Source organism: Heteronotia binoei, chromosome 2, assembly GCF_032191835.1.
Source record: "Heteronotia binoei isolate CCM8104 ecotype False Entrance Well chromosome 2, APGP_CSIRO_Hbin_v1, whole genome shotgun sequence".
NCBI lineage: Eukaryota > Metazoa > Chordata > Lepidosauria > Squamata > Gekkonidae > Heteronotia > Heteronotia binoei.
The window spans coordinates 163136238-163208326 of record NC_083224.1 but is presented as its reverse complement, the minus strand read 5'-3'; positions in this window follow the sequence as shown (position 1 = coordinate 163208326).

The window sequence follows — 72089 nt, the reverse complement described above, 5'->3', positions numbered from 1 at the left end:
CAAACCCTGCAATACCCTACCTCAGCCCTAAAGTCTTCAAACTGCCGCACAGCCCATTTGTAAGACTTCCTGGTGCTGGGCGCAATGGCTAGACCTATCGCTCTGCAGGCCTTGGCTCTCCAATCAGCCATAGCTCCTGGGGCATTGACACTGGCTCTCTGTCAGCATCTGGGGCCAGCTGACAAAACTTCTCCATCTGTTTATGAGATAGAGCGTCAGCCACCCCGTTACTCACCCCAGGAACATGCTTGGCTAAAAACAAAATGTTAAGCCACAAACAGCACAGAGTGAAGGCCCTCACCAATCTCATAACCTGGCCAGATTTGGATGAAAGGGAATTAATGACATGGACCACCGCCATATTATCACACCAAAAATGGACAGTGTGATTGGCCATATCCTTCCCCCACAGCCAAACCGCGACTTAAATGGAAAAGAACTTGAGAAACATAAGATCTCAGTGCACTCCTACCCATGCCCAGGAGTCAGGCCAACTATCCGTCCACCTATGTCCCCGGAAATAGACTCCAAAACCCAATGATCCAGCAGCATCAAACATGACCTGGAGCTCAGCTTCGAGCCTCATGTTGTCACTCCAAAAAGAGACTCCATTAAAGGACTCCAAAAATTCCTGCCAAACCCTCAAATCATCCCTCATGCTTCAGGTGACCCTACTTCTATGCTGAAGCAAGTGTAACCCTGCCATAGCATCGCACAGCCTTCTAAGAAAAGCCCTCCCGGGAGCAACCACTTTGCAAGCAAAGTTGAGGAGCCCAACTAGCTGCTGCAACTCCAACAAAGTAACCTTCCTTTTAAGAAGAAAGGTAGAAATCCTAGCCCTCAGCTCCACTATTTTCTGAAGAGGCACCCTAGACAACTGCACAATAGTGTCAATCTCAATCCCCCAAAAGGTCAACCTCTGGGTCGGACCTTCAGTTTTCTCAGGCGCTAAAGGAACCCCAAGCTCCGCCGCCAGCTCAACAAAGCCAGACAGCAACTGCCCACAACACCCAGTCCCCTTGGGACCCACAAAAAGATAGTCATCCAAATAATGAATGATATCCTGCAAACCCACTTTCTCCTGCACAGCCCATTCCAAAAATGTGCTGAAATGCTCGAAAGCAGAACATGACACGGAGCAGCCCATTGGCAATGCTCTATCCATGTAAAATTGACCCTCAAAAGAAAACCTTAGAAGTTCAAAATCATCGGGATGGACAGGTAAAAGACTTAATGTCTTTTACTTAATGCAGACTTAATGTCGCATTTCGCCAATTCTGCCCCCACCATGCAACGCCTCACCATGGCAATAGCCTGGTCAAAGCTGGTGTACCTAACAGAGCATAAGTGCTCCGGGATCCCATCATTCACGGACTTTGCCTTAGGAAAAGACAAATGGTGAATCAAATGAAATTCACCAGGCGCCTTTATAGGCACCACACCCAAAGGTGAGACTCTAAGAGTACTCACTGGAGGATGTGAAAAAGGACCCAGTATCCTTCCCTCAGCCAGCTCTTTTGCAGTCTTGTCCCTAATGACTTGCTCCAAGCCCTGAACTGACTTAAGGTTTCCTGACATAAATGGAACTTGAGAACCCTTAAAAGGGATCCTAAACCCAACTTTAAAACCTTCTAACAAATACAAACTATCAACCCTTCGAGGGTACCTCGACAGCCACTGCTCAAGAGGTCCCACCCTTATTGGGCTGGGCCCCTTTCTTAGCTGGAAAGACTCCTCCGCTCCCGCCAGGCTTCATATTTTTACGCCCACGGGCTCTAGGGCAGTTGTCAAATGAGTGGGAACCACCACACATGGGGCACTTGTGCTTGAACTGGCACGCCTTCCTATTACATACCCCAAAGGATCCAAATTCCTAGCAGAGCATGCGAGGTTGAACCGCCTGCCCCGCTGCACCGTGGGGAGAGCCTGATGAACCAGCAGCGGATGTGGATGATCTACTCACCAAGTGACCACTATCAGAGCGATCACCCAGATTAGGCCTAGCCGGGGACATAACCTGCAGCCAAAACTGCTGATGGATCCAATCCCACTGAAGGGACGAATACAGGGCAGCCCTCATCCTAAATTCCTATTGTAACCAAGCTGGTCCACTAAAGGCCATATAGCCTTTATAAATTATGTCCAAATACTGGAACAGGGATGCTGCCCGCCACCGCTGCGCCCTCGCAATCACCCCGGCATAAATACAGAACCCAGGAAGCCAATTAGCCCAGGTCCTGTCCACCTTCCGTTTTTTCAATTTTTCCTTCTCTTTCTCATCCAATTCTTCCTTGTCTTTTTTCTCAACCTCCCGAAAGAGAAGAGAAAAAATATCCGCGTACTCCCCTTTTAATATTTTTTTCCCTAGTAGTGGGAAGCAAGTGGTCCTCCAGTGGCAAGACAACCTCCCCAAATGGCAAAGCAGCAAAAGGCACCATCCCATATGTTGAGGGTGCCCCCATAAAGGAACCAGCCATGCCAGGATGCCCTGCGCCTGGATACACGCTAGGAACGCCTTGCCCACATGGCCAAGCCCAATTCTGAAATGTGCCCAACGCAGAGGAGGCAGGCGCCCCCGTGCTTGACATGGAAGCGCCCTGCCCGGCCGCCAAAGCAGGCCCCCATGCTCCTCATGGCCAAACCTGCCTCGCCTGCAAATTATCACCTGACCTACCTCCAAATCCAGCAGGAACCAATGGCAAACCGATTCCCGATGCTCCAGCCGCCATCAAACCCACATCCGGACCACAAAGGCCAGCGTCCCTGCCAGGCACGACTCCACCAGACCTGCCCTCAAGAATAGACAGCCTGGTGAGAATACTCGCCTGCTTACCCTTCTTAGATTGCCTCGCACCATCCTCCCCACCTGGAGAAAGCATGCCCGCTGCCTGTTCCAATGCTCTCAGTCTACAAGCGATATTGGAATCAACCACCATATCACCCTCCTCATCAGAAGAGGATAACTGCGGTGGTGGCCTTTTCGCAAGAGCCTTGGGTGCCTTAGGCGCTGGCTTTTTTCCTTTGGGCTTGCCCGACCTTTTTCCACCAGCCATCTAAATAGCAAGCACAAGACCACAAAAGGGCCTCCTGCAGCTCCACTCTAAAATGGCTTCCCCCTGGAAGAAGAAAGGGAACTCAAAATGACCACAAAAGCCTCTGCTGCACACCAATGTCCCCAGAGAAAGGAGAAAAATGGGAGGGGGAGGGTCTCCAAAATGGCCACCTGCCAACCTCAAGGGCGATAATAAAAAACCCAGGTTGCCCCACAGGCCCTCACCCTCAAAAATTAAAAGGGGAAAGACCAACCCCTGGGCTGCACAACCCCTGCCCCAGCAGACCGCAAACCCTAGGCAGACTCAGCCAACAAGAAGGACAACGCCACGTCCTCCACCGCCTCCGATGCCGCTGCCAGCCCACAGCACTGCAGCTGATGCTCCAGTTGACACCGATGCTCCAGCCAACGCTTCACCCGCTGCTGCCCAGTCGACTGCCGCAACAAACCCCGACGTCCAGCCAAAAACAAAAGAAAAGCCTCAGCCGTATTGTCTGCCAAGACGAAGGAGCTGACGAGGAGCGCAGATCTGACAGACTATCAAATCCCCTCTTATTCTCTGCGCGCTGAAATGGGTGCCCCCTGACTCTTCCCATCCAGGGAAGCAAACTCTGCTCATGCAGCGTAGCAGCTATGCTGCAGGCTGCAAGCATAAGACTGTGTAGGACGGTTTTGGTTTGGAATTCAATTTTTTGTGTTTTTTTAGGTTCTGGAGCTTGAGGGCCATCAGTTTCAATTGAGAATTTGCTTGTGGATCTGAGGCAGCTGTTTTAAAAACAGTTGCGCCAAATTTGCACAGAATGTACTCCTCCCTCTTATGTGAAGCCCTTCCAAGTTTCATGTGAAATGGTCAAAGGGGTTTGATTTTACAGACCCTCTCCCTGAGGTCAATGCCTCTTGGCACAGGCTTAATTCTCTCCACTGATTCTGGGGTAGGGAATAGGAAGGGGATGGCATTAAAAAAAACCCTGTCTGCATTGATTTGATTTTCCTACTCTCATGATGACTAGCTTTAAGGTGGAGTGGAGTGTCTGTTTTTCAACAAAATGACCCTGAAATTGCAGAGGAGTGAGGGGACTGCTTGTCCCCTCAAGATCACTCAAGTTTCAAGCAAATTGGACTGAGGGTTCCAATTCTACAAGCCCTTGAAAGGTGACCCCTGGCATCCTACTTGCAGAGGCGGAAAGGACGCTACCTCCACAAATGTGCACTCTGCACCTGGTCCCCCAAAGAGATTGGCGAGGAGCACTCTGTTCTCCTCCCTTGCAAGGATTTGATTGGAAGAGAGAAATGCCTTTGCCCAGGAAATCAGTGGAATAAAGAGATGAACAGCTGCTGAGTGGCTGGTAAGTATCAGAATTCAAAACCAAAACAAAACAAACACTGATTGCTTGGAGGAAGACAACTTTGTTATACTAACAATCTCATATTGGTAATACCATTCCAGGAACTTGCTTTACCAACCTGAACCAGCAATCTCCATCTATAGGCTTGGGAATTTTGAAATGCACTCCCAGAGCAAAGACTTCCGCTCGGCTTGCTTTTTCAATCTTCCACTTCTCCTAAGTTTGTTGATAATACCCCGTTGAACAATGCTACTGAAAATTAAAGTACTGGAACAAAGCCTGATGCACATAAAGGCACAATCCCACGTTTTGAGATGAAGTACTGCAGAATTGCCACCACGATGCACTATGCCCCACTGAGCAATGAAGACTGGCTTGGCTGAGGCCTGGAAAGGTCAAAAATCCCACTTTGAAAACTCTCCTCCACCTAATTAGTCCAGCATAACTCTGTACCATGAAGGATCAATAATTGATGAGCTGGCGCTTTCAATGCTAAATAATGTAGTGCCATTTGTACTGATTAAAAGCTGACTTCTGGAGGAGTAGGGCCAATCAAAGCTGGTTTCAGAGGGATTCATTGCTAGTGAAAATTTAAAGCCGGTTGATCATACCATAGGCTGAGTCAGAGCTAAATCATGAAGAGTTATGTCTTTTACAGCGGTATGAAGGAAATATTATTTCAGCACAAAATAAAAGAGAGTTTAATGTGCTGCTGCGCATGTGAATAATCCAATTCTTCTGCTTCTTGGGGGAAGTACTTGGAGATTGCCCCGATGTAATGAAGTCACAGAGGGAGCATTAATGCTTGCACTGACTAGTAAATAGACCCTTGCCTTTGGTAAGCTTAGGAATGGTTTCCAGGCAGTCAGGATGAAGATTTACAGGAGTTGATTTCCCCTTTTTAGGGCTAGTAAAAAAATTTCTGCAGGCTACTACTTCTTGTGGGTTTATTGGCAGGCGGGCAGCAGTAGCTACAAATGCCTTTGGGCAAAAAGTGTGATTTATAAATAAAATTAAATTAATGCTGTAGAATACACTATGCTTTCCCCACTAGCACATGTGAGAAATTACTTCCAAGAGCAGTTTAAATTAGTGTAGGAGTTCTGTGCATTCCTAAGCATTAATTTAAATGTACTGTTTCAGCATTGTTGCTTGTGCGAATCCAGTAGCCAGTAAAAAGACCCACTCAGTAATATCCTTAGATTTTCCCCTTTATGCTCATTCTGGACTTTTCATTTGGGTGAATCACAGCTATGGTTTGTTTGTTTGTTTTTTCAAAGTGTGCAAGTCCCATTGATTTTGGTTTCAGGAAGTTAAGGAAATGCTTTTCTGTCTGGCTAACAGCTGGATAATGCTCACACTGTGTTCTGAGAATAGGTTTTTTCCAGAGTTGGAGATTCAGCAAAGTCATTGTTACTTGTGGTTCATGTATTCAATTTTTCCTTTGCTTCTTTGGTCAAAAAGGTTTTGCAGGTTTTTTAAATATCACAAAAACCTGCTTTAGTTGAGATGGTAATGGGACTAAAATGTATTTTACTATAGGCACTGTTGACTCTGTGATAGTATCTTGAAATGTCTAAAAAACTACCGCATGCATGTGGCATGATTGTGTTTTTTGTTGTACACAGATCCATGCCTTCAACTGAATGCTCTTTTAATATCTTCATATCTAAAGCACTTACATATATCATGTCCTGTATGGCTGCCAATGTCCAAACAGTCTGCTTATACACAACATGAGTGATGTCCAATATAATCTGTGGACATGATCCAGTGATCTCACACTCATGTGCAAAGCGATAAGTGTGCGCACACATGCACAGACTTTAAAAAAAATATTCATCTTCAGGGATTCATCACCGTTTGTGTCAGCCCCTCAAATTGTGTTTTAAATTTGGCAGAGTTTTAGAAGTGCTTTATAGCTTTGATGTGAGAAAGCTGCAGAGCAGAAAATTGTCAGGAGCACACTCCTGGATCGTTGCCCAAGTGATAATACTTCAAGATAAGACATTTCCTTTTACTCTAGGAGCATCCTCATGGCATTTCTGCAGTGCTTACATGGAAATTAATCTTCAGCATTTGTCAGATTGTCTATCAAAAAACTGTTTTTTTCCCCTGGTGCTTTAATAAAAGTTTATTGTCTAGATATTGCATAGTTTATTGATTGCTTTGAAACAATATCTTTTTATTAGCTGCATGTTATGCAAGTATATAAACAAATTACTAGATAGAATGGGTCATGCTGTGCAACTAATATTGCTTAAATTTTCCTGGGCTTTAGTAGAATTGGACTACTACTGTAATATATAGTAGGATCTCATAGAGAGAAGCATACAAAATAAGTGAGGCTTACACCCTAGGCAGCAGCTCTGTGGGCCAAGCTACATGCAGTATACAAATTGCTTTGTACCCTTCCTGGTTATGGAAGTTTGGTGTAGTGGTTAAGTGTGCAGACTCTTACCTGGGAGAACTGGGTTTGATTTTCTACTCCTCCACTTGCAGCTGCTGAAATCGCCTTGAGTTAGCCATAGCTCTTGCAGAGCTGTCCTTGAAACGGCAGCTTCTGTGAGAGCTCTCTCAGCCCCACTTATCTCACAGGGTGTCTGTTGTGGGGGAGGAAGGTAAAGGAGATTGTAAGCCACTCTGAGATTCAGAGTGAAGGGCAGGGTATAAATCCAATATCATCATCACCACAACCATTTAAAGCCCTTCATGACCTGCATCTCTGAAGGACCATCTCTCCTGGTATGTCCTCATGTACCAGTTATGCGCCTCCAGTTGCCATCTTCTGGCTATCTTCTCTCTTATTCTCCCCCCACCTGGCACTTACCAGAGCCCATTTATTTTCAAGAGTGGCTTCTTCTATATTGAAATGGCTACTGAAGAAGTGAGGAAGGCACTGTTCTTAGAGACTTTTCAGAGATGTTAGGTATTTTGATTCAGAAACACTGAGCTGGAGCCACACATTTTGCATTGCAAAATGGAACTTTCTGGTCTCCCCACTTCCATGCAGCCTTATGCTCTCTGCAAAATGCTTCCCTGTGAATAGGGGCTGCCATGCTGCAGCCAGCAACTCCTGGGAGGAATTGGAAAGAGGCAGCCTGACGTACATTCCTTCACTCCCCCAATTCCTCTCACCAGCACCCAAGATACTAGTGGGCCATGCAAGGGATTCCCAGAATGTGTTCCACTAAAGCAGAAGTCCTGACATCAATACAAGAACTCGTGGGCATTCAATGAAATTGCTGAGCAGTCGGGTTAGAATGGATAAAAGGAAGTACTTCTTCACCCAAAGGGTGATTAACATGGAATTCACTGCCACAGGACGTGGTGGCGGCTACAAGCATAGCCAGCTTCAATAGGGGTTTGGATAAAAATATGGAGCAGTGGTTCATCAGTGGCTATTAGCCACAGAATATTATTGGAACTGTCTGGGGCAGTGATGCTCTGTATTCTTGGTGCTTGGGGGGGGGGGCAAAATGGAAGGGCTTCTAGCCCCACTTGTGAACCTCTTCTGTGTGACACAGAGTGTTGGACTGGATGGGCCATTGGCCTGATCCAACATGGCTTCTCTTATGTTCTAGTTGTCAAGTGTGGCTCAGGAACTTCCTGGAGATTTGAGGCAATGCCTGGGGAGAGTGGGTTTTAGCAAGGAGAGGATACTCAATGAGGCTGTGATCATATAGAGTCCAAAGCTTCCATTCCCTCCAAGGGAACTGATCTCTGTAGTCTCTGGAGATTAGTTGTAAGGAAGAATAGGGACACGGCTTTTGTCAAATCAAGATTTGACGAGGAGATAAGTCCCACCTTTTTATTTTTTAAAGCCTGCACAAAAGCTGAGACAGCTTTTCCTTACACAAGCAGCTCTGAAGACTGCAAAGCCCAAGAACAAAAACTTTTCAGCAGTTTTAAGCAATAAAGCAAAGTTTAACCATTCCAAGCATTCTAAGACAGAGAGAGAGAGAGACAGAGGAAAATGATTTTAGCATGCAGGGTTTCAAGTCCCTTTAGAAACTTCTGTTAAAACAAAGAGAGAGACAGAGAGACATCCCCGTTGCACCTACATCCAGCAATAGATTGCTACAGACTCATTTTAAAATACACAGACACGGGCAGCCCAATCCAGACATAAGTGGCAGCTGGCCACGGCATAGCTGCCGTGCCACTAGTAAACTTCCTGAGGATTTGGCATGCTGGAGCGTGGGGAGGGGAGAGGCATAGCTTGCTGTGAGGGAGACGGTCGCCATGGGAATGCCACTGATGTAGGCACAAGGAAGGTGGAGGCAGCCGGAGGGGAGGGCCAGCCCACCCCCCTCACATTGGCCAATCCTGGCGCATGCGCTGCGACTCGTGACAGTCAGGGATGGGGGGAGGCGTCCCCAGAGAGCCTGATAGCCATCCCCAACCCGCTCCCAAACAGAGAACGGAGCCAATGATGGGCAGACCATCACAGGCAAAGGAGAGACATCCCACCAACATAAGAACATAAGAGAAGCCATGTTGGATCAGGCCAACGGCCCATCAAGTCCAACACTCTGTGTCACACAGTGGCAAATTTTTTTTTATATACACACATACACTGTGGCTAATAGCCACTGATGGACCTGTGCTCCATATTTTTATCTAAACCCCTCTAAACCCCTTTTATCTAAACCCCAGCAGATGCCAACATGAGGAGGGAGCAGAAGTGAGGCTGGGCATGCACACATGAGAGGCCTGGCTTGGTGGCGAGGCAGGGGTGGGGGGTGAGACAGGGCCTCACGGGACCATGGAGAAGCTGTCAACCCCCTCACACGCTCCCGCTGTCAGAGACTCTGCCAATGGCAGGCAGACAATCAGGAAGTACCAAGTACAGGAGTTCGCTGTCATAGACAGTGGCTGGAATGTGTGTCTGGGGGTGAGAAGCCCAGAAGTAGACACCCCCCCACCCAGAGACCCCCTGTGCTGCCCTGACGCCCCCTGCCATGTACATGGGACAGCTCCTCCAGGGGCTGCGGAACTCAGAGTGCGAGTGCATCAGCCGCAGAACTCTGAGTCCACTTCATCAGCCCCCCCTTAGTGTCCTGCGCACAACAGCCCTCTGGGGTTGGGTAGGCTGTCAGCCTGGGTAGGCTGAGGGGCAGCACACCCCTCCCCTGTCCAGCCATGCAGGGGGCAGTGTGGCAGCTCATAGACCATTCCCTCCCCAAAACAGTTTGACCACCATCCCAGGCATTCCCTCGGAGAGGCCACTGATTGGGGGGGGGGGGTTGCCTAGGGAATGTGCAGCAGATGCCAAGCCGGAGAGACAACAGAGGGCACAGCTCAGACTTTATTTTTCCAGAACAGAGTGCAACAGTCTCCCTGGCGCGTGCTGGGCAGTCTCGCCATGGGCGGGGCTCCATTCCAAGCAGCGGGAAAAATACAGTTGAGGGGATGGGGGGCGGTGGAGCAACACACACGGAAGCCTCTGTGTTGGAGTCCCACCTGCAAAATGGAGATAGAGATCAAGAGCACCTGCAGGGGCGGCGGCTGGAAGAGCAGGGTGTGTTTCAGCTGGGCGCTCTCTTAAAGGGACAGTTTCTGACCCACTTCCCTGCAGTGGGGCAGCTGCCACACACACACACCCCATGCCCTGCCAGGGGTTGGGAACACAGCAAAAAGCAGACGAAGGGAAGGGAGCAGGCGGGAGCGGGGTCAGCCTGATTCAAGTGCCAGAGATACTCGCACACCGAGCAGTCGAGAGTGAGGGGGGGGGGACAGTGGAACTTACCCAGCCATGGGCGACAGTCCTCACATGCAGAGCCTCTGGGAGCCCAGAACCTGGGGAGCCCTGGAAACGAGCAGTTAGCCCCAAGGGAGAGACCTCTCTCTTCCCCTTGCAAGTCAAAGATACTTTCAAAGCAACCACGAGGTGCAAAACCCGACACCAACGTGCCTGCCTGTCCCTCACTCTAAGTCTGTATGGCCGGGAGCTTGCCGAAAGAGCTTCCCACCATGCACTCCTCTCCCTAACAACTGAGTTGTGCAAGGCCAGAGTGGAAGTATTTCTAGGAGGGGGGAGACTGCGATTGGGTGCTGGGGAGGGGGCTTGTCAGCCTGAGGCTTGAGGGGATTGGCGAGGCAATCACGCTGCTCCCTAAGGGGTTTGCGAGCTTTTGCAGCGATGGAGGTGACCTTTGTTTTTGGTTTCAACAAGTGCCTATGGGACACACTGCGATTTTTTGCCGGCGTAAAGTTGTGCCTCTCAGGGAGGGGGGGGCATGTCATGGGCCAAACTGCTCAGGAAGCTGCCTAAACCTGGCCATGCCCCCAACTCCACTCCCTCCTCCACCTGAACGCTGCGCTCCACCTCACTGCCGCCCACAATCAGGCACAGCCCTCAGGCACTGCTGCCCTCGAGTGGAGTGGCACTTGTGTGGCTCCCCGCCCATGTAACTCTCCCCCGCTGTGGTGGCACTGGTTGTACGTTGGCGCAAACCCTTCCTGCGTCCATGTAACTGCTCGTCTGCTCCCAAAAGACTTTCTGCCCCCTTCCCTAGATTGTGCTGACAGCTTCCTTCAGAGCTTTAGCACATCCCAGGAAAAAAAACCCTTCAGCTTCCTGAAGTGGAGACAGAGAAATCCCGTCCTTCCCCCTCACAGACTGTAAAGTTTAAGAATTATGCATGCTCCTTCCTAAAGCAGATAGAGAAATCCTTCCTTCCCCCTCACAGACTGCAAAGTTTAAGCATTAAGCATGTCCCATTTCTAAAAGCTGATAAACTCACCAATCATCACTTTTAAAAATACAAAAACCACTTTTAAAACACAGCCGCATTTCTGCCCCCCTGAGATGTGTATTGGAGGGCAGGCAGGGAGCTTACTTACTAACAGAGTCAGTTGAACAAGCGCGCTGCTGCTAGGGTGGGACTAGATAAGCGGGGCTCCAATCAGCGTAGCTTACCAGACAGAATTTACCCTGGCTGAAATGGGGGTTTTAGCCAATTAGGAAGCAGCGAATCACATGGATCTTTTCAGCCAATCGCAGCTGCACCTTTCAACCAGCATTTCTAATGCTGAAGAAGAACCCCCCCTCATTTGCTGCCGTCTCTGACTTGTTAAAATAAAACACACACACACTTATAAATAATAATAAGACACTGGATTTATATTTTGCCCACCACGCAGAGTCTCAGAGCTGCTCACAGTCTCATTTAGTTTCCTCCCCCACAACAAACACTCTGTGAAGCAAGTGGAGGTGAGAGAGCTTTTACACCAGCAGCCCTTTCAAGGACAAGCTCTGTGATAGCCAGGACAGCCCTGACAGGTAGGCTTAGGGGAGAGACATGATTCATGTTGGGCTGCTGTGTGACACCTCTAGAGATGCCTCCGGGGGAGGAGAACCTTGTGGTATTGTTTTAGGGTGCTGGGGGGTACCCCCAAACCTGAAAACCAATAGTTGTGTGGGGCTTAATGAGAAACAGCAGGTTTTTATATTTCTGTAGGAAAACCTTTGGGGGCCAGACCCTGCAAGATAGATCTTGGTGCACCCGGTCTTCTCAGGGGAAGTTTTTGCAATTATTAGAAGTTTATAAACTATAAATACACACTCCAAATGAGTTTTTCTCAACTCTTTAACATTTTTTCCTCCAGAAATAAGAGCTGATAGAATCCTTTTGCAATGTTGCTTCAGTATCAGGCTAGTCTTCAATACTTTCTCATTGACACAGAGCACGTGTTTTCTAACTAGCAACTGTTGTCATTTTTTTTTCTAAGTAATTGCACAACTGCAAACAAGTCCAAACTATTGCTGGAGACACATTGTTGTCCATAAAAATATGCTATGTAATGTACAATGGGAAGAAAGGCACAATCAGAGTTCTTGGGATTGTGAAAATGGAAATGAATTTAAGATATACAATTTTACCAAAATGTGCTACTTTGGAATTTTTAACTATGTCATACTAAAAGGAAACCATTTTTAAAAGCAGGCTGCTTCACCTCTTGCAAGCAAATTGTGAACCTGTTAAAGTGATGGTAGATTTGAAACTATAACACCTAAAGTTCTTGAAAATGCAGGGGCAGTTTTTGCTCGAAGAAAGCATATATTCCTAAGAAAGTTCACTGTTCAGGCAACTTTACAGACAGGCAAAATCATAAACAAATTTAGGCAAATTGACATCAGGAGCATGTAAAACTTTTAAGCAGTGATTGCACTGAATTTTCAAGACACTTTACCCCAACTTGTGAATCTTTCAGGAGATGTTGTGTTCTTTGAATTGTTTCATGGCATTTCTAGGCTTAGCAGCCTTAAGCTGCTTGGTTTGATAAGGTTAACACATTTCACAATGGATGTAAACTTTGCACCGCAGACAGCATGGCAGTAGTACAACCGGTACAGAGAGAACAAGAAGACTTCAGTAAAAGCCCCAAGTGACTCTAAAACCTAAGGGAAGGAGAGGATCATTCTGATCACCAATCCAGAAGGCCCCAACTGGGGGGTGGGGGGTGGAATTCAATAAGGTTCTTCCACACTGCAGGGAGACTGTTCTGCATGACAAGGTCATTATTGTTCTCAACATTAAGAGCCAAAGACCCCCCTAGCTGAATTTTGACAGATACACTTTTAACAGCATTTGATGTTGGGCATCATGCCTACGAGTTGAAAAAACAGCAGCAACTGCTAGGAGGCCTCTGTGTTGATGAAAAAGTATTGAAGACTAGTCTGATACTGAAGCAACACTGCAAAAGGATTGTATCAGCTCTTATTTCTGGAGGAAAAAATGTTAAAGAGTTGAGAAAAACTCATTCGGAGTGTGTATTTATAGTTTATAAACTTCTAATAACTGCAAAAACTTCCCCTGAGAAGACCGGGTGCATCAAGGTCTATCTTGTAAGGTCTGGCCCCCAAAGGTTTTCCTACAGAAATTTAAAAACCTGCTGTTTTTCATTAAGCCCACATAACTGTTGGTTTTCAGGTTTGGGGGTACCTCCCAGCACCCTAAAAACAATACCACAAGGTTCTCCTCCCCCGGAGGCATCTCTAGAGGTGTCACACGGCAGCCCAACATGAATCATGTCTCTCCCCTAAGCCTACCTGTCAGGGCTGTCGTGGCTATCACAGAGCTTGTCCTTGAAAGGGCTGCTGGTGTAAAAGCTTTTTCACCCCCACCTGCCTCACAGAGCATTTGTTGTGGGGGGAGGAAACTAAATGAGACTGTGAGCTGCTCTAAGACTCTGTGTGGTGGGCAAAATATAAATCCAGTGTCTTATTATTTATAAAGTATATGTGTGTTTTATTTTAACAAGTCAGAGACGGCAGCAAACGAGGGGGGGGGTCATCTTCAGCGTTAGAAATGTTGGTTGTAGGGTGCAGCTGCCATTGGCTGAAAAGGCTCACGTGATTCCTTGCTTTCTGATTGGCTAAAGCCCCACATTTCAGTTGGGGTAAATTCTGTCTGGTAAGCTATCTGATTGGAGCCCTGCTTATCTAGTCCCACCCTAGCAGCAGCACACTTGTTCAACTGACTCTGTTAGTCAGTAGCTCCCTGTCAGCCTTCGAATACACATCTTGGGGGCAGAAATGCGGCTGTATTATAAAAGCCATTTTTGTTTTTTTATGCGGTGGTTGGTAAGCAATTGCATTCTCTCTCTCTCTCTCTCCTGCTGAGCTCAAAGGGGGTGTGGTTGGCTTAAACTTAAAAGGACAGTGAACCTTACAAGGGCTCTTTTTCTGCTTGCTGGGGTCTGGGGAAACAGGAGCTGTTGCTTTTTGCAAAACCTGCTTGCCTGTGTTTGCAGTCACTCTCGCTCTTTGCTTTAGGAAGCTGAAGGGGGGAAGTAGGGCTTTGGGTAAGATTTTCAGCTTTTTCCTGGTGTGTATAGCTCATTCTCTGACACTCTCTTTCTCCCTCTGTGTGTGTGTGAGGGAAACGTGAACTTGTATGATTAAAGTTTGCTGTCTATGGCTGGCTGTAGGGGCAAAGGGGATCTCTCTCTCTCTCTCTCTTTCTCAGCTTTTGTGCAGGCTTTAAAAAATAAATGGTGTCTGTTCCTTGCAAAAGAGAACTCTCTCAAGGGAAATGGCTGTTTTATAAAGAGAGGAGCTGCTTGTATTATAACCTCTCCATTCTAGTGTCTTTAAGTTTAAAAGGGGTACTGTTCCTTATAGGGCTTGCAGAAAGAGAGAACTCCTTGCAAAACATTCTCCAGGTGGGAACTGGACATTTCCAGGAATTTGTGATTTCAGCTTTTCAAATACAGTTTTCAAAGCACACTGAACATTTTTCCCACATTGTACAAAAGCACACTTTCCAATACCCCTCCTGTACAAAAGCACAGCTCCCCCCCCCAAAATACAGTTTTCACCAAACAATTTTTTACCTAATAAAAAAACCCACTGTAGCCATTTGGCCTCCTCCTTCTTCCCAGAAGTCCAGGCCCCGGGGTGGGGGGGGGTGGGGGGATGGCTCCACCCATCCCTGACAGTCCCAGGTGGGTGGGAGGGGGAAGCCAGGAGGGAGCCAGGAAGGTGGGACTTATCTCCTCATGAAATCTTGATTTGACAAAAGCTGTGTCCCTATTCCTCCTGTTGTAATTCCAGGTTAACTCCAAGCCGCACCTTGAGACTGGCAACCTTACCTGGGGAATAGGGGACCTTGAGGAATGATATGGGGGCTGCAACAGGTAGGGGACATTGTAATCTGGATCAAACCCTGTATTGGGTTAGGGGATCTTAATGAGGATTTACTTTGTTATGAATGGCTTTAATTTAATTTATAAGTGTAAACTTCCTCAGGGACGAGTGGGATATAACTGTTTTCATAACTAGATAAATAATTCTGCGTAATGGTTGACTTCTCCCTGTCACTCCCTGCTTCCAATTGCCCTCCCAAACCAGATTTTCCTTTTTTAAAAAAGAGGGCTGTTGGATTATAGCCACACTCTTTTGCATTCAGGGCTACATTGCTACTGGTCTCCAGTCTAACTCTTTTGCATGTGATCTTCAAGTAGTATTTTGCTGGGGGTGCTGCTTGCCATCCACTAGAGAATACTATATAATTTAGCTTCCATAGACTCTTTACCTAGTGAAACACAAGGCATTGATCTCTAGCTTTTTTTTAAAGTAATGGGATTTTTTTTTGTTCCCTGCCTTACAAGAGCCCTATGTGTTCTGTTAATGTATTGCATTAACTACTGGTTTTTATATTCACAAAGGGGAAATGACATTTCCCCCCCTCCTTTGTGCCAAATATCTTTGCAATTTGGAATCTTGTTATATATGCAGCATATTCTAATCCTATTAAAACTGCAACTCTAAAGTCACATACCAGTGGTTAAGACCTAGTAAACTCAATGGGACTTATTTCTGAGTAAATATGTACTGGATTGCATGGAAGACTTGGATCCAGTGGAGGATTTCTACAAAAGAAACGTTTTTACCAATTCTCTCTCCTGTTGCAGACTTCCAATTCTCCCCTCATGCTGATCTTGGGTGTATTTAGCATTTCAGGGGGCACATTTGGGTGTAGTAGAAGAAGGGAGTTGGACAAAAACCCGCGTGCTGATGAAAAACCCTTTGATCAGCAGAAATTACCATTGGATTCAAGTCTAGGTCTGCAACACATCATACATTGCTCTGTAAAAACTATTAGCTGCAGACTTTCCACCATGCCCCTCTGTGACAGGCCATTGCTGTCAACTGAGGGGACGTATGCAGCATACTATGATTCTGGGGGAACCAGGTTTATTTTGATCTATAAACCTTTCCCTCAGATACCATGTATTCTAAAGGTAGTGTGCATCTTGGTTCTGGGTTTGCTGCTGTGTGGTAAATTTTGTGGTGCGCAAGTACAGTATGGAGGTCACTGAGGCAGGAATTATATATTAACAACAAAGATTTGTTTGTACAAGTAGTTTTCAAGTAACAGATCAGTAGTACGGGTCTCCAGATAGACAAAAGAGAAACCTGGCTAAGGCACATTAATGTAGAGAGTAGTGTCAATTTTCTTCAATACTTTCAAGCATAAACAGGCTTTTACTGATCAGCCACTAGGTGGATCCTAACACACACACACAGGATGCTACCTACACCAGCCTGCCCTTCCCAAGAGTCAGATTAAATGGCACAAGGTCTGCTCATTGTAAAAGACAGGCCTAATGATTGTGTACTCTATTCTCTGTCAGAAAAACAGTCAAACCACCATGCAACACTACTAAGCAGAGCTTACCCTTCACTCTGTCTGTTCTTCTTTGGGCCATATCTGAGCTCTCACTGCTGTCTTCCTGAGGCAGAACTGAAGAGAAGGAGGAGAGAAGTGATTTGATTTATACCTCACCCTTCACTTAAAGTCTCAGAGTGACTTGCAATCTCCTTCCCTTCCTCTCCCCTCAGCAGACACTCTATGAGGTAGGAGGGACTGAGAGAGCTCTCAGAGAATTGCTCTTGAGAGAACAGCTCTGTGAGAACTGTGGCTTGCCCAAGATCACCCAGCTGGCTTTATGTGGAGGTGTGGAGAATCAAACCCAGTTCTCCCAGATTAGCATCTGTGCACTTAGCTACTACACCAAGCTGAACTGAACTCCTGCTGTATTTCTCTCCAGCATTCCATTCCCCTTCTCAATAGTGACTGGATGCTGGAGCAGCACTCCCATATGCTCAAGTGAGTTGCTCTTTTCTCCTCCAGGGGTGAAACAGCCTTCTGCCAATCTCACTCTCCCCCTTATGCATACATACATATTATGCATACTTACATACTGTACATACATAATGTACATACTTACTTTTTCAACATAACTTCTAGCCTGGAGAAAGCTTTTGTATACTACATATGATATATTGGTTAGCCTTAATAAACATCATTATGGAACTCTTATATTATGAACTCTGGGAGAGAAATGTGTAGTGTGACCCAAGTTTCAAAGTTTCTGGGGCTTGAACTAGGAACCTCATGGTTTGAGGCTGGGTCCTAGCTGGCTCATTCGTCTAAGACTTTGAGCACCTTGAGGTCTTAGGCACTGAAAGAGGTTAGGGTGTGCAACATCAGGCCCTATAATTGGCAGGCAATATAACACTACTGGGTTGGCAGACTCTGATATTAAATAGTAGGTCTTCTGCTCTTACCTGGACCACAAAGTAGTTGCTGCTGGCTTGGGCAACTGCACTCACAGGTTTTGAGCTACAGAACACAAAGTAGGAATGCCAGACTCTTAAGTGGGACATGAGGATCCCCCAGAATTAGAGCTCATCTACAGAGATCAGTTCCCCTGGAGAAAAGGGATGTTTTGTAGGGTAAACTATGGCTTTGTACCTCATTGAGGTCCCTATCCTCCCCAGCCTCCATCCCCAAATCTCTAGAAGTTTCTCAGCCTGGCTCTGGCAACCCTACCCCCCAATCTCCCATAAGTGGCCAGGGGAGACCTAGCCAACCCTAACACACAGTCAAGATTGGACTGTGATTTCTCATAGTAGCCCAGCCTGGCCCAGACAATTTGGGAAAAATTGTGAAGATGAAAAGAAGTGGTGACTCCGTTCCATGGCTCGTGCAGACCTATATGTCAGTGATGGAAGGACATAGTTTCAAATATTTCTAAGGATTCTTTTCTGTTTTATACCATTTTTACATTCTGAAACTTGAGATTATATGGGTAGCAGCTACTTTTAATTCAAGCAATAGTCTTTAGGACTATTGTCTGTTGGGTATGTATTTTTGTTTTGAGAAAGAAGAAAAATACCTGCTAGGCCCCCAGCCAATCATCTGCAAGAGAACAGAGAGGATGTAGTGATAAATACTTGCTGGAAGGAGGTGGAGTTATTTAACCATTGCATCCTGCTACCTTTCCCATTTGTCTGGGGCACACATCTCACCTGGACTCATATTCACTTTCAGAGCCTTCTGATCCATTACTAAAGAGGGTTGTTGCATTTTGTGAAAATCCAAATTATTTCACAAAGGATCAACATAAGAGGATTAATAGATTTCCAAGTCATATCATGATTTAGCAAAGGCAAATAACTGAGAGTGACTTGCATGTAAGTATGTTCATTTATAGACTCTGAAAAAAAATTACTTCTGTTGAAAGTCAGAAAAGATATATGTGTAGCTGATGGAAACATTTTCCTCTGTTTATTTAGTCTTATCTGTGAGAAGAGTAACTACCAAGGGGGCTTTCATTCTATCCCATGTGTCTGTAATAACATTCATTCAAACATAAATTAATCATAATAAAATATAGAAAGGAATAAAGTAATATGGGGTACAACAAAGTATTTTTCCTTCCTTTCCATCTGGATTCTACCTTCCCCTCACAAAAAAAAAAAATTATCCTCTTTAAAAATCTTAACTTTGGCTGGATCTTGATTTAGGTACCAGAAAAATTAATATATAATTTCACCTTTATATTCAGCACTGTTAAGCTATCAGCACAAACCATGCAGATTTCTTTCTTTGCCAGAAGCCTTCACAGTGCAAGCAAAAGTGAGTGTTGTCCCTTTTCCCTATGTTTCTGATCCTGTATAGTTATTCAGGCAGCTTCTAAAGACTGATGCCTCAGGGAGGTAATTACCTGAAAACATGGAACTCTTTTGGGAAGTCATACTGAGAGAATGCTGGTCTGAGTCTTGTGGCCAAGATGTGAATTCTGTATTATGGATTTAACAAGTACCCCCTTTTCGCTCTCCTGTATGAGCAAGTGGTGCATATGGTGTTTGTAAAAGTGGAAATGTGTACACATTTACATGTTGTGTGATGTGTGAAGTTTACCATAAAAATTTCACATGATATGCAAATTTAACAGATTTTTAAAGTGGGGCTTAATTTTATGCCAGGTCTTGAGCTTGTCATCTGTTTGCAAAGTTGGGTCTCAGCTCGTGATGTGTGAATAAAGTGGACATCCCTATTTTTGAATTACTGCACCATCACCAGCAAGTTATTAGAAATTAAGGAAACTTAACTCCCTACCTGCTTATGAGTACAAGGCTGGTTATACAATTGATTGGGTCTTGAAAAGTGACTTATTCACTTTTGCTTCATACATATACTGTTTACAAAGCATCATACATACAAATATACAGTGTTTCATTTCTGTGCTGTGTTTATTATTCATAATAAAATATAGAAAGGAATAAGAAATAAAAATAGAATGAATCAGGCTCTATTCTCCCAACTCGGTTGACTCTGATACATTAAGAAGAACTGATACATTAAGATACATTAAGAAGAAGTCTGGGTAAAAAAAACCCTGAACCTCCAGTGTCCCAGGATTTGATGTATTATGTCATGTGTACTTGTCCTCTGTTGGTATAAGGACTTAATTGATGTAACAGGCACCCCTACAAATTCTGAAACTTCATCTGTATTTTTGGCTAAATGTCCCACAGTTATTTAGGTTATGCCTGCAATCCAACATATAGTTGGTTAGGTTTCAATAGACTTAAACATGTCTGACTGCGTTGGCTTGTGGCCTGAAACAGCTACTGCAATGCTGAAATGAAATTCCAGGTTTAGTTTCCATTTCAAACTGATGTACACTTTGAAGCAGTAATGATGGAAATTTAGTTTTTACCTTGTGATTTCCCTTGACCTCAAAATACCCAAGACCATCACCATCTACAATGCAAAGAAATGTTGAGAGTATACAATCAATTTGTGTGAATAAACTTGGACTAGGAGAACTGCATTTAGGTTTCCTGAACATATAGAGGGGGTCAAGGATGGAATTAACTACCCACTATCGGAAACACATACATTAGACATCTTGTGTGGATTGTTCTTTAGAAAGGGAGCTTTCCCCCTATATTGTCTGTATTCAAGCAAAGCATGGATCAACTGCCAAACCAATCTTACCTCATGGAAATGAATTTTACCTTCCCTTCAGCATTTGGCACTAGAGCTCATTCTCTAACAATGTACAGTATTGTCTGTAAATCAAGGGAAAGAAAGTCTCTTTTGATGTCTTCTCAATTTTCATTTTTTTTCTACTGAAACAATAGCACAAGTTTGCTCAGACCATATACTCTGCATTTTTTTCCCGCCATTTCTTTTGTTACGCTTTCAGTGTAAACTGTGTTCATAATCACATCAAATAGAGAAGACACACTCCATTAGTGACCTCGACTCTTGGCTAATATCACTTCCTTGTCCTTTGTTAAGTAGTTTTACAGAAAAAAGACATTGAATTCTTTTCAGGGTGTCTGAAATTCTGAAGCAGTGGAAAAATCTTACAGAATATTGCCCCTAGCTCTCTGTCAACCATTAGTAGTGGGATCTAGCTTGCTTTTTAAAATGCCACAATATTTCTTTATAACAAAAGCATTCTAGCTCTATACAGATGACCCATCTGCATGTTAATTCACTGTGTGGAGAGCGAAAGTGGGCACAGATGTGCCAGCCCCTATACCCTGCCTCCATGTGATAATCTGCATGGTGGGAATGTGTGGAGGAAACCCCTCTGTGTGTGATCAGCCATGTTCATCACTAATTGTGGGGAGGGAACATATAGGCAGGCACTTCCGTTGTGCATTCAAATATGCAGACAACTCAGTGATTGTGTAACGTACTCATGCTTGCTTTCCATCCCCATGTGGTGAGTCAATGCATAGTCATTGGCACAGGGCTTCTGGGCAGGGATGGTGAGTACAATGGGTATGTGTGTGTGTGTGTGTATATATATATAGAGAGAGAGAGAGAGAGAGAGTGAATCTTGAATCTTTATACAATATGTGTCATACCCCAGAGTCAAGAAACATGCAGTTGATTTAATCAGACGTTTAATCCAAGCATCTTAACGCAATACAAGAAGTTGCTGAAACTGAAGTACTGGTCTGGGGCACCATCTATATACCCTTCGGGGACCGTTACCAGTTGAAGTAAAGCGCGGCAGGCTGTGGCAGGCACAATTGGTGGGTATTCTATGTCCCCCTTCCCCCCTCTACTACAGTTCAGGTACAAAGCTATTAATTCCTCCGATCTCCTCCAGCCCAACCTTGGTTACCATGCTAACAAGCCCAAGAGATAATATTGGGGATGCGCCGCCTGCAAAAGCGAAAGTGGCAAAAGCAAAGCAGCAGTTACATAGTTCAGATAAGGAAACAGATTGTCTCATCTAATAGTTACAGATACTCCCGTCATTCCCAAAACAATGGTCAGTTGTTGCATGACAAAAGGATACAGTTTGGGGGTAGACTCTTGACAATATGTTCTAGAACAAGCTGTGCCTTCTTTCTCCTGAAGCACCTTTGCCAAGGCTGGCTCAACAAATTCTGTACTGCCATTTTGTACTCTGGGTTGCTAGTGGGGCTGGGGATGCAAAATTCATTGCATGGTCTATATTGCTCTGAAGATGTGAGAAGCCAGGCCATGGCTCTGTGGTAAAGTATCTGCTTGACACACAGAAGGTTCCAGGTTCAGTCCCCAGCATATCCAGTTAAAAGGACAAGGCAGTGGGAGATGTGAAAGGGTCTGCATGAGATCCTGGAGAGTTGCTGCCAGTCTGAGTAGACAATACTGACCTAGATGGACCAAGGGTCTGATTCAATATGAGGCAGCTTCAGTCCCCCATGTCCTGTCCTTTTTTCACCCAGCATGATCCATTTTATCTTGCATTGTAATCTCAGGCTTCAACAGCAGCTACACACTCTCTACGAAGTCATCCTCATTCATTTTAACCTATTGTTTGATGTGAAAGTGCTTTCTTGCTGTGGATATCTTATGATTTCAAGTCAAGCAACAGGTTAAAATGAGCAGTTCTGGATTTCTAGGAAGGATTTCCTCATCTGTTCCATTAAGGATTAGTGAATTCCTGTGTGTGTGTATGTTTTCCTTAAATGAGTGAGGAAGCAGAAGACATCTCTCCAAAGGCCTGTGGTAGCTCTCAGCAATCCTGTTTGCACTTTGGACATGTCCATGATTGGATGGCCTAAATTAAAAACAAAAATTAAATAGTAATTGGGAGAACAGAAATGTAAATCCCCCCATTGTTGATATTTTTGAAAAATAGAGGAAATCTGTTGAGAAATATTCTGAGATAATATAGTTTGACTGTACAGTAGACTGTAGCAGAAAGCTTTTGGATCTTGAGGAATTTCTAAAGCCATCTCTGATTTGAATCTTCTCTTCAAAGTAAAAAGGTCAAAACTCCCAGTGGGAGTGTGCAAGTCATTCAGAACAGCTAAGCAGCACATAAATCGCTGCCATGGGCCAACTCATGTGGCATTGGTATAGTTACCCCTTCCTTATATTGATTTCCATGACACTCTACTAAGGTGTGTAGTGAGGAGGGGTTGGGGGAGGGGCATATTATAAGGTTACCACTATGCCAGTGCTATCAAATCCCACGGGTTTCCAGACTTTTCAGTCACACAAAGTATCTAATCCAAGAACTTTCAGAGTTCTTACCCTTTAAGAACCCTATGGATATCAGTTTGTGTGTCCTTGTTAATCTTCCATGGAATCCTGAAGACATCCTGAAGGCATGCTAGGGCTTCTTCTGGTTCTTGTGGGGCACAGGTCAGACCTGATGAGCTACACTATTGCCCTAAACTCCCATTCGGCTATGTTTTGCTGGAGAAGTGATGAGCAAACTGTCTTTTTGGAGAAGTCTACCATTAATGGTCTTCTCATTGAGGGATCCCTGATCAGTCAAAACATGTCTCAGAACCAAGAATAGCAAAAGTCTTGTCTGAAAATGATCTGTTGCAAATGTATATGTGCAATCTCTCGTATTTAAGTGACAACACATAATAGCCTTTGCATTCCCCAGGTGCAGCTGTCTCTATCATCACATGGATATAGGATTACTTGGATACAATTATTTCTTTTCCATCAGAAGATACCACTTACATCTCTCCAATTCTCTTCCATAGTTCTGCCTAGGGTGTGCATTCAGCTGAACTGAATATAACCTGAATAACAGCTGATTTGGCTGTATTCAGCTGCATATACAGCCAAATCAGATCAGAGAATACAGCAGTCCCAAATACTTTTGAATTCATTCAGCAGCTATTTGGCTCCATTATACCCTATAGATCACTAAAATCAATGTCAAAACATAAGTTATATTGTTTTCTTCCAAATCAGATTCAGTGGCTGAATCTGATATTCAGGGATATCCTGGCCCCCCCCCCCAAAAAAAAAATTGCCCCTGGATAACCATGAATCCGAATTTCAACAGATTTTTTTTTGCACATCCCTAGCCCTGCCTCCTTAATGCTCCTTCAATCATCTACCAACAGATTCTTGAGGCATGCACAATCTCAACCCTCCTTTCTTCCAGTCAGCAGGACACATGAAGGGACATTGTTTTCCCGGGTGTTGTAGATGGTAGGTTAGTTTCCTTGAGATAATAGTAGATAAATTTCCTTGAGGTAATGTTCAAAAGAAATATTCACTGTGCATAAATGCCAAGGCAAATTCATATTGTCACTTTGCCATTGCAGAGGAACAACAAAAAGTTTGCTGGTATAAATCCAGAAGTACTGGTAGATAATGATCATCAAAAGAGTATCATTGCTATTTACCATGTAGAGAGATGATGAAGATCAAATTATATGATTAGTGAAAGTGAGGACTAGCTAAGCTGCAAAACCAGTGTTTTCCAGATGGAATATGCTGCTGACTGAGGTTGTCTGGAGATTTTGCAAAGTTCATAAACACGCTGCTATTGTGCAAGGTGAGAACTGTTCAGCTGTGATGATGAGATTGTTTGAGCATCTGGCAATTAATCCCAGCTTTGGGAAAATTCAAATCATTGCCAGATATGTATAAAACTGGAATCAATTGATGTGGAAGGGCATTCCTATTCTCCTGTGTAGGCTGTTCTTGAGTAACAGGAAAATGCCAAAAAATACCTTTGGGCTTTTCTTGTTTCAGCTAGTGATAAAACACATTTAATGCTATACTTTAGACTTTCAGTCAAATAATTAAAAACAATGTGTGATTCCTTATCTGTACAGCTCTTAGTTATACAAACCTCATCTGTCTTGGTTCTGCCTCTGATTTTCTCCTCCACTGTTGGGGATTGTCCCTCTTCAATACCTGATTCCCTTGAACCCGTCTGCTTCCTTAGGATTTTGATTCTTCTGTACCTTCTAACCTAGACCCTTTTGCCTGGCCTGGCCTGACCATTAAAAATCATAGATTCAACTAAGGCTAGATACGAACTCAACTCTTCTGCCTGTCCAGTCCTTCTGGCTATAGCACAGTCATGCCAGTTTCTGCTACAGGCATCATCACTACCCTCAAAACCCCTTAGTGCATCCAAATGCAGTTTTTTAGAATTATTACAAAGGTGTTGAGAATAAGTTGATTTATTACATGTGACTTTTGTGGTGAGAGTTGATCGGCCAGACTAAGCATGAAATTACAAATTACAGGGTTTACTTTTTTATCTAAAACAGTAGGGACCCTTTCAATATATCAACTTTTGAATAAAATGGAGGGACAGCATCTATAAATATCTGGAAAGCATATGGGAAATATATATATGTAATATCAGTGGCCTGGCTTCTTTTCAAGGCTAGCAGTTATCCCAGAATGCTTAATCTAGATGGATAATCTGTGGGTCTCTAAGAGTCTATAGCTGTCAACCAGAAGATCAGATAATAGCAAGATCCCAGGTACATTTGAATACCTGGATTTTAGCTTATTTATTTAGAAATACCCCCATTTTTCCTTCTACAGACAGTTTTAGGTGGCTTACAGACACAAATAAACAGCATAATAATAAGTGAAAGAAGCATAACCCCAAGTGCACTGTCAGAAGACGAGGGCTTACCCACCCCTCTTTGGTGACTGTTCCCCAATGTGATGATGAAAGCTGTGGAGACTTTGCTGCTTTGGCAGCTTAATGGCAGCTGAAGAGGGCAGCAGAGCAATGCCTCTTTAGGGAGTGGGGGGGAAAATCTGACTTCTCATGAGAGCAGGGCATTTCAAGAGCTATGAAAGAGCTTGCACACTGTCCCGTGCCAGTTTCTCTGAAGACCTGTCTGTCTGACAGTCCATTACAGACAGCACACTACACATGTCTGTGAGAAGAGAAGGGAACTAGATGATCATAAATCCTCTTTGCTCTTAATCTGCTTCCATTGGTGGTGGTGGTGGTGGGGAGAAGACTAGGTAGTAGCTGGAATCCAGAAGTAGAGGAGTACAGAGACAATGCCTTGACATTCACCTTAACCCTTACTGCTTGCCAAAAAAGTCACCAACCCATCAACAAAACAATATGTGTAAGCATGAGACCATGCAATCAGTGTGTAAACAAATGAATTGAAAGGTGGTGCAACATGTTTCTGGGGTACACTGTGTATCCACAGACAGTGTACACTGCTCTGTAGTAATTCTCCTTCTGACACAACACAGTTTCCCATCTACCCACTGCACCTGAGTTCATAATGGTAAACTGAAAAAGTTTAAGGGGAAAGAATCTGGACCTGTATACAAGCCTGGACTGATAGCTAAAGAAACTGACAGGCATAAGATAGTTTGATTTCAAAATTGAGAGAAAAAGGTTGGGAAAAAACCTAATTATAAAATATTTATGGGAGAGTTTTGGAATATTGTGTTGCTTGCCCTCTCCTCCCCCAAAACACATTCTAATAACTATGTTAGGGATGCATGAATTTCTCAGTGAACCTGTGATGCAGATAAATTTACTTTGTCTGGTACTGATTGTGTTCTGATTGCACTGAGGAACTTAAAGAGCTGCATGGACAGGGCTATTGTAAAGAAAGGAACTAGAGGAAATGGGTGACATAAGATAATAAGATTCAGAATAGGAAATGACTCTTAGTTAGTATATAGTGCATTAATTGTATGTGGATTAATTGGAGAAAGTTTTCTATTGTATATTGCGGATGAACGGTATAGTAGATTGATAGAATTATGTGGCAGATAACTTGTATTACTGTTCACCATAGATTTTAATTCAATAAGCTGTAAAGAGACAAACTGTGTGAGGCTGAGTGAAAAAGCTGGCTCATCCCGTACCATGCCATTGTACTTTACTGAAGTGGCTTTGCTACTTAAAAATCTTCAGAGTATGGCAAACATTAGTTTGGCACCACACAACCAACAAGGAAGAAGCAAAAATTGTTTGCCCTTCACATAAAAAGTTGTTGGTTGATAAAAAAAAATTCCCAGAGCCACAGTGTAACTGGTGGATGAGCCTTTCCCAAGATGAACCTGGATAGTTTCTTTTACGATAAGGTTTGCCTCAGAGCAGCTGCACATTTTAAGTATGATAATGCAGCTCGGAATCTTTTGGACAGCTCCCTGAGGGACTAATATTACTTATCTATAGGCTGATAAGAGAAAGGGCATTTTATTATCTTGCTTTATCTATCTTGGTAAGTTTTGATTGTGGAAAGTCAAAATGAGGGGTGGAAGCCTGGGACAGAAATTTTAAGGTGTAGGGGTTAAATGGAAGTAAAGCTGTTTATCTTAAAAGCCAAAAGAGAGGAGGGTAAATGGGTAGCATGGCTGGAGATGTCTTCACCAATTGTGAATTTGAGTGCCTGAAGAAGAAAATAAGCAAACATCAGACAGGGCACAATTATATGTTATGAGACAAGCACAGAGTTCTCCTCCTATATTTATCTTCTAATGCTAATATTGGTGCTGGGAGAGTATTTGCGGGGGAAAATGGGTAAGCAGCGCAACTGAACCTTTAGTCAAATCTCACTGATGTAGGATAGTTGTGCTGAATGTTGTGCTGAATACATGTGTTGCCAACTGCCAGTGTGATGCAAGAAAGGAATCTGGGAATTCTTCAAGGGGACTTGCACTCAGAAGATTCCAGTTGCAATCCTTGGCATCTCCAGTTAAAAGGGTTAGGTAGTAGATAAAATGAAAAGCTTCTATTTGAGACCATGGAGAGTTGCTGCTGAGCACAGTAGACAAGTCTGACCTTGATAGGCCAATATTCCAATGCAATAGAAGGCAACTCGTGTGTTTCCTCCTTACTAGAAGCCTGCCCACCTCAGCTCTGTATTAGTCTGTGTATTTTAGGATTGCAAAGTATGCCTCCAATCTAAATGGGGAGAGGGGAATCTTGCCTTGGCAACATAAGTTTGGAAATCCTGGCATAGGAGGGGGGATAGATTGGGAGATTTAAACAGAACAGGAGCAAGCTGAGCCCTGGGAGCCCCACAGTGCTGACAGGATCCTTCCAACTCATTATCATTGTGGTTGTAGCTCAGGTCCAAGCCAAATAGATCCTGCAATGCTGTCAGCACCACTTGACTTAGCTTGTTCCTGGCTGCCAGCAGCTATCCAGGACAGTCATCCACAGGGAGAGGCAGTCCAACTTTAGTAGGAGATTTCAGCAGAGTTACCTTTCTGAGTCCCTTGAAGTCAGTGAGCAGTGTAACTCTGCTTCGGATGGCACTGTTAGTCTGACAGTGCACTGAAGGTAAAGTTGACAGCATTAGATTTTTAAAATACTGTCTAAAGGGTGAAGTTGAGCAGAACTTAATGGGATGGGACTGAACCAAGATGCAGCCTGCCAGTGACTGACCTTTCAAACTCCAGTATTGTGTATCTGACAGAGTGCTTTTGTATTGATCAAGGCAGCATTCTATTGGCTGATAGGCAGCTCTAACTGAAGGGAAATTGTTGTTGACTAACAAAGTAACCCACAGAAAGCAGGATTAATGATCTCCTGTGTGCAGAGACCCAGGTTTGCAGAGTTAACCCGCCCTTTCTTCCAGTTTGTATAACCTGGAAAGCCAAATTATGCAGTATTCACCAAGAGTGCCATAAACTTTGCAAAGCTGAGAGTAAGGTAGTTTTCTGAAAGAAAAATCTATCTGGGCTGATTGTGATTTAGTACCATTATTAACAAATGTGTTGCACATCCTAAAATAATTGGAAGAGCAGGCCAGCTGTACATAACAGATTCCAGACGGGGCAGAAGTGCAATTTTAATTTTAACTTGGTCCTGCTCAGGATCAGATGAAATGGGTTGGCCATAATCCATGTCTGAAAAGGGCATCGGCAGGGTCTGATGAAGGTAGCTGCCTTTTCCACTGCAGTGTTTGTGTTTTTATTTTTTAAGCTCCTTAGTTTCATTCAGAATGCTGGAATGCCCAAAGTGGTAAAGTGCTCTGCAGAAATAAATGTGTGCAAAGTTCAGCAACTGAACACTTTAAAAGACTACCAAGCTTGTTCTTGATTCTTTATTTGACTCTAAAATATTACATGAAATTCAGAAATGCCTTTACCTAAATTAGTGCATGTGTACTTTCTACCTTAATGGAACCATTTCGGAGGCTGAATTCAGGCTTCACAACAAGCTACAATTCAGTTCTGATCAAACATAGCTTGTTGCTATGTCTTCTTGCCCCATGTTCCTTTTACCTCCTCTATGGAAACGTTGTGATGTGACGTCACCCCAGAGTTGGAAACGACTGGTGCTTACACAGGGGACTATCTTTTTTTTAAAAAGTTGCCAACTCCAGGATGGGAAATTCTTGGAGAGAATTGGGGCAAAGCCTGGGAAGGGCAGAATTTGTGAGAGGACTCAGCAGAGAAGTGATGCCATAAAGTCCGCCCTCCAAAGCTGCCATTTTCTCCAGGGGAACTGATCTCTGTAATCGGCAGGCCTCAGATTCAGTGGGAGCTCACAGGAGCACAGCTCCTGAACCTTTCTGAGAGTTCCACCTCTTTGTCCATTGAATAGTATGTGCAGCTGCATAACAATCCCTGAATGAGCTCCACCACCTATTTTTCTACAAAATGACCCTTGGTAATTGGGATGTCAGTAGTACTTCCAGGAGAACTCCAGCTCTCACCTGGAGGATGACAGCCCTCCCTCCTTCCTTTATGTGTAAAGCTTGATACAAATCTTTCCAATTTGATTGAGCTCCAATTCATCATGACATCGGAGTGTAGATGCCTTGGTTATTTGGAAATTGTTTGCTACATTCAAACTGGTATTCTAAATTGCATTTAAACTAAGGTCAGAATCTCTGTTGGCGTGCAGTAAACAAATTCTGATTCAACAAGGCCTCTGTTGGCAACAACAAGCTGTTCTTTGTGCATATGAAGTTTAGTTGTGGCTTTCTATGATGTCTAGGTCTAATCAACTCATTCCCCCATAGAAGCTTTCTGGCTTTCAGAAAATTCTGGGACATATTTTATATTGTGTTCTAGGGGTATTCATTTGGATACCCTCAAGCCAAAAATATACCTGAAAAAATGCCTTATCAGTATTTTTTGGATATATTTGCCATCCCAAAAGATATCTTTTTTTTGGAAAACCAAATAAAAATCCTGGAAAAACACACACACACACACACACACACATATATATATTCAGGATTTTCCAGGAAGACAGAGCCAGAATCTGCAGGCTCCTGGGGACTGTTTTTGCTTACCTTTTTTTGTTTTGTTTCTATATCTCTGTAGGCTTCCCAGATGCTTTTGTCAGTGTCAAATGAGTCTTCTCAGTTTCAAGAGTCCCTTCCCCCTTGCCAGTATTCCCCCTGCCCCTTCCTTGGATTTGTTGTGACTCTGTGCTTTGAGATCAATCCTTTTAAACTGGCAGTTGCATAGTGGTGCTGGGTTCTGCACATTATAACTGGTTGTGCTGGGCATGCAAAATCCCTCCCCGTGCCCCTTGCTTGTATTTGTTGTGACTCTGTGCTTTGAGATCTGCCCTTTAATACTGGTAGCCCCACAATGGCACTGGGTTCTGATGGTCTTTCTGCACAAAAGCCCCTTGCTTGGATTTGCTGTGACTCTGCACATTGAGAGCAGTCTTTTTAAACTGGCAATGCCATAGTGGCACTGAGTTCTGCTTGGCATTCTATAAATTGTGGCTGGTTGTGCTGGGCTTGAAAAATGCCCCCGCACCTTCAATTTGTATGGTTGAAATTCTCTGGTTTGACATTAGTAATCGTTAGCTTGCATTGCCACAGTGGCACTAGTTGTGCTGGCCATTCTATACACTGCAACTTTGCTCTGAAGGCAGCTTGTGAGGTTGGTTTCCCTCCCACACTCCATAGAAAATAATGGAGAATGCCTGGGAGCATCCTGTTCAGAGGCCCATAAAACTGGACCCCTTGAACCAATTGACCTGGAACTTAGTGGTTATTTAAAGGATAGGCACCAGCAGCTCTGCTGCAATTTAGTGCCTGCAACAACTCTTCCAGCCACCTGGAAACCTATGAAAACAACTGTACATTTAAAAGCAACTCCTCCAGCCATTCCCCTTAGGAAATAATGGACATGAAAAATTCAGAAGTCCAAAAAAAAAATTGAATCTAAATACCATATCACTATTTGGAATTCAGGAATATCAATATTTTTCAGGTTCAATATACCTGAACCCAGGGGGAGGGTTTAAACAAGCCTAGTGTGTTCACAGTTCTCCTGGGACATTCATCAAAGCAGCAGAGCTTTACAGTCACTCCACAGGACAGGGCTGTGGCCAATGTTAGAGTGTCAGCATGGCATGCAGAGGAATCCAGGCTCAGCCTACAGAATATCCAGTTGGTAGGTGAAGTGCGTGACTTCTATCCAGGGTTTTTTTTTCTGGAGGAATGCATCAGAATGGAGTTCTGGAACCATTTTGTGGGAACAAATTTTTTTTAAAAAATGTTTAAAAGTTAATGAAGGGCACTCATTTGTTTTTCCTTCATTTCCCTCTCCAGAGTTCCAGCACCTCTTTTTTCAGGAAAAAAGCCGTACTTCTGTCTATGAAACTCTGGAGAGGCACTGTCACTTAGAGTAAACAATACTGAGTTAGATAGACCAGTGGTGTGACTCTATAAAAGGCAGCTTCATGTGTAGAATGGACCCTGTGCGGCACATCACAATCTGCTGCAGTTATAAAATACAGGGGGGGGGGGGGGGGGGCGGAATCAATAGTGGTGGGCAAACTGTTTTAAGGGAAATTTTTCTGGCATTACTGTTTATCTCATTAGGAAGGCTCATGCTAAGCTACAGAGGTTATTACAGGTCTTGCTAGAATGACAAGGCAATGTGAGTTTTTTGGATTTGCCATTTTTTTTAAAGTACAAAGCAGAGGATGAGAATTGGATCTGGTCTGCTGTGCACAGGAAAGAGGCTTAACTATCCCCTTTCCCCACCTCCCCCAGTGTTTTCCTGATCTAAATCAACCCATCCTCAAATTTTGTGAAGCTACTAGTATTTCCCCTCCCTTTTCAAAGAGAAGAAAAGGAAAGTCTGCATGGAATAATTCTTTTAAAAACATCAGAAGGAGGACATTTACAATATAGATAAAATATTTACACAATTTGACTTGTTTTTCAAAACCTAAGGGCTTTATAAAATGTCAGAATCTTTAGATCTGGCCTACTTCTTGCTCTAAACTGTCTTTTTTTTTGCTTTCATCTCCCAAGTTATAAAAGCCTACCCAGCAACTACAAAGCCTTTTTTTTAAAGGAAATTTTCTTGAGCTATTTTTGTTTACTGCAAGATATGCATGTTTTATTTTTAAGGGAAAACCATATGCTATGAACAAAACTGTTGTTTTTTGCATAATTGTGAACAAAAATATAAAGTTTTGTTTGTTATTCAATGTGTGTTCCTTTACTTCAGTTGTAACACAGGCTTTCTTATTGATGTATTTATTTAAGGCATTCTTTAAGAGGTCTCAAGAGGAATAATAAGGTTCTTCACAAGGGTTTCAAGGGGAAAACATTCTGGAATGCTTAAAACTGGTAAAAGGATAATAGCTCAGTGGTAGAACACACATAAAGCAGCTTCAATCAAAACAATTTCCGGCAAGCGAATTGGATACACCTCCATTGGAGGCCTTGAAAAACCACTGCCAGTCAGAGAAAAAAGAGAATGAGAAGAGATGAACTAATGGGCAGACATTCTGATGGACAGTTGAATTCAAAGTACGAATATTAACAATTTAATTAATACATTACAATTAAATGGGGGAGGGCATGTGAGAAATGTGATTGACCAGTGCTTATTTCTTGATAACTATCTGGACTGTTAGCCTTAATTCTAGGAGGCCTTCCCCAATCTCTGGAGGGGTGACTTTTCAAAGTTAATCAGTGTTGAGGACAATGCATCCTGCATCTAGCAAAGAAAACATGCTGGGGTTCAACTCGAACAAAAACAAAGTCTTATGCAGTGTCCATTTAGGGAGAAGAGAAGGCAGAGTGGGAACATCGTGGCTACCAGCTGCATTGTTTCTAAACTATGCTTTCCCACTCTACCAGTCTCTAGAACCAATTCCCCACTAGTCTTGTCCTGGTCTCACGCTCCTCTTCTCCGCAGTGCTTCTGTCTGATTTTGCACAAGCTGCCATGGGGCTGTGCCTCTTTCCTGCAGCAAGCAAGATCCTCTGAAAACTGGTTTCTGCTTGCCGCAGGAAAGAGGTGGGGCAAGTCGCAGCCCTGCAGCAGCTTGTGCAAAACTGAATGAAAGCACTTCAGAGAAGAGGAGCATGAGACCAGGACAAGGCTAGTGGGGAATCAGTATGTGTATAGACTTGGCCATGGCCAGAGTATGATTTCTATAACATAAAATTAAATATAAATAAATAAAATGAAGGCTCACTCTCTTTAGGAACATCTTTCCTTTCCAGAGTCAAGGGCTACTGTGATCAAGTGCCTCAAGACCAGTCTTCTGCCTGTGCCATATTCACTGTGTGCAAACATATAAAGCTGACACTGGGGGAAGAAAAAAAAAATTCTTTGTTTCTGTTTTTATCATCTAGACTGGTCTTGAGATATTGGCATTCCAAGGACAGGTATTGAACAGGGAAATATCTGCCATTTGCAAGCTGCTCTGACTCTCCAAATATTTGTTGTATCGATTCCTGGTATGAACAGAGATTTCGGAGAGCTTAAAACATCTGAAGTGAGTGAAATAGTTTATCCTCCCCTAACCCACCCCAACCCGTCTCTTGCCGCAGCTATTAAAAGCTACTCTTTGCAGTACTGCAAATGGGCAGAGAAAATATGATATAAGCTCCTTGCACTTTTTATCTGCTTGAAAACCCACATTGCCATCCTTCAGAATACAGAGAGGTTTCCACTTGCTGCATTTGGTGGCAGTGGTGAAACTATGTTGCCATGCATTTAACAGCCGTTCACTCCACCCCCACTTCTGAGCCACAAAAATCCTAAGAAGACTTACTTCACTTTAACAGCATTGGAACCAAAAGGAAGGCATTTCTTTCTTGCAATATTTTGCCCACCCTGACTTTTAAAGCACATACACAAAACGACAAACAGAATGTACAATAATAGGTCAGTTGCACAGTATAACCACCAATCTGTATTAAAAGCGTTTGTTACATTTTTCTGCTTTTAAAATCTCATGTAACAGCAGTTGCCAGTACCATTAATTAATATCATTTTGCCGGAATCAAGTGCCCCATTTAGAATGACTAAAGGCTTGAGATGACTAAAGAGGTCTATGCCTGAGGTGACTAATGCATTTGAGACCATCCTCCTCCTATGCCCAGGCCCTATGCTGAGGTAAAAGACACAGGCGGTGCAACTTAGAAGAATGGTAAGGCTTTGATATGGGGTCTGCATCCTATGGCTCCTGGGCCAAATTTGGCTCATTAGGGAAACAAACAGGGCTCTTTTGAAAGAAAATTGCATCTTGAAATTAGGGTATATTGAACGGATAAATGAGATGCTAGAATGACCAAAATGTGAAGGAAATGGCAGGCAAAGATTTTTCGGGGACAAAAAGGCTATTTAGTGAAATTACAGTGGTGAGAAGTTGCCAGTAATCCAACTGTAAACCCTGTGCAGATTTATGTCAGTGCACTAAAACAGTGCTCCTGTGAATAATTATTACTGATTGTGAGATTGCATGTAAACCACGTCCTATTAAAGTACTTGCAACATCCAAGGTTTGGGCTGTAGAAACTCTATGGATTATTAATCTACACGTGAGTTATCAGCAATGTGAAACTCAGTTGCTGGTTCATAAACATGACATCTATGCATCAAGGAAGTGTATATAATTGCTCCCTCGTGGTCAGGAGCATTTGGAAATTAGCATCTTCAGTGACAGAGAGGGATCATACTTGCATGCACTTCCTCCATGCCAAGACACCATGTGGATGAACTAATGGAAGCAAGAAGCTTAGCTAGGACTGTGAGCTTTGAGTTGGGGATTCTGGGGGTGGAGCCATAGGAGAGTGGGGTTAAGGGAAGGGAGAATCCTCAGGAAGGTATAATGCCATAGAGTCCACCTTCCAAAGAAGCCATTTTCTCCAGGGGAGCTGATCTGGAGATCAATTGTAATAACAGGAGATCTCCAGGTGCCTAGGCAGAGCTGGTGTGTTTGTACCTGCTCATCCTCTGTGTGTTGACTGAACACACAAAGCAGTTATTACAGGGATACAAAATCCCTTGTTAATTGGGACCCACAAGGACTGAGCCCTCTTGCTTGAGGCTTGTATACGTAAAAAATAAACAAAGAGCTGCCACAGAAAATGGCGCATGTGTGACTTATTCACTCATCCTTCTAGTAATGTTTAAGACTATTCAATACATTGTGATGTCTCTAAGGTTGCCAGGTCCCATCTTCTCCCCAGTGGGGGAATTTGGGGGGCATTGCAGGAGGGAGAGGGGGCATGCCCAACATGATGACATCATACAGAGTAAAATTACAACACTAGTTTGCATATACCCCTGTTTTTTCACTGCAAACAGTGCAGGAGGCTCTGGAAGTCTGAAACCTTTTATCTGCTATATCATATTGGGGAAATGTGTAAAACTAGATCAAGGCTTTAGGTTCCATATCAAAGCATCAGAGCTTCTGAATAATGCCCATTGCTGTTTGTGGGCTCCTTGAAATTGGCAATCTAGTACAGTCTACTCAACCTAGGTTTCATTCTACCATTTCATTGTTATAATCACCTCATTTTGATATTCCACTTAGGTATTAAAATTCAAATGCCCAAACTAATTTTAAGCACATTAAGGGAAGCCTTTTATTACTGGAGAAAATCAAATTTTACACATGACATATCATACAGTGAATTCCGTAATTCTGGTAAATTAAACCACGACAGCCGTAATGTAATGGGCTCAAGCATTGCTGATATCTCCCAATGAGTACATTCAAGGAAGGGGAAAATTGTAATGATATAGGAGAGACATTTTTTATAAAAAAAACCTCATCCAGTGCAAGTTATTTCTGGACAAACCATTTTTTAAAAAATACAATCGTATTACTTGGAGTATCATAGGGAATTATAAAAAAAAAAAAATCACTCTGGTATATAGAAGTCGAATTTGATTCCAAATAAGATTTCAGACTAGAAATATAATCTAGAAGGAAACTTATCTAAAATCAGGGCTGTTTAAAGATGAGGAGAGGCAAAAATACTCTCAATATGGTTCTAGATCTTATGTTTCTTGTGATAGTAGTTCAGGTAGTATTGGAAGTAACAGTGATGGGGCATAAGCAAATAATACCACCCAAAGTGATGGGGCAATACGAGAGCAAGTGGTGCAGAACACAGAAATCACCAGTCAATGATTGTTGTTCTTTACTGTTCTCTATAAATGTACCCAAAGTCTTGTAAAGCATAGCACTAACCTTAGCATGGAAGTAAATCCTATTGAAGTCACAGGCATTTGCCTTTCTGGTAAGTGTGCTTAAGATTCTAGTCCTACAGTCCATCAAACTCAGTATTGTCTACTCAGACTGGCAGTGGCTCTCCAGGGTCTCAAGCTAAGGTTTTTCACACCTATTTGCCTGGACCCTTTTAGTTGGAGATGCCGGGGATTGAACCTGGGACCTTCTGTTTACCAAGCAGATGCTCTACCACTGAGCCACCGTCCCTCCCCAATATGATAGATAAAGCGATATAACTCAATCTAAGGCAGCATGCCCTGACTTGGATGGTTCAAACTAGCTCCATCTGGTTAGATCTTGGAAGTTAAGCAGGGTTGTCTCTGGTTGGTATTTGGATGGGAAGCCATCAAGGAAGTCCAGGGTCACTACATAGAGGCTGGCAATGGCAAACCACCTCTGTTTGTCTCTTGTCTTGAAAACTCCATGATAGGTTGCCATGAGTTGGCTGTGACATGATGGCACTTTACTAGGGTTGCCAGGTCCTACCTTGTAGCCGGTGGTGAAATTCTTGTTTCTTTCCAGGATCTTTTCTTTGCATGTGTGGCATGATGATGTAACCTGGAAGTGACATCAGCCTGTCACCAAGGTAAGGGGTGTGTGACACTCTAGCTTTTAGGCAAAACTCCATGGGTTGTAGTCAATTTTACCATGGAGTTTTGGCCAAAAACTAGAGCATTGCCAGGTGACCTCAGCAATGCGATGACATCACTTCAAGGTGATGTCATCAAGTCATCTTTTGGGCCAGTTGGGGGGCCAGCAGTGGGTGCCCCTCAAAAGCAGGAGTTCCTCTGCCCCTGGCAACCCTACACTTCACACACACATATAATGGATTTCCCAATGAAACACTGTTTTATCCAAGCAATGCGTTTCTTTATCACAGGCAATTGCAGAGATCTGCGGCTTTCATTTCTTGACAGAGGCATTTTATAAAATTAATAGGGCTGGAAATGTCAATGGTAGATGCCTTGTTTAGGATTTGTGTAAGATTAGTGCCTCTGAAGTGGAGGTTCCCCTCAGTCACCATGGCTAGTAGCTATTGATAGACTGGATTTGCATAGGAATATATATAATATGTGGGACTTCTGTCATGAGCCCAGCTTTTAGCCATTTGAGCATAATGATCACAGTCTGTTTTGTCAAACCACCTTCCTTTTCTAGTTTAAGCCTGTTTTTACTGAAATGTTAATATATAAATCCCTTTGTGTGTCTTACCTAGCAGGAATTGCCAATTTCAATGACATGCTAATTGTGTAGGTGTTACAGTGCTACCGTTTATGGAAGTAACTTCCCTTTCCTGCCAGATCATCCCTTGTTGTGGCCGAAAGCCTGTCTCTGTCGAAGTAATAATTCATCCCATAATTATTTATAATACTGATGAATGTTGAATGCAGTGTTGATGCCTATTTGGGCAGTCTATGAATATCATGATGCTTTAGTTAAGAGGCTCCTGTATTTTGGTATATTGTTATTTATTTATTTATTTGCAATTTTCAGCTTTTCTCATTCTTCCTATAAATTTTATTTCCATTCTAATTTTTTTCTGTTTTAAAACTTTAAAAATTATACCCTGTTCCTTGATTTACACAATAACATTTTGCCTACCTACTCCTATGCTGCAGTTGTGTTATGAGTTCCTTGTTAATACTGAAGTGCTTTGACTATTTTTTTATAAGAGGATTTAATGGCCAGTTGAAACCCTTTAATATTTAAAGTGGTGAATTATTAGGCATCTTGCATAACCTGGTGAATAGCTGAAGAGGTAGCAGCATCTAGTGTTTAAATATTGTAGATCCTTGGTTGGAAGAGCTGGGTTTGAAGTGCAGGACTCTGGGTTGGAAAGCACTCTGCATATTTGAGTTCTCCACAGTTCTGTACTGGGACTCTTCACTGATTCTCTCTCATAGTCCATGCACTGATAGTGTCATGGTTGACTTTGGATTCTTAATGAGCAAGGTTTGTAGGCTTATCAAGTTTTCACTTAAAGATTCCAGAACCAGAAAAAATAAATCTCAGGTAGAATTTGCCTGGAGGAATATGGGAAGTAAGAGATGGACTCTGGATGGAACCAGGGAGAGCCTGGTGGATTATGGAACAGCCTGTAAGATGATGATGATTAAATTGTCCACAAAGTTGAAGAAGTTGATCAGAATCAATGTGAAGTTTTATCTCTATGAAGAAAAAAATTGATTATTGAGATAGCTCTCAGATAGTAGTAGAAACACAGAGCTGGAAAACAAAACATTTCGAGCCATTTTTGAACCCACCACATTGTCAGGATTTCACCACAGACTTAATTTAATTTGTGATTTATACTCCGCCTTATCCCGCTAGGCGGGCTTAGGGGGGCTTACAAACATTAAAACATTGCAGTAACAATAAACATCAAATTAAACAACAACTTTAAAATATCATTAGGGTTTGTAGAATCTTTCGGGCTTAAGTGCCGTGTTCTACTGGAGAAAGTTTTCCTTTCAGACGTTTTGTTTTCAGCTGTGGAGAACATCCTCAGTGGCGTTGCAGCCGGAGCAGGCGCTCTGACCTTCTTGGCTGCTGTGCATTGAGTGGGGCCAGGGCTGCTGGAGAGCTGCTATTTCTAGGCTGGAGGGGGTGTGATGAAAGGGCAATTGGTTTGTGGATGTGCCCATTGTTTGGTGGGGCTTCCTGGAAGGGTAGTGATAAGGAAACTGGCTGTTGAATGTGACCATTGTTCTGTGTTAATTGCTGGGAGGGTTGGAAGGGGTGTGATGATAAGGAAGATGGTTGTTGACTGTGCTGATTGTTCTGTGGAATGTGCTGGTTGTTCTGAGACTTTCTGCAATTTATAGTCTGTAGGGTGTTTTGCAGAGCTGGGTACCAAGATTGGTGGATGAAAATGCCTTCTTCCTTTCTGTTAAAATTGTGCTGGTGTTTGTAAATCTCAATAGCTTCTCTGTTCAGGCGGGTATGATAATGTGAGACTGAAGAAAGGACTTCAGTTCTTTCAAAGTGGATGACGTGGTCTTCTTTTTCAAGAATTAAAGCTTGGCAGAAGAGCTCCATCTTACAGGCCCTGCAAAACTTAGGTAAGTCTCCTGATCCCCAATGGGATCTCATTCCACCAGGTAGGGGCCCGGATTGAAAAGGACTTGGCCCTCGTTGAGGCCAACCAGGCATCCTTAGGACCAGGGATCACAAGAAGATGTTGTGTAGATGATCTCAAAGCCTGGGGGGGGGGCTTATATGGGGAGAGGCAGTCCCGAAGATATGCAGGCCCCAGGCCATATAAGGCCTTAAAGGTAAGGACCAACACCTTGAAATAGATCCAATACTCAATAGGGAGCCAATGCAGTTCATGCAGCACCGGGTGCATTTGTGCCTGCATAGGCCTCAATGCTAATAACTGGGCTGCTGCATTCTGCACCTGCTGGAGTTTCCGGAGCAGAGTCAAGGGTAGCCCCACATAGAAAGAGTTACAATAGCCTAATTTGGAGGTGACCATTGCATGAATCACTATGGCTAAATCATGGAGTGCCAGATAGGGGGCCAGCTGCTGGGCTTGCCTCAGATGGAGAAAGGCGGTCCTTGTGGTGGCGGCAACCTGGGCCTCAATAGATAAAGTGGCATCCAGGACTACCCCCAAGCTCTTCACCTCTGTCGATGGCATTAATGCAGTACCATATAAGGGTGAGATCCTGATCCCACTCCCTGCTCCCCCCCCTCTATCCAGACACAGGATTTCCATCTTAGATGGATTTAACTTCAGCTGGCTCTGACACAACCAACCAGCCATGGCCTGCAGCGCCTCACCCAACTGATCTAGGGTGGAGTCCGGGCGGCCATTCAGAAGCAGATAGAGCTGGGTGTCATCAACATACTGGTGGCAACCCAGTCCATATCTCTAGACCATCCGGGTGAGGGGTCGCATGCAGATATTAAATAACATCGGGGAAAGGATGGCCCCCTGTGGCACACCACATTCAAGTGGGTGTTGCTGGGACAACAACTCCTCAAGGGGCACTGCCTGTCCCTGACTATGGAGAAAGGAGATCAGCCACTGTAAAGATAGTCTCTGGATCGCCGCATTGGTGAGGCAGTGGGCCAACAACTCATGGTTGGCCGCATCGGTGAGGCGGTGGGCCAACAACTCAAACACTACTGAGAGGTCTAAAAGTATCAGCAGCACCAGTCCCCCATGATCCAGATGCCACTAAAGATCATCCACCAAGGTGACCAACACTGTCTTGGTCCCATGGGCGGAGCAAAATCCGGATTGGAAAGGGTTCAGGATATCAGTTTCCTCCAAGAAGGTCTGGAACTGTGTCACCACCACCTTCTCCACTACCTTACTCAGGAATGGTAAATTCAATACTGGACGGTAGTTAGTAAGGACTGTAGGGTCCAAAGATGGATTTTTCAGGAGAGGGTGGACCACTGCCTCCTTCAATGCCCCTGGGAACACCGCTAATGACAGGGATGTGGTAACAATCTCACGCGGGGGAATCCCAACTTCCTCACCACTGGCTTTAATTAGCCATGATAGGCAGGGATCAAGAAGGCAAGTGGTCAGTTTCACAGCCATCAGAATCTTGTCAACCTTTTCCTGAGAGAGCGGGCTGAAGTGGTCCAAAATTGGACCCAAAGATGGACAAGGGGCCTCCAGTTCACATATTGTATCAATTGTTCCTGGCAGGTTGCAGTGGAGTGAAGAGATTTTATCTGCAAAATGATTCGCAAAAGCTTCACAGCCAATAGCCATGTCTTGTCAAGACAACTTAAGTCTGTCATGAAGCCCTCCAGGGAAAGGACATCTTAATTGTCCCTCACATTCCATTACCAAATCCCAGTGGTGAACTTTTAACACCTATTCCTCTGGTTCTTTACTGACAGACAATGGTGAAACTTTACCTAAGGTTTAATGATATTTGAAGTAGTTTACCAATGGGAAGCTGCAACCATTAGTGAACTAACTCCTCCATGTTGCCCAAGTCAAGCACATCTTTAGAGGGAGATAACCGTTGATGAGTGATAAAATCATTAGCCAGAGTATAAGTTAGCATAATCATCACAGACGTTTTCTTGTTCTGATTATAAGAAGAGCCAGCTGGATCAAACCAATGGTCCTTCTAATCCAGCATCCTGTTTTACACTGTGGCCAACTAGTTTCTCTGGAGGGCCAACAACAGGACATAGAGGCTGAGGTTTTTCCCTGGTGTTGGTACCTTTCTCTGGGATTCAGAGGCTTAGTGTCTCCGAATGTCGAGGTTCCCCTCAGTCACTATGACTAGTAGCCTTTGATAGACATATCCTTCCTGAATCTATCCAGCCCCCTTTAAAGCTGTTCATTACTGTGGTCCTCACTACATCAGTGGCCCCGTGGCGCAGAGTGGTAAAGCAGCAGTACTGCATTACTGTGATCTGAACTCTCTGCTCACAACCTGAGTTCGATTCCGGCGGAAGCTGGATTCAGGTAGCTGGCCCAAGGTTGACTCAGCCTTCCATCCTTCTGAGGTCGGTAAAATGAGTACCCAGCTTGCTGGAGGGAAAGTGTAAAAGACTGGGGAAGGCAATGGCAAACCACCCCATAAAAAGTCTGCTGTGAAAACGTTGTGAAAGCAACGTCACTCCAGAATCGGAAACAACTGGTGCTTGCACAGGGGACCTTTCCTTTCCTTTCCACTACATCTTCTGGCAGTGAATTCCATATTTTAATCACTCTTTGTTTATTTATTTTATTTATTTATTTTATTTGATTTATATCCCACCCTCCCCACTGAAGCAGGCTCAGGGCGATTCACAACATAAAAAATCCACAATATTAAAATATACCAGCTATAACATAATCCATTCAATAAAATTATACATTCAGAATTAAAATCAGCATTACATGTCATTTGGTGCTAAGATCTAAGTATTATTCCATTTCCAGTGTGACGGCATTCCATCTGCGCTGTAGGCACCACTTTAGTTAAAGGCCATTTCTTCAAGGAGTCCTTGTACCTCTTCTTTGGTGCCCCTCTATTTCGATGGCCGGTGGAGAGTTCGCCATACAGGGCAATCTTGGGAAGGCGGTGGTTTTCCATCCTAGAAATATGCCCTGCCCAGCGCAGCTGCGTCTTCAACAGCAGTGCCTCGATGCTGGTAACCTCTGCCCGCTTGAGGACTTCAGTGTTGGTCACAAAGTCACTCCAGTGGATGTTGAGGATGGTGCGAAGGCAGCGCTGATGAAAGCGCTCAAGGAGTCGCAGGTGATGACGGTATAAAACCCACGATTCGGAGCCGTAGATGAGGGTTGTCATCACAAACGCTTTGTAAACATTGATCTTTGTGCCTTTTTTCAGATGCTTGTTGCTCCACACTCCTTGAAGAAATCCCTTAGCACCTGTCACATCAATCGCAAAGCATGGAGGCACACCATCCACCAGGCTGTCTCTTCCTTTGAGAACACACGCATAGCTGGTCTTGAGGACAAAAGGAGATTGAGGAAGAATCGCACTGCTACAGGACCAACCCTAAATCAGACTTTTCCCTGCAGCCGCTGTGGCCGGACCTGCCTGTCCCACATTGGTCTTGTCAGCCACCAGCGAGCCTGCAGCAAACGTGGACTATTGCACCCTTCTTAAATCTTCGTTCGCGAAGCCAAGCCGAGAGAGAGAGAGTTAAAGGCCAGCTTGAAGAGGGTGGTTTTGCAGGCCCTGCAGAATTGGCCAAGATTCCGCAAGGCCTATATTTCTTCTGGTAGCTGGTTCCACCAGTGGGGGGCAGCGATCAAAAAGGTTCTTTCCCTGGTGACTTTCAGTTTGGCCTCCTTCGGCCCAGGGATTACCAGTAAATTTTGAGAGCTAGATCGAAGTACCCTCTGGGGAATATGTGGGGAGAGACGGTCCCTAAGGTAGACTGGACCTCGACGATATAGGGCTTTATAGATAATAACCAGCACCTTGTAACGAATCCAGTACACTATTGGCAGCCAGTGCAGTTCCCATAGCCCAGCTGTATGTGCTTCCACTTAGGGAACCCCAATAACAGTCTGGCCGCCGTGTTCTGCACTAGCTGTAGTTTCTGGGTTCGGCACAGGGGCAGCCCCATGTAGAGGGCATTACAGTAGTCCATCCTTGAGGTGACTGTTGCATGGATCACTGTTGCCAGGTTGTCGCGATCCAGGAAGGGGACCAACTGCCTCACCCGCCTAAGATGAAAGAAAGCGGATTTAGCAGTGGCTGCTATCTGGGCCTCCATTGTCACGGCAGGCTCCAGTAGTAGCCCCGAGCTCTTGACCTTGTGCGCCACTTTCAGTGGCTCACTGTCAAGCACTGGTAGGGGAATTTCCCTTCCTGGACCGCCCTGACTCAGGCAAAGGACCTCTGTCTTCTCTGGATTCAACATCAACCTACTCAGTCTGAGCCACTGTGCCACAGCCTGCAGTGCTAGATCTAGATTTTCTGGGACACAGTCAGGCCGGCTGCCCATCAGTAGATAGAGCTGGGTGTCATCAGCATATTAGTGACAGCCCAACCTATACCTCCAGGCAATCTGGGAAAGAGGGCGCATGTAGATGTTGAACAACATCGGGGAGAGAACCACCCCCTGTGGCACCCCACAATTAAATGGGTGCCTCCGGGACAGTTCTCGCCCAATCACCACCCTTTGTCCCCGACCATCAAGGAAAGAGGAAAGCCATTTCAAGGCTAACCCCTGAATCCCTGTGTCGGTGAGACGGCGGGTCAGTAACCGATGGTCGACCATATCGAACGCAGTCGATAGGTCTAACAGCATCAGCACTGCTGAGCCGTCTTGATCCAGATGCCGCTGGAGGTCATCCACCAGGGCGACCAGCACTGTCTCCGTCCCATGGCCTAGGCAGAAGCCGGATTGGTGGGTGTCTAAGATGGAAGCGTCATCCAAAAAACTCGGTAACTGTAACGCGACTGCCCTCTCAATAATTTTACCCAAAAAAGGTAAATTCGAGACCGGCCGGTAATTTGCCAATTTGGTCAGATCTGATGTAGCTTTTTTCAAGAGGGGGCAGACCATGACTTTTTAAAGAGGCGTTGGAAAGAACCCCTCTGAGAGGGATCTATTTACAACATCCCGTATAGGACATCTAAGCTCCCTCTGGCAACCTTTAATTAGCCAGGAAGGGCAAGGGTTCAGATCACAAATTGTTGGGTGTACAGTGGAGAGGATTCTGTCGACTTCCTCCAGACTGAGCAATCCAGAGCTGGTCCAGAAGACAGGCACGGGGCCTCGAGTTCACATACTGTTTCCAATGTGGCGGGGAAGTCATGACGGAGAAACGAGATTTGTCTGCAAAAAATTCCGCAAAAGCCTCACAGCCTATCTTCAATTTCTTAGAGTTTGGCCTGCCTTGTGGCAGTGTTGCAAGAGTCTGAATTGTCCTAAACAATTGTGCCGGGCGCGAATTTGCAGACGCAATCTTGACCACAAAGTAAGTTTTCTTTGAGGCTTTGACTGTCATCTCATAGGATCTCATAAACTCTCTATAAGATGTTCTAGTCTCTTCGACTCGAGTATGTTGCCATTGCCTCTCTAGCCGTCTGAGCCCTCATTTCAGCTGCCGCAATTCTGAGGTGTACCACAGTGCCAGCTTAACACAAGGGCGCAAAGGGTGCCGAGGTGCAATCTCATCGATGGCTCAAGAGAGCCTGACATGCCAGAACTCAACCAGGTTCATCGAGAGAATCACCAGGGGGCCAGGGATCCCGTAGAGCCATCTGGAACTGCTCTGGGTCCATCAAGCTCTGCAGGTGAGGCAAAATATGCTCACCGCCTAAACGGGCTTGGGGTGGGACATCCACATGAGCCTTAAGGACACAGTGGTCCGACCATGGCGCTGCTTCTGCAATAATATTGTCCACCAAAACTCCTGCCACAAAGATCAAGTGTAACATGTGCCCTGCCTGGTGGGTAGGCGATGTAACAAATTGGGAGAGTCCAAGTGTCGCCATGGATGGCACTAGGTCCATCGCCTGGCTGAAGGCCGCGTCATCAGCATGGACATTGAAGTCGCCCAGGATCACTAGACTTGGGTACTCCAATGCCCAACCTGCTACGGCCTCCATTAGGGATGGTAAGGTACTGGCCGGTGCATTAGGTGGACGGTACACCAGCCGTATTGCCAACCCCTCCCCCACATCCCATGCCAGATCGGAACATTCAATGCCATTGATCTCTGGGGCTGGGAGCGCCCAAAAGGAGTAAGCCTCTCATATGAATAGGGCCACCCCTCCCCCCGCCCGTTAGTTCATGATTGGTGGAAAACTGAGTATTCCGGGGGAGCCGTTTGGGAGAGAGCTACAATCTCTCTGTCTCACAGCCAGGTCTCAGTCACGCATGCCAGGTCCATGTCCTGCTCAAGTAGAAACTCTCAGAGGACTGAGGTCTTATTATTTATGGACCTGGCATTGCATAACACCAATGACGGAGGTGAGTAATTCAACCTGACCCCACTACTGCCACTGTTGGGATGGGACACAGACTGGAAGGGGGCCGAGCACCTCCATGTCTCCGTCTCCTTCCCTTATAACAATGTCTGTTCCCACCGTCATACCTTCCCCTCCCTAGAAGTATTGGAATTCCCAGGCCTGTCATCCCCCCACTGGTTTCCACAGCAGCCTCAGACCAATATATAAATAGGATGCCCTGCTTACAATCCTGTATTATTCTGGTTTCTAATTTCTTCTCTCCCTTCCTTTGCTAGCTAAAATACACACACCCCAATCAGCCTACCATCCCTGCTAATTAACCTCTCATAAATAGTTAATTCTAAACCCCTCTCAACTTCAACCCAGTTAATTAGCTAATAAATAAATCAATTTATCCCTGATGGCTAATTAAGTTCTAAGCCCCAACCATCCACTAGTTTATACTCTCCCCAACTCAATTAGCCGATTACTCAATCAATTTCTCAGTAGCTAATTAATTCAGATAACCAAATTTCTGCGACCTGGATAGCCACACACTCCACCCTGCAGCCGCATCTGCTTTCCATAGTGCCGCTAGGCCAGCTCGGCAGAGGCCACAAGCGTCGTCCTATGTAAGTTTTATGGGGGGGTAGAAGTCCACAAAATGTGTAAGTTTCCTCCTTACAGTCGACCGCAGCAGCACATTATTAAATCCACCATTCCATTTTAGGAAATACAGGATGAGGCGAGTGGAAGAAATTTTCCTGCGGGAGCCCTAGCACCGGAGTTCCGCGCACGCCGCCGTCTTTGTTATTATTCATGGGAGGAATGGTTTAAAATAATATTTCCTTTTGTCTGTTTTGAACCTATCGCCCATCAGCTTCATTGGATGCCCTTGAGTTCTAGTATTTTGGGAAAGGGAGAAAAATTTCCTTTGTCAGCTCTCTCCACCCCATGCATAATTTTATAAACATCTATCATGTCTGCCACTTAGTCATCTCTTTTCTAAATTTAGAAGTCCCAGATTCCTCAACCTTTCCTCATAGGGAAGGTGCTCCAATCACCTAACTGTCTTGGTTGCCCTTAGTTGCAATAGTGTCATGAGCACCTATTAGATGGAGCCAGTCACATCATTTCTAGAAGTTCTTCCTTGTTTCCTTAAGCCATTTTGAATACCCATCATTTTTCAAATGAATCTTCCTAATAATTCATTATTTTTTTCATCAGAGGCTGTGAATATGGGCCAGCACAGCACTCCAACACAATATTATTTTTTCCCCTGTAGTAAAGTTAGCCATTACTATTCTGTTGTGTGGGAAGGATGGGGGAGAGTAGCATTAACATATACTAGTATTATTGTCTCAGCTGAGAGAACTTCACCTGGTTCATTCCCAAACTATTCATCATAAGTCATCGGTGTTGATACTGAACAAATGGAATTTGGAGGGGAAGGATGTCACTGTGCAGGTGAAACATCTGAAATTTCATGGGACACCTGAAGAGTTTGGTCAGATTATCAAGAGTTCTTTGAGGGTGTTTTTTTTTGGGGGGGGCAGTGTCTGCCCATCTCTGTTGCTCCAAAGCCATTTCACCTGCCAGTAAATTGCACAAAACTGAAAGGATGCATTGCTGTGATACATATTGCTTATATCCATATCTTGAACATTTTTATAAAACTTAATATAGTGAAGCTTTTGGTAGAAAATGGGAAAATGGATTTTATTGTTGCACAATTACAGACCTGTTAGTTTATAGAGACAATAATGTTTCAGATTCTAAGATATTAGCTGTGATTACTATTCTGAAAGCATAAGAAATGAGTCCAGTGATATAATTAACTTGTCAAACATGATGAGTTGTGTAGACCAAAACAAAGCTCTTACTGTAACTCAGTTAGATATGTATAACTGCTTGCCATTTTTTAAAAATGATCTGAACAGTCAGCAAAGGGATCTGTGTGAATTTTATTAGGTAATTTTTTTTTGAAAGGTTTGCTCATCCTGCTTAGTACTTGACAGTTTTCTGTTTTGTGATGTTTAGTAAAGCTGCAATGCATATCTGTATTAAACACTAATTACTTAAAAGCCATAAAATTCAAGCATTCTAGACATCATGTTGCAATAATTCAGTGATATTGTTGATCATCCTTTTAATATGTCCACCACAAAACCCAAGGACTGGATCTAGACAGGGACAGCTCTATGTGTTTTTTGAGTGGGAGCAAAACCAAAAATGGCACCCCCACTCAAAAAATGGGAGGCAGGTGATCTGCCTCCCCCCCTCCCCATTTAAGCACCCCCATTGGGGTGTTTACATGGAGAGGCAAACTGGGGGCTGCCTTTACAGCCTCACGGGGAGACTGCAAAGGCAGGCGATCTGCCTCCTCTTCCTTATTTAAATACCTCATTGGGGTGTTTACATAGGAAGACAAGCTGGGGGCTGCCTTTGCCTACCTCCCCACCTCGCAGGGAGATGGCAAAAGCAAGTGATCTGCCTCCCCCTCCCCATTTAAACACCCTGGTGAGGTTTTTAAAGGAGGGAGCCAAGGAGCTGTTTTTGCCGCCTCTCTACCTTTGTTGAAAGGTGGCAAAGGCAGCAGATTTCTCCTCGCTCCAGTCCACCTTAGAGGAGGGTGCCCAGTTTCGGGTGTGTGTGTGTGTCACCTGGGGCTAATGCCCCCTCTGCCCCCACTAGATCCATCCCTGGATCTAGAATAAATTTTTCATTATAAGAAAGGAAATCTCCTGCCTGTCTGCTCCCACTGTAGCATACTGATATCCATGAAATGCTGCTATCCTGGTATCAGGGACCCTGAAGAGTGACATGAGAGAGCTAGCAGCAGGAAGGGGGAATCAATGGAAATTGCCAGTCTGGGTTTAACCCCCTGAACTTTTTTTTTTTTTTTTTGCTTTAAAAGAAGTTTATTATCCCCTGAACTTTTCAAAAGATTTTGGAAAAGTCTAGAACAGGTTGTCCACAACTTTGATGATTCTGTAGGCATATTTAGAATGTTGAGACCATTGAGTGGACATCACCACAAAATGGCTGTCATGGAAGACTTAAGCAAAATAAAATACTAGGAGGTTTCAAGCTAAGTGCCCTTCTATGATGGGGACAGTTATTTCTGAATGATGGGAGACTTAAAGGTGATAGCTCCTAGACCACGTGTGTTAAACTCAGTTGTTATGAGGGCTGGATCTGACATAAATGGGACCTTGTTGGGCTGGCCATGTGTGTCATATAATGTAATGCCAAGTAATGGAGATATAAACTTTATAAAGGACATGAACAAACACAAGTAAAGATTTTTTTAAAAAAACCCTTAAAACATGCTTAAAAGATTAGCACTCTAGCTCTGAATTATTGCATCAAAATCTTGAGACAATTCCTGTGCTGTAGCCATCTTGAATAGGTTGTTCAGGTGTGTATCTGTAAGTTGCAAACCTACTTTTGATTTACTGACACTCATAACGGAAATCTCATGGTCAATGAATTCAGCCTGAGACCCAGGGGAAAACATGAAATGGTTGGGCATTGTGAGCTTCATGTGCTGGTCTGCCAATGGAGAAAACAGAGGCTTTGCTCTGAAGCTCCTGGGTGATTGAGCAAGCCTGGCAAAGCAAGCTGTGATGCAGAAAGAAGCAAGAGAAAGAGAGAGAAGGAAGCAGATGACAGCCCCCTCTAGGGGCCTTGGGCCACGTGTTTGACACCCCTGTCCTAGACTCTTTTGAAGAACCTCCTGTTCCAGTGAAGAGGAGGATAGCCAAGGATGGCTCTGCTTTGGAGAAGAGATGTTTTGGAAAAGAGGGAAATGAATGCCAGGAAACACATTGGTAGGGTGCCCTGATGCCCATGGGCATCTTGGTTCTTACCAAATGCTGCTTGAATTGAGATTTCATGTGAACCACATCAGCATATTGCTGGGAAAGATGGGTCATTGCAGACAAACTGTCACTCAAATAAGTAAGTTTGTGAATAGTGATTTTTCTCAGAAGAAACCTCAGGTAAGCTCTGGGAATTCTGCAACATTACTGAAAACCACTGTCAGAATACATTGAATTTGGGGGAGAAATCTGTATATGTCATTACAATGACAGGAAGATCTGGAATGAGCTTTCAAGTTTGCTGGTGATATGAGGAACTTTGAGCTTAAAACCTCTTCCCTCCAGCAAGAGCGCTGCTAATTGTGGCAACATTTTTTACAGCATATGAATGATGTCGAAGTCTTTATCAGAATTCTTTAAGAACATGCCCACAGAGAGTTAGCAGTCATTTGCAATGTGTACGGCTTTGTTTGGAGATTGTTTACAGCTGTACCATGAACAGCTACCTTCATTATGTGTTAATCTGTGCCTTAGTAGAAGAATGCCTGGCAGCAGCCCTGAACAGAAGGGTTGATCAGGTGAGCCTCGGCATATCAACGACTCCTCTTTATGTGGAGCAAAACTGGTCTACAAAGCAAGTTCCTTGTCTGTATGTTTTCAGCCCCGCTGTGTTTTTTTCACCGGGGAGGTTTTAATTGAGACCCATAGCCAGTCTTCATTTTATACTTGTAGCCTCTGAGAACTCATAACCTGAGTTATCTGTCAGTATAATCAAGAAGAATAACAAGGTTATATACTCTTTATAAACACACTCACACAGAGAGGAATTGTGCTCCAAATTTTGCTAATGCATCTTCTTGTGCTTCATTTATCCTGCTCCTTTAATGAAGAAGCAGAAGAAGACTGCAGATTTATACCCTACCTTTCTCTCTGAATCAGAGACTCAGAGTGGCTTACAATCTCCTATATCTTCTCCCCCCACAACAGACACCCTGTGAGGTGGGTGGGGCTGAGAGGGCTCTCACAGCAGCTGCCGTTTCAAGGAGAACTCCTGCGATAGCTATGGCTAACTCAAGGCCATTCCAGCAGCTGTAAGTGGAGGAGTGGGGAATCAAACCCGGTTCTCCCAGATAAGAGTCCGCACACCAGACTGGCTCTCAGATGAGACATTGCAGAGTGATGAAGACCTACCAGACCCAGAATGCCTAAGAATTTTGGTTCAACAATCCTTCTGAAATTTCAGCATTGGAAGTTTGGTTCAGCAGCCCCTCCAAAATTTCAGCCTAACTTTTTTCAAACACATATTTGCAACTCTCCCCCCCTTTTAAAGCATGTTAGTTTCTCTGAGAAGCTTTGTTGGTGCACATTTTGCAATGAATCTAGCCATTCATGGACATGTGGTATCTGCGGCCCTGATTATAAACCTGTAATGTAAGATATGCATGCATTTCCATAATGTATCTGAATGTAGATTTATGCCATTGGAGAAGTAGGATAATCACAAGTGGAATTATCTTTGAGGAAAAAAACCACACACACCCTTGCCCCTGTGCCCACAAGCTGTGAAGCTAGCCATACCACTGTCCCTGTTCTTTGTATTGCTGGGCAAGGGGTCAGCGGGGCTAAAGTGTGAACAGTGTGAAATGTGGTGGCTTTGTGTCCTCAAGGTGGGTTCTTAGGGTGAAGTCTGAGATCCTCTGGACTAATTTCCTCCTCTGATTTTATCATCCCAGCATTCCTCGTGCTGGTTTTTGCTTCCTGAGGTAAGTGCTAGTTTTCATTCTTCTACTGTAAACTCCTCTCCCTCTCCCCTCCCCCCTTCCATTACCTTTCAGGGAAACTTAATTGCATCAGATAAGCTATTACATTTTGGCTTGCTTCTCTCTCACTAGCTCCCCTGATTGTTTTCCCTCCCTTTGCCCGTTTCACTACCATATATCATCCAGGAAAGTTCTTTTTCTCTTAGCTCTTACTGTAAAGTCTTTTCAGAAGCCTTGATGTTTTCCGGAGTTATATAAAAATAAATTATACTGTATAAGAGAGAACATTCATTTTCCCTAATGCTGTACAGACTGAAAAATACAATATCTGTCACTTGGTGATTGAGTAAACATCAGTGATATTGGTGTCAGTTTCCATGTAGAAGGCGTACTGGGCTGGTTCTCATTGATTTAGAGACAGCAATATGTTGTCAATACTGAATTGCAATATGAATATTCCCGGACTAAGAAATTTAAAACTTGAGGCGGTCGTGGACGGTTGGTTTCAAAACAGAAATGAATGTAAGCATTTTGTTCTTTATTGATTTATGATGCCTGGTTTGCAACAGCGTGGCTACAAATTCTATGGAAGCAGAAATATTAGTCCACCTGTTTGCTTGGAATTCTAGATTCCACACAAGATAGTCGATGTTGGTTGGTCAAACTGACGTTCTGGAGGGGATTGTCTTACACGGGATAAGGTAATCCTTGTCTGAGAAGTTGAATAGACTTTGGACACTCTTGGATCCTATGTTGCTTTCCAAAAAGTAGATTCAAACTGTAGCCAAGGGTATCTCCCCCCCACCCCTGTTCTACACAATTAGGAAATTATCATCCTTTCTTGAGTCAGCTGATCTAGCAATGTTGCTCACCCTGTTTGCAGGTTACAGTGCAAAATAACAACCGATTTTTCTTTATGCCTACACTGAGTTATTCTCATGTTATATTCAATGCCTAAACAGCTATATATGTGATTAAAACTCCACATTTATCAATGGGTCATCTAGTCCAACCCTCTGCACAATGCAGGAAACTCACAAACACCTCCCCCTAAATTCACAGGATCTTCATTGCTGTCAGATGGCCATCTAGTGTCTGTTTAAAAACCTCCAAGGAAGGAGAGCCCACCACCTCCGAAGGAACTCTGTTCCACTGAGGAATCGCTCTAACGATCAGGAAGTTCTTCCTAATGTTCAGCTGAAAACTCTTTTGATTTAATTTCAACCCATTGCTTCTGGTCCTACCATCCAGGGCCACAGAAAACAATTTTTGTACCTAGGATGTTATACATTGGTTCCTCATAATGTGTTGTGTTGTGGATTTGAGGCCAAGAGACAGTCAGTGGTTCATAGCCAAGTCATGAGCTTCACAGAAGGGTTGAGATTTTAATCTAGGTCTCTCCAATATGAGTCCATTCACACCATCACACAAGCTCTCGTAAGTACTAATACATCAGAAACAGTGAAAACACAGGACCAGATCTAAGTGTTTTTTGAGGGGGGGGGGGAATTAAAAAATGATGCCCCCTTGTGAAAACACAAAGTAGACTTCAGTCTGAGAGGCCCAGAAATATGTCATGTATTTGCTAGAAGATCTACTCTACCTATTGCTTGGATAGTTCAGCATTTTGTGGTTGGTGTCAAGAGCTGGGTTGCTTTAATACTTCTTGCTGGATCAAAGCCTCACAGACCAGGATGTGGTTTAGAGAGGGCAAAGCTTAAGTCCCTGAAAGTATCTAGTTGGAGGGACCAAGTAGAAATCCATGCCCAAGTGAAGCATTCCAAGATTAACAAGCAAGCAAGAGACACAAAGCACAAGCAGCTACAATTCTTGACCAGCCTGATAGTAGGCTTATCTGGGATAAAATCAGATAGTTGACTGCTAGATATGGTTTCTTCAGGAAGCGTGTTGCCTACTGGACTGGGGGAGAATTAGTGTATTTACCAACAAATGTCAAGATGTAAGTTATAAACCAGGAAAGATTTCCAAAAATGGGTCTGTCAAACTTGCCAGTGTGTGTAAGGTTGTAGTCAAGCCAGTTTAGCCAAGTGGATAGAAACTTTGGACTTATTTGGTATACTAGGATTGAATCTCTACCTGTCAGCATAATAGAATTGAACAGTTATTCAGGTCCAGTTCTTTGAAGAGTTTAGCTAGATAGAGCTCTTACATGCTGTCTAACATGTTGCCTTATGAAATGCTCTGTGAAGAAAGGGTTCATGCTTCATGTGTAGGGATGCCAGACCTTCTTTCATTGTCTGTTGGCAATGCAGGCACCAGCAGGAGAAAATGGTGGTGGCTGTGGGAGGGGTGGGGGAGAAGAACACATGCCAGTTTCACCTCCCCCCCCCCAAAAAAAAATGCTAGTGTCCACCATTACATAAATGTACTAGTGCAGCATTGACTAGTCAGGTCCCGCCTCCATTTTCTCTTGGCAGTTGCCAGCTGTGGGTTGCCAGCCCTGATCCTGTGCCCTACACAGCCTGTGTCTGTAATCCTGAGATAGTTATAATGAACCCACACACCCCAGTTAGCTCTATATGCACTTTTGTAGGCTAGGACACGTCATTCCAGCTTTGATTCATTTTCCAGTCTGCAAAGTTGTTGTAAATGTGAATCCAGTACATTAGTACTCCAAAGTTCTGAATATTTACTGAAAGTAAATGTGGTGGGATAGCTGTCCAACAGGCCAATGCCTAGGGTTGCTAGCTGAGCACTGTAAAGAGGGGGTCATGCAAAATAATGTAACACTAGAATTCCACCAGAACTCTGTAGTTTTGTTAAGTCAAGTTAGCCTTTATTGGCAAAAAATAAATAGATATATATATATCAGAGCAAATTGGTTAAAAAAGATAAAATGGAACAATTTTGTACATATACATCAGAAAAAGCATAAACATAAACTGTTTCTAGGAGATCCTCTGATGTGCCTTTAAAATAGAATAAAGAAACTTAGCCACTTTCTCAGTGACACTAGATGAAGTATCGTTCAAAAGTCTACAGACCTTAAGTGCATCAGAACAGTCAACCATGCTAACTAAAAGAGGATGTAAATACTTGTGATGAAGATCTGTATACAAATTACAGTAAAAAAGAATATGAGTAATTGATTCCACACATTTTTTGCCTGCAGAGACAGTTTTATCATGGAGTTTGGGCTAGAATCCCAAAGTGTTGTGCCAATATATTGATATCACTTTTGGGTTTGGTCCCCCCTGCTTCTCTACTGAGCACCAACAAACACCCAGGTTAAAGCATGCATGTTTATTGAAAAGAAGGTCCGGCCCCTTCCCAGCTGAGCCAGCTTGCTGGCGATAGGCTGGGGGCCGCCTTTGCATCCCCGGAAGGAGGAAGTGGCAGCAAGATCACCCGACATACGGGTGTTTTTGCAAGGCGCGGAGTTGGGGCTATATAAGCCCCGGCTCCCGCCTTACCACGCAGTTTGGTTTCGGCTCTCTGTTGAGAGCCACGTGCGTTGAGCTGCAGCAGGGTCGGGGCCTGTGCAGCTTGAAGACGGGCGTTGGCGCGGCGAGGCTTGAGCGGGCGGATCAGCTGTTTAGCGGCGGCGGCTTGAGCGCGGCGAGGCGCGCTCGCGACGGAGGCGCGGCTGCAGTCTCGGCACATCAGCTGTTTGGCGGCAGGGGCTTCACGCAGCGAGGAGCGCTTGCGGCGGCTGGGACGTCTTCCAGGACTCAGGCTGTATCGTTGAGTCTGGGGGTGGCCGGGGCTTACCGGGCAGCGCGGACGCTTCTTCTCTGCAGGGCCCCTCGAGGGGGTGGGGCTGATCCCAGGCAGCAATTGTGGGGCATTCCCACTCTTCCCTAGTCAGCACGATTCAGGGCAGCGCGCTGCGGCCCCTGGTTTTGGTAGCGCAAGCGGCTGGCCATTAGCTCCTGGTGCTGGGGCTCGTTTTTGGAGACCCCCCCTCCTTTTTCTTCCTCCCCCTGCCTCCTTGTGGGGGTGGTGAGCTGGAGTGGTTGGTGCCTGCTTTGGGGTCTGGCTTGGGGTCCTGGGGTCTTCCCCATTGACCACGTCTTTCTCCCCCCCCCATATTAGTGGTGGTGGGTGTGACTGCAAGGGGCCTTTTGGGGCTGGTAGGCAACAGCATTTGCCATTCACGGTTTATCACTCAAGATGGCACCAAAAAAGGGGCAGGGCAAATCCAAGGGCAAGCAACCCGCTCGCCCACCCCGGGGGCGGGGTCAGCAAGGAGTCCCAGCTGAGGAGCAGGGGCAGAGCGAGCAGGTCCACCTGGCTATTATGAGTCAACTGGATGCCCTTGAACAAGAGCGTGTGGCTAGGGGTGCACCCATTTGGGAGGGGCGTCGCCGTGCCACTGGCCGGTCGGCGCGGCTGACCTTCGAATCAGAACTGCTCGCACGGCTGTCTGCTTTTCAGGGTGGGCCGTCTGAGCCTGAAACGCCGTTGGAACCTGACCAAGAGGAGGACCCAGGTGAAGGCCCATCGGGCACGCCATCGGGCGGGGTGTCTGGAAGCGGGGGGACGCAGCCCCCCGGAGGTTTGGGCGTCTTTCCGGGTGACGGTGGTAAGCCCCCTACTCTGCCTGTTCAAGGTTGGCCTTGGGGTCCCGCCCAGCCAACCCCCCATCTGTCGGGGGCAAGTGGTGTGGGATGGGGGCCCGGGTGGTTCGGTGCCAGTGAACAGTTGGGCCCCGCTCAGCCATGGGTTTGGGGTTTGCATGCACCCAGTTGGCGGTCCAGTGCAGTTCCTACCCCTATTGGTCAGCAGGGGGGCGCCGGGGCGCCCCCTGCAGCCCCTCCCTCACTGCCCACACCGGGCATTTTGCCATGGGGCGGTCATCAGGGGGCACAATTGCAGGGGGCATGGCCTGCAGCTCAAGGGGGTGGGTGGTTCTATCCACCAAACCACTATGCAAGTATCCCCTTTCATGCTCTCCCTTATGGCGACACTTCTTTGCCTTTGGGGGAGCATCTGACGGCGGCCACGCGCGAGAAAATCCTCCGTGGGGAGTACATCGATGTTTTTGGTCTCTTGTTTAGGGAGCTCGAGAAGAAAAGTAAGGATGAGCTCGACGACAGGGACAAGGAAAAGATAAAGCGAAGGAAGGTTGACAGGGCCTGGTCAAATTGGTTGCCCGGCTTCCTGATCTATGCTGGGGTCATCGCAAGGGCACAGCCGGCTAGGGCGGCCGCCCTCTTTCAATATATTGATATAGTCTATAGGGCTTACACGGACTTCGCCGGGGCAGCATGGCTGCAATACGACGAAGCCTTCTGGATGCGGGCCGCCGTCAATCCTGGAATGCCGTGGGACCAAATAAATCAGCAGCTGTGGTTGCAGCTGATGGCCCCGGCAAAACCGAATTCCGGGGATAGGTCTGATAGTGGCCATTTGGTGCAGAGAGCACAGCAACAAGAGGCTACCCCAGGCGCCCGCGTTTCCGCGGGCCAGCCGGATCATTCCCGGTCGTTGTGCTGGGAGTTTGCCTCCAAGGGGGTCTGTCCCAGGGAGTCTTGTAAATTCCGGCACGAATGTCCGCTGTGCAGTGGGCCCCACGCGTTGTCGGCCTGCAGTAGATCAAAGCCTGGAGCGGGCAGTAAGCGCCCCGGAGGCGGCGGCGGCGGTTCGCAGCCACCTGGAAAAGGGGCCCAGCCCCATCCGCCTGCCGGCCCTCAGTAGGCTGTTGACTACATACCCGTCCAGGGCTGATGCTGGCTATTTACGGGTCCACAGCTGCTGCTATGGGCTACGTGCCCTCTGCCATCCAGCATACCGCCGATGGCGGTCAGCGGCTTATAAGCTTTTGTGTGCCCCCTTGGTCACCTAGCAGGCTGTTGGGTGGTTGGTTAATTTTGGCATGTTGCTGACTGTTGTTTGTTTTTTCAGGTGCTGTGGCTCGGGGTGAGAGAAGGCGGGTTCTCATCTGCGGGCACAGCATGGTTTTTTGGGCTGCCCATTACGCCAGACGGTCTCCTGTGGGTACCCAGCTCGGTCTCAGTGCATGGGCTACCGTGGAATGGCTGGGTCGTCGGGGTCTGCGCTGGCCCGGGATCATGCCACTGTTGTTCAGGGAGCGAAGGGCGTTGCCTCCTCACATCCTGGTCGTTCACTTGGGAGGGAACGACTTGGGGTTGCTGCGCGGGAAGGCTCTTTCCCAGCAGGCGCTGGCTGACCTTCACGAAATTCGTCGCAGGTGGCCTGGGGTTGCATTGTTGTGGTCGGCAATTTTGCCACGGAGGGTGTGGAGGCACGCTATTTCGCCTGGTGGAATTGAACGGGCCAGACGTAAGGCCAATAGGGCCATTCAGAAGGCCATGGAGGGCGGACTAGGAATTTTCCTCCCTCATCCGGCCATACGGGTCAATCAAGTTGACCTGTATCGGCCGGATGGTGTTCATTTATCCAATTTGGGTAACCGGGCCTTTTTAGATGAAATTAGGCAGGGGGTGCGGCTGGCTCTGGGCCACCCGTTGGGGCGCTAATGCCTAAGCAGAGGCTTGGCATTGGCGGTGGCTGGATGAGGTTTGGCCACTGGGTTTTCCAGGGGAGCACCTATGGCCTAGCACCGTTGGTGCGGTGGTCTGCAGGAACCGTAGATGGGCTAAACGGCTCAGTACGGTGATGCAGATCACAGGAAGCCTCACCTGGGTGGATCTTTCCATGGGGATTGATGCCAGCCCGGTTGGTGATGGCTGGAGGCCTGGCCGCTCAGTTACAACCCGATTACGGCGGGTTTGTGCTGGGGGCAGGGTGGCTCGCCCTTTGGACAAGGCGGGGTCCAGGTGTTGACCCCAGGGCTTGTCTGGTCTGGTTTCCCCCCCCCCCTGCCAGTTATATTTGTTAATCCTAATAAAGCGGCCCGGTTTAAAACCCAACAATTGTGTCTGCCTCTTCATTCCGACTGGGGGGGCAAGGTCCGGCCCCTTCCCAGCCGAGCCAGCTTGCTGGCGATAGGCTGGGGGCCGCCTTTGCATCCCCGGAAGGAGGAAGTGGCAGCAAGATCACCCGACATACGGGTGTTTTTGCAAGGCGCGGAGTTGGGGCTATATAAGCCCCGGCTCCCGCCTTACCACGCAGTTTGGTTTCGGCTCTCTGCCCGCCCACCCTTCCCATTGGCAGTACAGGTACATGCCGGTCGCCTTTTGGGGCCAGGTAGGAATTTTTTCACTCCCGCACAATTGGCCTATGTGGGGGTGTTTTTCGCCTACCTTGTACTGCCTAGTAGGTCAGGTTTTGTTGAGTATTAGTTCGGTCGCAGGCTGGATGAGGTTTGGCCACTGGGTTTTCCAGGGGAGCACCTATGGCCTAGCACCGTTGGTGCGGTGGTCTGCAGGAACCGTAGATGGGCTAAACGGCTCAGTACGGTGATGCAGATCACAGGAAGCCTCACCTGGGTGGATCTTTCCATGGGGATTGATGCCAGCCCGGTTGGTGATGGCTGGAGGCCTGGCCGCTCAGTTACAACCCGATTACGGCGGGTTTGTGCTGGGGGCAGGGTGGCTCGCCCTTTGGACAAGGCGGGGTCCAGGTGTTGACCCCAGGGCTTGTCTGGTCTGGTTTCCCCCCCCCCCTGCCAGTTATATTTGTTAATCCTAATAAAGCGGCCCGGTTTAAAACCCAACAATTGTGTCTGCCTCTTCATTCCGACTGGGGGGGCAAACTCTCTTTGTTACCAGGGTTTACTTCCAACTACATGTGCATAGAATTAGAGCTTGAAAATGTTAAATGATATATAGAAGTACTTGTAGCCAAAGATTTAGATTTATTGAGAGATCGATTACTTCCTAATGCTGTATTTTAAATTTGATTTATTTGTTTCCAAGGGTTTTAAGTATCTGTATATTCATTCTCCAGTTATTACACAAACCATCAGTTTGTGTAACATAGTAACATATAAAAGTGTCAAGGGTGTGTTGAGAAAAAAATAAACAAAATAAGCCCTAGAATGCCAACTTTTTTCCAAGACTGAGGCCATGCCATGGGAAATAATTCTGCAGCTTGTCTTCTGTTGTTTCTTTTATAGGATCCTTTTACACTTGTTGGCTTCACAAGCATAAACCTGGAGTAGCAGAGTTAAGAATTCAGCTTCGAGTGTATTTATTTTGGGCCTCCATCTGTGCTGAATAACACCAATTAAGCTTGTTAAAGAGCAGGGAATAGTAAATAATTTATCGTGTTCCATCAGCACCTCCAGGGCCGCTCACCTCTGCATGCTGCCAAATGCAAAGATTTTAGAAGAGATTCCTGTTGGCATCCGTGAGGTGCCACAGCATATCTATGTTTGAGGTGGAAGATGGATACATTCATGTTTCATGCACTGCATATATTTTGGAGTCTTACAGTTTCCATTGCTTCTGTACTAAGAAACCACAATATTCTGAATGCCTTGTTTCAGACATCACTCTACAAGGAATTTTTGCTCTTTCCTTTCCCAGATCGACAATAAGTATGGACTGTTTCGAAGTCAAGTGCATATCACTGATTTCATTGTGATCAAGGATTTATTGCAGTAAATTTTGGTTTTCCACCTTTCTTCCTCCTTTACCTAAAAAAGAGTATAACAGCTAGACTGGTGTTTGTGCTGAATAGATGCTCTGAACAGATACACCAGCTTTCATTTGGTTATATCAGCCTTCAAGGTAGCTGTAATGGGTAATGTATATTTATTTATTTCCCATGAAAATGGATGGAGGGACTGAGCTGGTACCTGAAGCTAAGGAAATGGAATTGCTTCCTTGACATAGCTGCCAAATTTTATGCCAATAGTTTAATGTTTATTATGACTTAGAGGGCCCGAACTAGCCTGATCTCATCGATATAATAAGCTAAGCAAAGTTAACCCAATTTGTACTTAGATGAGAGACCAGCCACCAAGGAAGTCAAGTGCATGCAATAGCAAACCACCCTGAATGTCTCTTGGTTGACAACCCTACAGGGTTGCCATAAGTTGTCTGTGGCTTGATGTCACTTTCCATCATCATTTTGATGTTGAAGGAAATAATCGTGTCATAGATTCAGAGAATGTCAAGCAATTTATATCAAAGTGACAATTTGTTTAGGCAATATTTGCCAAATAGTTCTTTTTACTGTGAGCTCGGACTATGTTAGCAGTGATAGTACCAGGTTTCTGGGGGCCCTGGGCAGACAGTGCCCAGAGATCCCCTTATGCCCATCACCAGGCCGACCTCATGCTTCCCTTTCAATCTACTTGCTCTCCATGCCCCCCATCTGACTGTGCATCCTTCCTCTGTTTGTGATCCCTCTCCCCCCCTATACCACATTCATTTCCTGACTGGCTGGTACAAGCAGCTGATAATGCTGCTGCTGTGGCTACCTAGAGAGCCGTCACTGTGCACCACTCCCATACTTCCCCATCAGCAGCTGGAAGCTGGGAGGGAGCATGGCTGAAGGAAGTGAATGGGGAAGGGCACACAGACAGATGGTGGGGAAAATGCATAGGTGTGTGTTGGGTCAGCAACAGTGGGCTCTGGCAGCTGCCCCACCTCAGGGTATGCTGACACTGTAATGTTCCCATGCATTACAGAAGAAAATGTGATTTATCTCCACTGGAATGAAGACACAATACACAGTGGATGGAATAATTAAGGACAACTACGATATGAAGTATCTAGGGTGAATCGCAACACAAAGTCTAGTTAAATGTCAGCATTCTGCTTTCATCCTGCAGATCGCTATCTCAAGAATGAGGGAACAAGGAAACAATATCTTTTGTTGCCTGTCTTGCTGACTCCTCCCAAGCAAGAGATCTTGATTAAAACTTGTCTTTCCTCTTCATTACCCACACAATTTTCACAGTGTATTGAGGAGGCCCTGGCAGTTGTCATCAGCTCTCTGGTGTTGGACATGATGAGTTGGTCAGGGCCTCTCTCAGTCTTTTTCTTGCTCTCTCTTTATCTCCCTCTCCCTCTACAGGTCTCCTTGTGTCAGTAAACTGTGATAAATTGGTTTTGGTAAGCCTTTACAGTTTTCATGTCTTGAGATGCTTGCTAGTTTACCCTATGCTTCTCTCTGCTCTGAATCCTCCAGTTCTGTATGGTGTTCTAGCTTTAATAAACCAAATTAAATATTTCCCAACACTCTGCAGCACAGGCAATACAAATCCCGCCCCCCCCCCCCCTCAGGAGAACAATCTCCTTTTCTTGGCTGATCAGGGGAGAAGAACAAAAACATTCTTACTTGGCTCCATCCAGTGACTAACCAACCCCATAAATATTGACATTTGGAAGATGGGCTGCTGTAGTTTCTCCATGCTAAGAGGACATGTCCACTTAGGATGGTGCCCCAGTGGACAAATAGTATACCGCTGTTGACCTGCTGCAGAATAGGATGAACTGGCAAGGCCAGGTACAAAATGACAGCCATAGCAAGGTAAAAGTATCTGCAGAATGACAGAGAAATGGTAAAAGCATTTGCTTCTCTCTCTAATCAGGGGTTATTTTGTAGACAAAAAGGTACAGGAGCTCAGTAGTATATCTCATTTGCATAGGCCCCAGGATCTGTGTGCAGCCCCACTGCATGCAGACCCTGGCTGGAGGTTCAGGAGCTGTGCTCCTCTGAGCTCCTGCTGTCTAATACATTTTAACAAGCAGGAGATCCACAAAGACTTGTGGGGGCATCTCATTTTCCCCTCCTCCACTATTTTATCTCCCCTGAAAGCCCCCATACCTTCTCTCTTTCCGCTCCCCGCTTTCCATCTGCCAGCTAACCCACCTTTATTTATCCCCATCTTCAGATTTCCCTCCTTCTCTCCCCCTGGCAGACCCTACCCAGGAAACCTCTGACCCAATTGTGTGAAGCTGACCACAAGGCTGGGCCCAATTGCATGATAGAGAATCTACAAAGACATGTCATTTTCTCCTGTATCCCCTTCACTGCATCCTTTCCCCCTCCTGCAGACAACCATCATCCTCATATTTCCCTGCTTCGTTCTCTCTTTCACACCCACTCACCAACATGTCTTTTATCTGTCCCTCATATTCAACTATATTTGCTTCATTTAAACACTGTCTTTCTCCATGTGGTGACTAAAAGCAGCTTGCATCGTTCTCCTTTCCTCCTTTTTATCTTCACTACAATCCTGTGAGGTAGGCCAGGCTGAGAATGTGTGATTAGCCCCAAAACCACTCAATGATCTTCCAGAGGAAAGTGAGAATTCTACCCTGAGTCTCCCAGATCCTAGTCTTAAAATGTAGCTACTGCATCACACTGGCTTTCATGGTGTGGCTGCTGTTAAATAGTAGTGAAGAGCCAGTCCAGCGAAGAGCATAAGTGGGTGCTATTTTGGGGCTGGGGTGCTTGCTGTCATCTTGGAAGTTCAGGCAAGGTCTCTTTGGCCACACTTGGCTCATGTGGATTCTGAGAGGAAGGTGGGGTACCTTACATGGTAGGAGAGATGTTTCAGTTTCTCAGGGATCTTCCTAGATGTTGAGGGAGATTTTTGAAGTTCCCTGGACACTGCCTCCTGGTTTGGTTCCATGACTCCAGCCTCTTCCTTGTGCATAATTTTCAGTTTCTCTGAGAAACTGGTGTCTCACTACAGTACAGCAGTTTAGGTGGTCTGTCACCCTACATTTAAACTTAATTCTGCAAGCTGCAGCTTCAACTATCCAACTGTAGGACTCCAAAATCTGAAAAATTAGGTACTGATCAGTTTCAAATGAATCTGATTCAAATGGTTGTTGAAAATTTTTTGATTTCATTCTCTTTCACGCAACCGTGAAAGGTACAAGAGTCTTGTCCTCCTTTGCATTTCTTGAACTCAAGTAATCACAATGAAAATTTGTACTAAGGGGTAATAAGGCTGAAAAAACTATCCAAAACAGCATAACCAGATGGGTCATATGGGACAGATTACCTCTGCCCCCTTTCAGTAGCAGATTAGAAGATCAGTTGATTAAAGGGTTGTCTCATTCTTAAGGTTCATGGATTGTGAGCAGACAGCAAGCTAACTCCCTTCCTGCAGCTAACCCCTACCTCTGCCTCACCATCACCTGCAGCTAACGTCTACTTCATCATCACCTGTGACCCTGCCTGGGAGCTGGAGATAGGGGCAAATGCCAGGGTAGCAGAGAAGGTAGGCAGGAGCAGTGGTGGCACTGAAGTTGGTGGGCAGCAGGAAAATGCCTTGAGTTGCCACTGTGTTGGCTCATCCCATAGTCTGGCTACTGCAGTTTTCCAATATAAATTGGAAACAGTGCAATTTGTTTTCCTGCCTCATAAGAGAATCAAAGACTTTGCATTATACCAACTCACTAATATATTTTAAAAATGTACAGAACATTTTCTTTACAAAAACTATAAATCAGGGTAAACTGCTAATTTGAAGTGATATGCCTGTATTTTTCTTAGCCGCCCTGAGCCCGCCTTGGTGGGGTAGGGCGGGATATAAATTGAATAAATAAATAAATAAATAGTACAAAAGCACCTTTTAGTGCACCTTTTATTACAAAATATTACAAATAATAATTATTTGTAAGGCCTCTAAATTTATCCACCAGAAAAGAAATAGGCATAGTCTTCAGTTGCCAATGACTTATTTTTCACTGGATGTTGACAGCAAATAGATGAGATCATTTTGATATTAATATTATGAATAAAGCCTATATCTGCTTTGTAATTGACACATTTCAAGAGGCACAGCAGTGTGGAATTTTAGTTAGCAAGCTACAGCGGTCTAGTGGTTAGAATGCCAGACTATGATTTAGGACCTAGCACCCAGGTTTGAACCCCCACACTGCTGCAGAAGCTTGTTGGATGAGCGTTTTGGCCAGTCACACACACTCAGCCTAATCTTTCTCACAGGGTTGTGTGTGGTGGCCTTGGGAATGTATAGGGCCTTCAGGAACACAGTTGGCAGCCCTTACCCAAAGTCAGCATTTGTAGACCTCCAGATAAGTTCACTGCATGATCACATCGGCTCTCTTCCAGGACTCAGCAATTGCATGTCATGGTGGCTGTACATACAGCTGCCAGTTTTCACAAATCTACATGTGAACATTATTCAGCTCTAATTCTAGCAGCAGGCACCACAGCAGCCACGTAGCCAGGATTCGAAGAATCGGGTGCCCTGTTGTTTCTGCTTCCTGAGGGGTCAGAGATTTCTTCCAGCCCCTAAGCAAGCAGAAGAAACTTTGAGCTTAACTTTTAGTCCTGGGCTCCTTGTTTCTGCTTGCTGAGGGGTCAGAGATTTCTTCCAGCCCCTAAGCAAACGGAAGCAACAGGAAGCTTAACTTTCAGTCCTGGGCTCTGAAAGTGCCCCGTTGTTTCTGCTTGCTGAGGGGTGAGCGATTTCTTCCAGCCCCTAAGCAAGCAGAAGCAAGGTGGAGCTTAAGTTTCAGTCCTGGGCTCCAAAAGTGCACCATTGTTTCTGCTTGCAGAGAAGTTAGAGAATTCTTCTGGCCCCTAAGCAAGCAGAAGCAACTGTGTATGAACACATCCCCATAGCAAGCAGAAGCAATGGTGTATGACAATGGCAGAATGGAGAAGGATGCAGCCGAGGCACTGGAGGCTGGTTAGGGGCCCCAAGTCAGGGGGCCCTGCCTAGCAATCAGGGGGCTGTGCCCCCACAGGCCCCCTAGTAGCTATGAGCCTGCACCACAGGCTCACTAGATGCACACTGAGGTGGGGTTGGGGCTGCATATGTGACCTGGCCCAGTTGTTTGTTCTGTTTGGTGCTTGTATGAGCACACGAGCAAAGAAGCATTTGAGAGCCAGGGTAAAAATCTTGGTGTCTCTTTTAAATGGCAGTAGAAAACGGTTAGAAAGCAAGCACAATTCTCCAGGACAATGTTCAATCAATAGAAATAATCAAATCCTGTTTTAATTGTGAACGTCCGGTGCTGAGCAAGAATCCCAGGTTTAGTTAAACTGGTTGCTTCTGGCAGTTGTCAACAGGATTCATGGATGATTTTGTCTCTGACCACAAAAGGCTCTCTTCTTATTAAATTAGCACTATTAGCAGAAAATGTGGTTGGAGGTACTCTAATTGGCAGCAACTTTTATATTTACAGTTTTTTAAATCATGAGGTTGGAAGGAGTCTGGGAATTTTTTAATGGGACTTTGGGCTTGCCTTCTGAGCACTGAGAATTGTTATTGCAGAAACTCCAAACATGATGCTGGCTATCCACAGATTTTTCATCCATGTGCATATATTGACACTAACGATTTCATATGGGTCTGCTACAGAGTTTGCTAACAGGGAGCTGTAGCCAATCACCGCCTCCCCCATAAGGAATAAACTTTTATGAGAGCTTTGTTTCCAAACAAGGCTTACAGTCACAGTCACACATTACATTTTTAGTTGTAGTCTTGAAACCTCTTGGGGCTCCTCTAAGATTAGATTATAAGCATGACTGTGGTTTAATTACATAAACTATGTTTGAAAACTCCCTAGCAGCCTTTGATCCTTAATTGTGTAATATATGAAATGGTGCTTTGAGTTATGAACCCAGGAGAGGGCTATCTCAGTCAAGGCATCAAAACCCTGGAACTCTCTTCCAGGGAGATCTGTCTGTCCCCATCTTATGCCAGCAGGTAAAGACTGCTCTGCTTCATTTGTCATTTGTCAGTGATTCCAGCCTTCCTGACCAATGTAATTTTAATAGCCTACAAGCCATACATTGAGGTATTTTATAAGTAATTTCTAACTGCAGAGATAACTATGACTAAATCACATGTAGTGAAAATAAATAAATAATAACATGCAAACTTTTAAATCTTGCCTGACAGCAAGGTCTTTTAATTTCTATTGTTCTGAAATGTTCTGTAGATGGTCAGTCCAGGGATAACATATTGGTTACGAAGTGAGAGGACAACTAAAAAGGATATGGACAATTGAGTAGGGTTCTCAGGTCTGACTCAAGAAATATCTGGGGACTTTGGGATTGGAACCAGGAGACTTGGGGGGTGGAGACAGGAGCAAGAATGTGACAAGCATGATTGAACTCTGAAGGGAGTTCTGGCCATCACATTTAAAGGGACCACATGCCTTTGAAATGTCTCCCCTACATTGGAAATAATGAAGGATAGGGGCACCTTCCTTTGGGGCGCGTAGAATTGGACCCCCTGGTCCAATCGTTTTGAAACTGGGGGGCAAGGTTTGAGGAGAGGTACCAGATGCTGTACTGAAAATTTGGTGCTTCTACCTCAAAAAAAAAAAAAAAGCCCCCAGAGCCCCAAATACCCATGGATCAATTCTCCATTATATCCTATGATTCTGTCCTGTATCCGATTCTGCATTATATCTTATGATTCTATCCTGTGAATTTAGGGGGAGGTATTTGTGAGTTTCCTGCATTATGCAGGGGTTTTATTTATTTATTTATTTTATTTGATTTATATCCCGCCCTCCCTGCCGAAGCAGGCTCAGGGCGACTCACAACATAAAATCCAACAAACAATGAGTATTAAAATTCCACATTCAGTAATAAAATAAATATACAATGATTAAAAAAGTTAAAACAAAATACAAAATATTGAGTTGGTGCTATTCTGGTGGTGACGGCCTTCTTCCGCTTTTAAATACCGGTGCTGAGTCAATTGAATGCCACCCGGAAGAGGACAGTCTTGCAGACCCTGAGGAACTGCACAAGGGTCCACAAGGCCCTCACTTCATCTGGCAGTTGGTTCCACCAGCAGGGGGCTACAATTAAGAAGGTCCTGTCTCAATCAGGCCTCCTTCGAACCGGGGATTACTAATAGATTTTGTGATCCCCATCTGAGAACTCTCTGGGGGACATGTGGGGAGAGACGGTCCCTAAGGTAGGCTGGTCCTAGGCCATATAGGACTTTAAAGGTAATAACCAGCACCTTGTAATGAATTCGGTATACTATTGGCAGTCAGTGCAGTTCCGGCTGAATGTTCTCCCACCTGGGAAGCCCCAATAACAGCCGGGTGGCCGCGTTCTGCACTAGCTGCAGCTTCCGGGTTTGGTACAAGGGCAGCCCCATGTAGAGGGCATTACAGTAGTCCAGCCTCAAGGTGATCGTTGCATGGATTAGTGTTGCTAGGTCGCCGTGCTCCAGGAAGGGGACCAACTGCCTTGCCCGCCTAAGATGGAAAAATGCGGATTTAGCAGTGGCTGCTATCTGGGCCTCCATTGTCAAGGCAGACTCCAGTAGCACCCCCAAGCTTTTAAATAATAATAATAATAATAATAATAATAATAATTTATTTATATCCCGCCCTCCCCGCCTAAGCAGGCTCAGGGCGGCTAACAACATCCATAAAATATACAATACAATAAATATACAAGACTTTAAAATCAACATTATTCAAAAACAATTCTAAATTCACATTTGACATAATTTGACAGTAACAGTGATGTTCCTGGCGCTATTTCTGTCAGTTTACGTGATAGTGAGGATCCCTGGACAAAGTCATTTTGGCGGATCCATTTGTTTAGTGATCATAAATCAGCAGTCTGTAAAAGCCAACCTAAAAAGGATGGTCTTGCAGGCCCTGCGGAATTGGTCAAGACTCCGCAGGGCCTGCACCTCTTCCGGGAGCTGGTTCCATAGGCATGGAGCTGCGATGGAAAAGGCCTGTGTGCGGGTGTTCTGCAGTTTGGCCTCTTTTGGCCCAGGGATAGTCAGCTTGTTCTTCCCTGCTGACCTCAGTGCTCTCTGGGGCTCGTATGGGGAAAGACGGTCCCTCAGGTAGGCAGGTCCTCGGCCATATAGGGCTTTAAAGGTAATAACCAGCACTTTGTAGCGAACCTGGTATATAACTGGCAGCCAGTGCAGTTCGCACAGCCCTGGCTGTATATGCTCCCACTTCGGGAGTCCTAGCAACAGCCTAGCCGCCGCGTTCTGCACTAGCTGCAGCTTCCAGGTTCGGCACAAAGGCAGCCCCATGTAGAGGGCATTACAGTAGTCCAGTCTTGAGGTCATCACAAGAATCACTGTTGCTAGGTCCCGACGCTCTAGGAAAGGGGCCAACTCCCTTGCCCGCTTCAGATGAAAAAAAGCTGACTTGGCAGTGGCTGCTATCTGGGCCTCCATTGATAATGAAGGCTCCAGTAGAACTCCCAGGCTCTTGACTTGGTGCGCCGCTTTCAGCGGCGCACCGTCGAAAACCGGGAGAGGTATTTCCCTCCCCAGAGCACCACGGCCCACACAAAGGACCTCTGTCTTCATCGGGTTCAGCTTCAACCCACTCAGCCTAAGCCATGTTGCCACAGCCTGCAATGCCTGATCCAGATTCCCTGGGGCGCAGCCAGGCCGGCCATCCATTAGCAGATAGAGCTGGGTGTCATCTGCATATTGATGACAACCCAGCCCAAACCTCTGGGAAATCTGGGCAAGGGGGCGGATATAGATGTTAAATAACATCGGGGAGAGAACTGCTCCCTGGGGCACCCCACAGTCTAGTGTGCACCTCTTGGACCACTCGCTCCCGATCGCCACCCTTTGTCCCCGACCCTTAAGGAAGAAGGAAAGCCATTGTAGGGCCAACCCCCTAACCCCTATGTTGGCGAGGCGGCGGGTCAGTAGCTGATGGTCGACTGTGTCAAACGCCGCCGACAGGTCTAACAACATCAGCACCGCGACGCCACCTTGATCCGGTTGCCGCTGAAGGTCATCTACCAAGGCGACCAGCACTGTCTCCATCCCATGGCCTGGCCGGAAGCCAGACTGGCAAGGGTCTAGGATGGAAGCGTCATCCAGAAACCTCTGCAGCTGCGATGCCACTGCCATCTCAATAATTTTACCTAAAAACGGTAAATTAGACACCGGTCGGTAATTTGCCAATTCGGCCGGGTCTGCTGTACATTTTTTCAGGAGGGGGCGGACCAAGGCCTTTTTCAGAGGCGTTGGAAAGTGCCCCTCCAGGAGGGATCTATTTATGATGTCCCGTAAAGGACATCTAAGCTCCCTCTGGCAAGATTTAATCAGCCAGGAGGGGCAAGGGTCCAAATCATAAGTTGTTGGGCGAGCAGCAGAGAGAATTTCGTCAACTTCCTCCAGGCTGAGTGGGTCGAAGTGACCCAGCACTAAACCAAAAGACAGGCACGGAGCCTCAATTTCCCGTACTTTGACCTTGTGTGCCATTACCAGTGGCGCACCATCAAACACCAGTAGGGGAATTTCCCTTCCCAGACCACCATGACTCAAGCAAAGGACCTCTGTCTTCACTGGATTGAGCTTCAATCTACTCAGCCTAAGCCATCCAGCCACAGCTTGTAGCACCAGGTCCAAATTTTCTGGGACACAGTCGGGCTGGTCGTCCATCAGTAGATAGAGCTAGGTGTCATCAGCATACTGGTGACAACCCAATCCATACCTCTGGGCAATCTGGGCAAGGGGGCGCATGTAGATGTTCAACAACATCGGGGAGAGCACTGCCCCCTGAGGCACCCCACAGTCAAGCATGTGCCTCTGGGACAGTTCACTCCCAATCACCATCCGTTGTCCCCGACCATCAAGGAAGGAGGAAAGCCATTGCAAGGCCAACCCCTGAATCCCTGCGTCGGCAAGACGGCGGGTCAGCAACCGATGGTCGAATGTATCGAACATTGCCGATAGGTCCAACATCAGTACCACCGAGCCACCTCAATCCAGATGCCACTGGAGGTCATCCACCAGGGCGACCAGCACTGTCTCTGTCCTGTGACCTGGGCGGAAGCCAGACTGGTGAGGGTCTAGGATGGAAGCGTCCTCCAGAAAGCTCTGTAACTGTAGCGCTACTGCCCTCTCAATAATTTTATCCAAAAAGGGTAAATTCGAGACTGGCTGGTAATGTGCCAATTTGGCCGGGTCTAATGTTGTTTTTTTCAGGAGAAGGCGGACCACAGCCTTTTTAAGAGGTGTTGGAAAATACCCTTCCACAAGGGATCTATTTACAATATCCTGTATAGGATATTTGAGCTCCCTCTGGCAAGCTTTAATTAGCCAGGAGGGGCAAGGGTCCAGATCACAAGTTGCTGGGCATACAGTAGAGAGGATCCTGTCAACTTCCTCTAGGCTGAGTGTATTGAAGCAGTCCAGAACAGAACCAGAAGACAGGCACGGGGCCTCAAGTTCACATACTGTCTCCAATGTGGCGGGGAGGTCGTGGCGGAGCGACGAGATCTTATCTGTAAAAAAGTTTGAAAAAGCCTCACAGCCGATCTCCAATTCCCTAGAATTTGGCCTGCCTTGTGGCAGTATTGTAAGAACCGAATTGTGTTAAACTATTGTGCCGGGCGCAAAATTGCAGACGCTATTTTGGCCGCAAAGTAAGTTTTCTTTGTGGCTTTGACTGCCATCTCATAGGACCTCATAAACGCTCTATAAAATGTTCTAGTCGTTTCGTCTTGAGTATGCCGCCATTGCCTGTCTAGCTGTCTTAGTCCTCATTTCATCTGCCGCAACTCCAGGTTATACCATGGTGCTAGCTTAGAGCGAGGGCGCAGAGGACGCCGAGGTGCAATCTCATCGATGGCTCTGGAGAGTCTGTCATGCCAGAACTCAGTCAGGTCATCCAGGGAATCGTCAGGAGGCCAGGAGTCCCGTAGAGCCATTTGGAACCGTTCCGGGTCCATCTGGCTCTGTGGGCGAGCTAAAATATGCTCACCACCTAAACGGGCTTGAGGTGTGACATCAACACGAGCCTTGAGGGAATAGTGGTCCGACCATAACACTGCTTTAGCAGTAATACCATCCACTAAAACTCCCACTGCAAAGATCAAATCTAGCATGTGCCCCGCCTGGTGAGTGGGCGTTGCAACAAGTTGGGAGAGTCCCAGTGTCGCCATGGATGACACTAAGTCCATTGCCTGACTGGAGGTCGCATCATCGGCATGGTCATTGAAGTCACCCAGGATCAAAAGCCTCGGGTACTCCAATGCCCAGTCTGTTATGGCCTCCATCGGGGACAGTAGGGCACCGGCTGGTGCATTAGGTGGACGGTACACCAGTCAGATCGCCAACCCCTCTGCAATGTCCCACGCCAGACTGGCACATTCAATGCCATTAATCTCTGGGGCCAGGAGGGCCCAGAAGGGGTAAGCCTCTCGTATGAATAGAGCCACCCCTCCCCCCAGCCCGCTAGTCCATGATTGGTGAAAGACTGTGTATCCTGGGGGGGGCATCTGGGAGAGAGCTACAGTCTCCCCATCTCGCACCCAGGTCTCAGTCATGCAAGCCAGGTCCACATCCTGCTCGAGCAAGAACTCCTGAAGGATTGAGGTCTTGTCATTTATAGATCTGGCATTACATAACACCAGTGACAGAGGTGAGTAATTCAACTTGACCCCTCTACCTGCCACCATCGGGATGGGACGCAGATTGGAAGGGGGTCAAGCGCTATCATGTCTCAGCCTCCTTCCCTTATAATTCTGTCTGTTCCCACCGTCATACCTTCCCCTCCCAAGGAGTACTGGAATCCCCAGGCCAGTCATCCCCAGTTGGACTAGATGAGCCTGGAGGTCCCTTCCAACTCTATGATTCTATGGCAGTCATTCGCCATAGGGCATAATCCCTTCCCACCCCGCTTTCTGATAACCCTGAAGTGGGGGAGGGCCTCCAAATGGGGGGGATCTCCTGCCCAAGTGGGGATTGGCAACCCTACAATTGAGTCAGCTTGATCTTTACAGTAAGTATAGAAATGTTTCTCAGCAGGGGGTGTTCTACTAAAACAGCCCTTCATCTCAATAGACGGTAACACACTGATCAAAGTAACAGGAAAGAGCAAAAAATATTTTGGAACTATTAGATAAAAGAAGCATATAGACAACTCATTTTCTAATAAGATAAATGGAAGTAAATAGGGAAGCATTTCTAATCAGCTTGCAGCTTTAGCAAAGCCCAGTCTTTTTGAAGTAATTGATTTTGTACAGCGACCAATATTTTAATTGCTATTTTTAATGTCTTTGTAAATGTTTTAGCTCTGTTTGAATATGTTTTTTGGGGTGGAGTTTAATCTTAAAATGGGATTTTATTGTGTATAAATAAAATGGAGCAGGGTGGGGAAATGGTCAACACTGTCATATCCACAGCATGGTTTTATTTATTTAAAATGTTTGTTAGCTGCATTTCTACCTTGCAGAACTCAAGGCAGCATTTTTTAAAGAAAATAAAAGACCACAATTTAAAACAAAATTAATCAAATGCAGGCTTAAATTAAACCAGGGGTGTCAAACATGCAGTTTGGGGGCTTAATCAGGCCTCTG